This window comes from Abramis brama, assembly GCF_963993115.1.
Source record: "Abramis brama genome assembly, contig: SCAFFOLD_62, whole genome shotgun sequence".
In the NCBI taxonomy this organism is placed as follows: domain Eukaryota; kingdom Metazoa; phylum Chordata; class Actinopteri; order Cypriniformes; family Leuciscidae; genus Abramis; species Abramis brama.
The window spans coordinates 91289-163377 of NW_028155987.1; the positions used below are offsets into that span (position 1 = coordinate 91289).

At 39.4% G+C, this 72089-nt stretch overlaps 2 protein-coding genes and 2 long non-coding RNA genes across 4 annotated transcripts; 3 read left to right on the forward strand and 1 right to left on the reverse strand.

Annotated features, from left to right (window-relative positions):
* Nucleotides 1–4618: 4618 nt before the first annotated feature.
* LOC311077199 lies at nt 4619–22965 on the forward strand. Its single transcript, XR_014604801.1, has 4 exons — nt 4619–4683; nt 4765–4894; nt 4972–5666; nt 22577–22965. It is a non-coding gene; the product is annotated as an uncharacterized lncRNA (long non-coding RNA).
* A 4618-nt stretch (nt 22966–27583) lies between these two features.
* Nucleotides 27584–28531, forward strand: LOC311077200 (uncharacterized protein; the record flags this gene model as incomplete). Its single annotated transcript, XM_084139027.1, has 3 exons — nt 27584–27761; nt 27948–28224; nt 28322–28531. The coding sequence occupies exons 1-3, from the start codon at nt 27697–27699 to the stop codon at nt 28529–28531; spliced, it is 552 nt and encodes a 183-aa protein (XP_083995153.1). The 5' UTR covers nt 27584–27696.
* Nucleotides 28532–28558: 27 nt separating this feature from the next.
* Nucleotides 28559–36594, reverse strand: LOC311077202 (uncharacterized protein). Its single transcript, XM_084139028.1, has 16 exons — nt 36576–36594; nt 36104–36191; nt 34465–34612; nt 33912–34113; nt 33619–33694; nt 33096–33376; nt 32888–32983; nt 32268–32365; nt 32068–32160; nt 31784–31989; nt 31565–31661; nt 31322–31484; nt 31110–31213; nt 29604–29691; nt 29348–29474; nt 28559–29184 (listed from the first exon to the last, which is right to left on the reverse strand). The coding sequence occupies exons 1-16, from the start codon at nt 36588–36590 to the stop codon at nt 28823–28825; spliced, it is 2244 nt and encodes a 747-aa protein (XP_083995154.1). The 5' UTR covers nt 36591–36594; the 3' UTR covers nt 28559–28822.
* Nucleotides 36595–60317: 23723 nt separating this feature from the next.
* LOC311077197 lies at nt 60318–62647 on the forward strand. Its single transcript, XR_014604798.1, has 3 exons — nt 60318–60416; nt 61074–61170; nt 61812–62647. It is a non-coding gene; the product is annotated as an uncharacterized lncRNA (long non-coding RNA).
* Nucleotides 62648–72089: the final 9442 nt, after the last annotated feature.

A 72089-nucleotide genomic window follows, 5' to 3' on the forward strand; every position in this document is an offset into this window, starting at 1 on the left:
GAGCTGAGTGAAATGCGAGAGATGCTAAAGCTGCAGCAAGGGCAGCTCAACCAGCTTACTCAAAGCATTGCCCGCATACAGAGCTCTAGCCAGCGCAGTCGTTCTTCTCATAATGGCCCCATAATATGTAGACGGTGCCAGCAGCCTGGCCATTTTGCCAGGGAGTGTGAAGGAGAACGTGTCCCTGCTCGTGCACACTTTCCTTCACCTGCCCCTCCACCTTTTAACAGGCAGTTTCGCTCTGCTCCGGCGTCGGAAAACTAGCACCCGCCGAATTGCAGAGCCACAATTCGGAGGGGGCAGATACTGGTTCATTTGCGTTTAATTATTTGGCGGAAACTTCAAAACTGATGTCATCTTGTCCACATTTAGATGTGTGTATGGGTGGGGTTGAGGTTCCTTGCTTAGTAGACACCGGTTCAATGGTTTCTACAATCACTGAGAGTTTCTTTCTCCAGCAATTTGAGCCATGGGGTCAAGAGAGGCTCCAGTCTTGTCACTGGCTGCAGCTCAGGGCAGCCAATGGGTTGGCCATTCCCTATCTTGGCTACTTGGAACTTGACATTAAGCTTTGTGGTAAATTATTGCAGCGGTGTGGGTTGCTGGTAGTTAAGGATCCCCTTGGTGGTGTGTCTTCTCAGGTCCCTGGTATTTTGGGGATGAACGTGATTCGCAGATGCTATAGAGAGCTTTTTAGTCGGCATGGCTTGGCCATGTTTGACTTACCCGTGGTCGCCAACAGTCCAGAATCTGTTGTGAAGGCGTTGCAAGGGTGCCAGCAGGCTAGCACTCGTTCCCTTGATGATGCAGCTGGTAACGTGAGGGTGCGAGGCGGGAAGGCTTGCCGGATTCCTGGGGGTGTGATGAAAATAGTCACTACCACATGCTCAGCACAATATTCTGAGAATACTGTGTTGTTTGAACCCCTTAGCTCTGGCCTACCAGCTGGACTTCTTGCGTCTCCTGCCTTGGTTCGGGTGGTCAGGGGTACAGCTTACATCCCAGTGGTGAATGTAGGTACTATTGATGTGCTGCTTTATCCACGCACTGTTGTAGGTACTTTGGACAATGTTTGTGTTGTTAGCCTGCCTACAGGAGTCACCGAGGTACCTTTAAGTGTGGCCACAGTGGCATCTCAGATGGCTGCTCCTACGGTGCAGGATCAGATAGCTGTCATGGATCTTTCATCATTGTCTGCTGAAGAACAGGGTTCGGTAAAGTCCCTTCTTGGGAGATACAATTCTGTCTTTTCTGCTCATGATGGAGACCTTGGTTGTACTAACCTGATTAGCCATGACATCCCTCTTTTAGACAATGTTCCTGTCAGGCAACGCTATCGGCGTATTCCTCCATCTGACTACGAGCTGGTTAAAGAGCACATTCACCAACTTCTTGACGCACAGGTGATTAGGGAGAGTAGCAGTCCTTATGCCAGTCCTATTGTCCTTGTTAAGAAAAAGGATGGAACCTTAAGAATGTGTGTTGACTATAGGCAGCTTAATTGTAAAACCCGGAAGGATGCCTTCCCTCTTCCTCGTATCGAGGAATCCTTGGATGCACTCACGGGTGCTCGCTGGTTTTCTACCCTGGACCTGGCCAGTGGGTATAACCAGGTCCCAGTTACTGAGGCAGATCGGCCCAAGACTGCGTTTTGTACGCCCTTTGGGCTTTTCGAATGGAATCGCATGCCCTTTGGGCTTTGTAATGCCCCCGGCACCTTTCAAAGATTGATGCAACGGCTGTTTGGTGACCAACAAAATCAGTCCTTGTTGCTTTACCTTGACGACATTGTGGTTTTCTCCTCCACAATCCAGCAGCACTTGGAGAGGTTGGAAGTAGTGCTGTGCCGTCTTCAACGGGAAAATCTAAAGGCAAAGCTCACCAAATGTGCCTTTTTCCAGAAAGAGGTGCGTTATCTGGGGCATGTGATTTCCAGTAAGGGGGTTGGCACGGACCCAAGCAAGGTAGAGGTGGTATCTAACTGGCGGCCTCCGGCTACTGTTTCAGAGCTGCGGTCGTTTCTTGGGTTTGCCAGTTATTACCGCCGCTTTGTGGAGGGTTTTGCGAAGCTAGCGGCCCCGTTACACAAGCTTGTGGCACATTTGGGTGCCACCAAGTCTAAGAGAAGGGCAGAGCGAGCTGTCATTGAAAACTGGACAGAAGAGTGCCATAGCAGCTTTGAAGCACTGAAAGCTAGGCTCACCAGTGCTCCGGTGCTTGCGTATGCCGACTTCTCACTTCCATTCATTTTGGAGGTAGACGCAAGTCATGGTGGCCTTGGTGCCGTGTTATCACAAGAGCAATATGGTAAGGTTAGGCCCGTAGCCTACGCTAGCCGGGGTTTAAGGCCCACTGAGCGCAACATGGTGAACTACAGCTCTATGAAATTGGAATTTGTTGCACTCAAGTGGGCCATGACGGAGAAATTTCGGGAGTATCTGCTGGGCCATAAATGTGTGGTCTTCACTGACAATAATCCGCTTAGCCACTTGTCATCGGCTAAACTTGGTGCAACTGAACAACGCTGGGCAGCCCAGCTTGCGTCATTTGATTTCGAGGTAAAGTATCGCTCAGGTAGAAGCAACAAGAATGCGGATGCTCTATCCCGCCAGTATCCTCCGGTCCCAGCAGATATGGAAGCTATGCTTCCTGGTACATCACTCCCTAAGCCTCTGCGGCAGGCTCTTCAGGAACCTGAAGCAATTCAATCTGCTGTCATGGCCCTGCCTCATCTCACCACCTCTGATATCTGTACCCTCCAGCAGGCTGATCCGGTTATTCAGGAGGTCTTGGTGTTTTGGAGACGTGAGCAGCGTCCCAACTTTGAAGAGCGTAAAAGGGCGTCCCAGCCTGCATTGGCGTTACTTCGACAGTGGGACAGGCTGGTTGAGAGGAGTGGTGCCCTGTATCGCCGGGTGTTTCGCCCCGATGGCGCGGAAGTAGTCTTGCAGGTGGTGGTGCCTGCTTCCCTAAAGGAAGAGGTGCTTACTAAGGTCCACCAGGAGCATGGCCATCAGGGCATAGAAAGGACGTTGGAGCTCCTACGCCAGCGCTGTTATTGGCCAGGTATGACCGCAGACGTGTCCAAATGGTGTCAGGCCTGTGAGAGGTGTCAAGTTGGTAAGGACTCTCAACGTCCTAGTTCTAGTTTTATGGGGCACCTGTTGGCTTCACGGCCTAATGAGATTGTAGCCATTGACTATACAGTGTTAGAACCCACCCAGAGTGGTTTAGAGAATGTACTGGTCATGACTGATGTTTTTAGCAAATACACACTTGCTGTTCCCACCTCTGACCAACGGGCCCCCACTGTGGCCCAAGCTTTGGTGGTAGAGTGGTTCTCCAAGTTTGGTGTTCCTGCCCGTATCCACTCTGATCAGGGCCGAAACTTTGAGAGCTCCCTTATTCAACAGCTGTGTCGCCTTTATGGCATTGAAAAGTCTCGCACCACGCCATACCATCCAGCCGGGAATGGCCAATGCGAACGGTTCAATAGAACGCTCCACAACTTGTTGCGCACTCTGCCAGTGTCTCGGAAGAGGGACTGGAGCTCCTGCTTGCCACAGGTCCTGTTCTCTTATAATACAACCCCTCATCAGTCGACTGGGGAGTCTCCGTTCTTTTTAATGTTCGGACAGGAGCCTAGACTACCAGTCGACTTCCTGTTGGGTAGAGTTCAGGACCCCGTGGGTGGAAACATCCATGAGTGGATTCAGGAGCATCAGACCCGCTTGCAGTTGGCCTTCGAAGGTGCTACAGAGAGGTTGCGGGTTGTTGCAGAGCGTCGTAAGAATCACCATGATCGCCGGGTGAGAGCTTTGCCCCTTAAATTGGGCCAGCTAGTGTGGTTTCGTGATTTTACTGCACGGGGGCGTCATAAGCTCCGTGACCTCTACGGTCCTGTACAGTACAGAGTCCTCAAAGTGCCCAGAGAGGGAGGGTCTGTGTACACAATTGCACCAGTGGACGAACCAACCAAAGCCAAGCAGGTCAACCGTGCACTGCTGAAGGCTGTGGTTGAAGCTAATCCTTCAAGTGAGGCTGCCTCACCTTGTTTACCTCTTGCTGACCTGCCTCAGTCGGAGGACGAGTTGTCAGGGGATGATCTGTTGGTGGTGAGGCATGAGGCTCCTTTGGTAACCCCCACTCAGGTATCTGTGACTCAAACCACCCCTCGGTTGCAGCTCCTGTCAGCTCCCTTGCCATCTACTGGGCAAGCCCCATTAGTGCCTATTGTTATCAGGGCACCAGAAGGACCTACCTCCCCTTCACCCCCTTTGCCTCAGTTTGTTCCAGCAGTTAGTGAAGTGGCAATACGTCGGACAGCACGGTCAACTGCGGGCCAGCATTCCAATGTCTATCATCTGCCAAGACCGGTAGTGGCAGTGGACAATGCTGCTGACCCTGTGTCCAACACAGTAATGGCGCTATTTCGGCCCTGGAGCTAGTATATGGTATTTTTAATTTTACTTATTCATCGTCGGGGCGACAATGCAAAAGGTGGGGTAGATTGTAGCAGTATGAGTTAGTGTAACGAGCTAGCGTACTGTTGGCCAATCCCCGTGTGAGGCTCCGTCCTATAAATATAGCGAAGTCCGTCTAACGCGCTCTCTTGCTCGTCAGTGACGGAAGTTGTGTTGTGCTTCCGGGTCGCTCTCTCCGTGTGCTCTGCTGTGTTAACAGGTAGGGTAGCGGCTTTGTTGTCTTTATGTGAATATTATTGTCCTCATCTGCAGTGATGGTTACTGTGTGTTGGACGCTTAGATCTCCAGTTGGAGGCTCAGTCTTCCACCTTGTGGTTCAGCGTATCTAATCAACGGATTTACTGCATTATTGGTGCCGTTGGCACGCGTCGAGCCATCTCCCTCGGTTGAACATGGATGCTGCTTGATCGGTATGTATGCCATGGCGTTGGGTTCATTTAGTTTATTTTAATTCATTTTAATGGTAATATTTGTGTGTAAACAACAGGAATGAGGCCGGTTTAGCTGGAGATCGTCGCCAGCAACACAGTATTGGGCTGCTAGCTGCTGTCTTGCCTATACGGCAGTGTTGCCTACGCTGCTTTGTCTGTCCGGCCGGTACGGCTGTTTTCCTGGACTGTTGATTTCCCGAACTGTTGTTCGCTTTGTATGTATTGAGTTCGGTAACAATAACTGGAGCAAATTGCTGTGTGCCCGTCTTGCTATTTCAACTGCGGGTATAATTACGGCTACAGGGCCAACAGTATGTGCCACTTGCAATATTAGTTATTGTTTTTATGATGTTTGAACATACCTCAAGGGGTTGGGGCTTTATATTATAATCTTACTGATTTAAGGAGTTTGTTTTTCTTTCTTTTGTGTTTTTTTTCTTTGTTTTGATTCCAATTTAGATTCAATTTGTATTTATTCCTTGGGTGATTTCTTCTTTTCTGATCATTGGATTTATATATCCATAGATATATAAAGTTTTCTTTATACTGCCCTTTTATAACCATTGTTGGTTTTGGCAGTCATTGTCTGTATTTTGTGACAAATTTATTTTTGGTTTCTTTTTTTTTTGATTACTGGAGTCATATACATTTATTTATTTTTCTTTTTTTTTTCTTGTGTGTTCTTCTACTGCCTCTCGAGGACCATTGTTGGTTCCGGCAGTTATTGTTCATATTTTGTGATAAGTTGTTAGTTCTTTTTCATTTAAAGATAGTAGTCCTTATGGGACGGCATGTGTCAAAATGATTTACGACTTTGACCTTTGACCTTTTGACAGGTTGAACTTCCGGTGACCTTTATGATTGATGGGTTGAACTTCCGGAATGCGGTCATGGGATTAACCTATTGACCCTGCTAGCCTATCGATCATGTTTTTGACAGTTAGTTTTGAACTATGACCTATCTAGGACTAAATCATAATTTTGACGGTTAGTTTTGACCTAAATCATAGTTTTGCCGTTTGTTTGAACTTTGTCCCAGTTATATGTGTGTGTGTGTGGTTATATGGCTTGTGTCAGAGACCTGCGCCCCCACCGCAGTGAAAGTGAGAAGCGTATGTCACACAAAATAATCTCATCCTTTAAAATAAAACATACATTGAAACCAATTATTTTAGATGAATAAAAGTGTATAAAACATTCTATCCTTTATATTCTATCCTTTATATAATTTATATAATATAAATTATATAATCTAAGGTTGAAAAAAAACATTCTATCCTTTAAAAGTATATAATGGAATGCTTACACAGTATATCTTACAAAAAAGAATAAAAATAAAAATCTTCTTACATGTTTGTAAGTCGGACGGTCTCTGACTTCAGTGATCAAGATATCAGGGGGTGAAATTATAATCCTAAAAGTTTAAAAATGTTTTAAAGTTGTAATAATGCTTTTAAAATCAATGAATTATTAAAAGTGGTAAAACAAAAACACTCCTTTCCTGTATGAGCTCACCAGCGTCTATGCACGCCCCCTCTCCGTCTGAGCTCTGACCCCCTCCTTTGCATACTCCTTTGCATCGTGAAATCTCACACTAATAAAAGTTGAAAACATACCTTTAAAAGTGTATAATATAAAATAAAATATCTTGCTAAAGTTGAAAAACATACCGTTCCTTAAAAGTATAATATAAATATCTTATTGATCCAATTATTTTAGTTTTAGATGAATAAAAAATGACTGAGTTAAAATTAACACATCAATGTCCATACCACTGATGCCCACAAAAATAATTAAACTAAAGTTGAAAAACATACCTTTAAAAGTGTATAATATAAAATAAAATAATTTTACTAAGGTTGAAAAATATTCTGTTCTTTTTAAAAGAATATAATTCAGCTGAATAAAATCATCTTACCTTATTTTAGAAAGTTGAAGTATACCATTGATGTCCACAAAAAATGCAATGTATGAATGGATTCAAAATTGTTTTACACAACTGAATTCACATAGTCATTCCTGAATGACCTCACACTGTTTCAAAACATAAGGAGCGCGTGTCTGTGTGTGTGTGTGTGTGTCTGTGTGTCTATGCGCGCGTCCTCTTCCTGCGAGCTCTGACCCCCCTCCTTACAGTGTAACTGTCAAGTGAATCTCACACTAACAAAAGCTGAAAAAACATTCTATTCTTTATAATCTACTAAAACCAATTCTTTCAGTTTTATAAAAAATCATCTTACATGTTTATAGAGAGTTGAAGAAGCTCTTAACACATCAATTCCATACGAATGGGTCACAAAAATAATTTAACTAAAGTTGAAAAAAATATTCTGTTCTTTTTAAAAGTATATAATGAAATACTTATAAAATCTACTGAACCAAGTATTTCAGTTTTAGATAAACAAAACTGTCTCAAAACATAGCGCGTCTAATGTATGTGTGTCAAAAAGTAAAGGAGCCGTGCGCGTTTCTGTGTGTGCATGTGTGTGTGTGTGTGTGTGTGTGTGTGTGTGTGTGTGTGTGTGTGTGTGTGTGTGTGTGTCTGTGCGCGCCCCTTCACATGTGAGCTCTGACCCCTCTCCTTCGCATACCAGAGCACGGTGAAAGTGAGGAAGGGGTTTCCTAATATCACACTAACAAAAGTTGAAAAACATACTGTTCCTTAAAAGTGTATAAATAAAATGGTTATAAAAATATACTGAAACCAATTATTTTAGATGAATAAATAAAATTCATCTTACATGTTTAGAGTTACAACTCTTGAACTTACAAGTTCAAGAAGCTCTTAAAGACATAAATCACAGAGTGGTTCTCTCTCACACCAGCGTCTCTGACTCAGAGGGTTGTATTCAGTGATGGGATGAGACATTTTGAATGCTGTGTTGGGGGTAAATTAATTTCAAAGTTTAAATTATATCTTTTTAAAAAAATATTTGTTTCATAACATATAGATGTCCATACATCCTATGAATGAGACTGCAGTTGTAATAGAAAAGACTTTTTTTTTCCTGACTCTGCTCCTTCGCATTCCTGAGCACAGTGAAAGTGATAATAATGTTTTAAATTTCACAAAAATAATATAAAATAAATACCTTGCTAGAAATCTACTGAAATGCTTGTAAAAAGAATAAAATTCATCTCACATGTTTAGAGAGTTACGATTCTTGAACTTATGTGTTCAAGAAGCTGTTGAGAGCCATAAATCACAGAGTGGTTCTCTCTCACACCAGCGTCTCTGACTCCTAGGGTTTATTCAGCGATCAGAATGAGACATTGTGTTAGGGCTAAATTTATTTCAAAGTTTAGATGATATCTTTATAAAATGTAAATGTAATGTATAAAAAATGTATAAAAAAGTCTCTCAAACAGAGGCCCTCGCTCGTGTCTATGCTGCATTCTGACATCCCCTCCTTTCATTTCCAGAGGTAACAGTGACACTGTGAAGTGTATCTCACACTAACTAAAGTTAAAAAACATTCTGTTCTTTATAAGTATATAAAAAATATTCTCTCTCTCATCTAAAAGCATAACCTTAAAAAGTTTGCATTAGATATTTTAAAAGATTGATTAAATTAAATCTTTAAAGTTTCAATACATACTCATCTTCTATTTATCTGTACTTATGTATGATATAAATTATTATTTTTTGCTTAACGGTGACCTAAAGTATAATTGTTATTAAACAATGTCTGTTCAAAAACTGTACTTGGTCGTCTTAAATCTCATTTATACGAAAAAGATTCAACCAGCATTTTTTGTCCATGTGGGGGTTTCAACTTTTATGGTGGGGCTTTCCATAGCTATCCCGTACATCTAAACAGAACCATCACAGAAAACTACATTTTCAAAATGTAAACAAAAGTTTTAGCTAAATAAAAACACCTTATTTCCAGAGAGGCAAAGTAGTTCTTTATGCAATGATAAAAACGATCCAAAAAAGCAAATAGTTTAAGTCGTCCTATAACAGCCCCAGGCCCTTCAGTGATAAACTACAGTGTGAACTGAAGCTTCAGGATATAGGGCGACAGACCAGATGAGTCTCGGGGGGAGTCTCTCTGCATTCCAGACTACATCCAAAGTTTACACTAATTTCATTTAAAAGTTTAAATCAAATCTTTAAAATCATATCTTCTTAGAAGATTTATGTATTATTGTTACTAAGCAGCGTCTGTCCAAAAACTTGAGATCTTAGATCTTTTGTCCATACAACATGAAACATGTTGTCAAAGTTTGTCACAATGTTTTTAAGAAATCCTAGGACTTTACATTGCTCTTATTTAGACAAAGTTGTATCATTTGGAAAATCATCACACAATTTGAGAGATGCAATGTGTGATAAGTAAAAATCACCCATCGTATAAGATCATTTTTACTTGTATCTCCCGAACTAGGGTGAAACCCTTTACTGAGAATATACCACCGGCCATCTACTCAAAATATATGTAGAAGTTTCAAATGTTAGCATTTGTTGATGGTGGTCGCATGAACAGACTTTGGGGAGAGCTATATCAGGAAGCTATGCCCTTTGACCTCCTCGATTTTGCAGGCCTTTTTTGTTAAAGATTTTAGAAGATTCCCATCTAGCGGTGAAATTCTATTTTGCATTTAAACGAATAGTGCTTTCTAGCAGTTCTCCCATCTACTCGTTTTTTTTTCAACTTTGGTAAATGTGCCAAGAATCTATGACAACGTGTCTTCCGATAGCGCTTCATTGAGTTTAATTGTACATGTTCTACCGTTATGATGTACTTGTTACATGTTCTACCGTACATGTTCTACCGTTCTATATAATGATTTACACAACCGAGCAATAGACCGTACCTTTGACTTACCCGTCGAGAAGAAAGTAGATTCCTAGATAAAAGCTATCCCGATATTTATTTACATACCGATAAATTAAATCTGAATTTAATTAAAACTTCTCCTGTGGCTCGGCTTAACTATGATCCAGCATTATATTGTACCGTGCAGTGCAGCCTTTCAAATGTGGCGGGGGCAGTATCAACGCCTCCCATATGGTCTAGCGGTTAGGATTCCTGGTTTTCATCCAGGCTGCTACTCAATAGTCGAATAATCATCAATAATAATTTTTAGTAATTCATAGTCTTAGAGGCCTACACGAACTGCAGAAACAAGCAGAATGTGTGAAAACTCAGTTTCAGTACCAAATCATTTTCACAAATACAATTATATTGAATTCAGAAAATTTCACTATGGAATACTTTATCTATCATAATTTCAATTTAGTACGTCATCATTTCAACTTTTCATCTCATAATTATGACGCATAGTCATAATTTCAACTTTTTAAGTCATCATTTCGACTTTTTGTCAATTACGCCTTTTTAATGTTTTAAAGTCATAATTTGCTTACTTACTTTGCTTAGCGTCCTTTACACCCCTGCAGGGTTTGGACGACATCCTGTGTAATGCACTTCCATTGTACTCGGTCCATAGCCAAGGTTTGAATATGTCCTTGCCATTCTTTGTCATATTTCTTTCTACTCAATCCAAAGGGTACCATGATAAAGGATTCGGCAGCCTTGTGAAAGTATCTTTTCGTTGTCATACGAACGCCTCCTTTAGGGCGTTTCCAAAGGGGGCCAGGAATGGCCATAAAAGTTTGTAATGGTAAGCGATTATTTTGCATACGTAAAACATGTCCAATCCATTTCCAGCGGCGTTGCATAAGCACTGAAGACAGGGACTCCTTTAGGCCACAACGTTCACGGACCTGTTCATTTGAGATGAAGTCAGACCAACGGATTTTGGCTATGCGTCTTAGGCAGCGGTGGTCGAATATTTCCATCCTTTTTTGTTGGTCAGCTTTTAGAGGCCACGTTTCAGAGGCATACAGTAGTGTCGCCCGAACTATAGCACAATATATTCTTGTTTTTGTTTTGATTCGGATGTCACGTCTATTCCAGAAATATTTCAGTGCCGCAAAGATTGAGGAAGCTCTTTGTATTCTCATTTGAACTTCTTCATCCGAGCTTCCTATTAGGGCAATTTTGCTTCCTAGATATGTGAATGAGGTGACAAGTTCCATTGGTTCATTTTCGATGGTTAGGTTGTTATTGGGATTTATGGAGTCAGTGTTAGCAGTCATGTATTTAGATTTTTGCCAGTTTAATTTCAGACCAACAGAAGCTGCCATTTGAGTAATATGGTCAATCATTATTTGCATGGACTCCATTGACTCTGCAAGGACTGCTATATCATCTGCAAATGTAAGATCAGTAATCGGTCGTTCTGATGGGTAAATGGTTACTCCAATAGGGTTATCATCTAGCGCTTTTTTTAAGCACATAGTCAGTCATAACTACACTAGTCATAGTCATAATTTGGTTGTTGACTATAGTAGTGTTGCACCTGCATGTCCACTAACTCGCTTGTGAGAGTCAGAGTGTGTAAAGTAAGCTCTCATTAGTGTTAGTAGAGTATTACTGGACTGGTAGGGTTAGAATAAGTAATATTACAATAAAATATCTGTTGGTGGGCATCGCGATAAAGAGTTAGCAGATATTAAGCACATATTAAAATTAACATTTTTCAACCGAGCGAGTCTGCGCATGAGAGGCCTTCTTCAACTTTTTAATTCAGAATTACAATGACGCCTTTTTAATGTAATGCTTAAAACGTTTTTTAGTCATAATTTGGTTGTTGACTATAGTAGTGTTGATGATGAAACGTGCTAGTGCTTTTTGTACCTCTCTGGTATTATAGTGTTTCAAGATGGCGGAACGACACGGAAGCCTCCTTGGACTTACCCGCCCCATGTAAATAACAGATAAGAAATGATCTGATTTTAAGAAAGATCATTTTACACCCATGAGGACATATTTATGAATAAAGATGATGATTTTAGCTAATAAAATACCATTTTTCAATCTACACATGAGAGACCTTCAGAAGTCAGAACTTCAGCGGTTTAGGCCCGTTGGCGAAAACACTGCATGTGTAAGGTAGTTTTCCAGATTTTCACCCAAAATCAAATACTGTATGACACTTTTCAAAGTTAGAATAACCTGTTGTGTTCTGACACAAGGCCATTAACCGGTTCTTTTTGTTTTATAAATGTACTTTGCTTATTTCTAAATATCAACCTGATAAATATGAATTCACGATTAAACAAGATAATTTTTAAGAAAAAACATTTTTAAGAAAAATACAACTAAACCATGATAATGTTTAGTTTAGATGTGGATGATTAAGTTTCAGGCGTAGTGCAACCAGATTTCTCTAACATCTCACTCACAACGCAAAACGTTGTAAATAAACATTTTCAAACTGTAATTTTATTTTATTGATTATGGTGATTTAAAGTTTTTGTTATTAACTAATACCTTTATCTTTTAACTAACATCTAACCCCAAATAAACAGATAATGCAATGTTCACAATCTACATTGTTAGATATTCTCCTATGTATCTAAGTAGTTGTGCTTAAATCTTTGGCTGTATTTTGTCACACCGTAGTGATGCAAAGTTCCACACTCTATGGACTAACTTATCAGACACTCACCACACTGATGTTAACATCACCATATATTGTCTTTTCTACCATGATTGGAGCAACTATTGTCCCACCATTCTTCTGGTCAATTGTGAAGGTAAGCTGATTAGGGATCTGAATGAATAGCCGTCCGAATGATGTAGAATTATTATTAGTATTATTATTAGTATTATTATGCTGTCGTTGTAGATGGTTGTTAGGCTGTTGGTTTGTCATGTTTCCAGAATGTGTTTGAATGCTCAGCGTCTGAACGTCACCATCTGTTAAAAAAAAATTTTTTTAAGAAGATTGAAGATTGAGAAACATATTCACTACTAACAAAGTAAAATTATAAATCTTTTCCTACGTTTGATATTCTTTTTTCTGATTTTTTTCACTATGGACTTGATCCTTTTTAATGCTGTTTTCTCTCCATATTTATTCTGTAGTTCCTCTACTGTATCTTCCAACCTCCCTGTTGTTCTTCTCCAGCTGTATTAACCAAAGACAAGCAGTTAGAAGAATCAAATGTATGTACAGCAAAAATAAAGTTAACATAAAATAAACACATTCATACACCAGTTCAAAGTCAATGAACCGGCTGATGCTGCAGGTGTTAGAGCACATGATGGCCGGTGAACAGCAGGTTAAACCAGAGTTAAAACAATAGTCTATGTTAGGACAATAGTATCTGATAATAGCTGATAACGGTCAAAGTGCGAGATAAGGTGCAAGTAGCTAAACTAAACATTTCATATTTGACAAATGTTTTGAGAAATGTTAAACAACTACAAAAATAATCAATTTGTTTCTAATTTCTTTTTTTCTAAATTGTGATTTAATGTGAAAGGAGAAGAAACACATAACATGTGTACATGAATGAATGTGTACAATTTAATAAACGTATTTACCTAACATCCATAGCCTTCGTTAAATTAAGGCAAAGTTCCTTTTTGTGGACAAAGTGAACTTTGGAGCACTTAGCGGGTCAAAAATAAGTGCCATTTGGAACTCTTTTTATCAAAAAAATATATGTTGATAATGATTAGTTATGCCAAATGATAGTTTGGCATGCATGGGATTGGTTGTCCATAGTGAGAGAAATACTTTTATTATAGAAATGGCTATTCTTTATTCTATTCTTTAATCCACAAATAAAATAGGTTTTTATACCTGCTCAAGTACTTCTTGATGAGTTTCTTCTGTATTAAACAGCGAATCTTCTCAGTCAGATCGTCGCAAGATCTCAGGAATCCTCTCACACTGCTCGTGTTCACGCGCTCCATCGCTGCACTTGTGTGTATGACTCGAACGATTCAAACTTCTCTCTGGCGACATGTAGAACTTGTTGGTTATGCAGGAACTAGTTATTTATGGCTTTCCTGAGGCCAACCTCCATACATTCTACACAACAGGGTGGGTGGACCCCAGCCTGATAAATATTTCACGACATTACACGCTCTACTCTAGCTCTACTAGCCTCGGACTGCTGCGCCACTGCAACAAAAGTTGAAAGTCCTGAACCTGACGCAAACTTCTGACCCACAAACTTCTGCGCATTAACGCACAAGGCACGATTGTACCGCAAGGGAGATTCCAGGAACATTGCAGGAGATTCAGTAGACTCTTCGAAAAGCTGAAAAAATGGCGACGCAAAACCTAAAGGAGAGCGACTCCCCGTTGAGTTCTGGCGATACGGGGTACAATTATCCTCCGGTGTGTGAGTGTGCCACGGGCAAAGAGTGTCGTTTAAGAGATATGCTGGACTCTATGTTTAAAGATTATTTTAGAGGCCAAATGGTTGGCTTGATGCACAGGATCATCGACGCTGCGCGTGATATGAAAAAAGATTGTGCGCAGGATACCAAACGTGTGACAAATCTCAAAAATGAAATGGACGTCGTAAGAGGCTTGACAAAGCCATGGCCTGATGTAACGCCCATGTTTTTTAACGGCAAAGAGCCGAACGGCGTAATCCTCAGAAAAGTTCTGGATGTGTTGGGTGGATGTTGTGACGAATTCGAAATCACAGAAATACTCGCTATATGGACTTTTGTAACGGATCTCTGTGTGTCACTGGTGTCAAAAAATGCAAAAACTGACGTTGGTGAATTAGTTGAAAGTCTGGTCAACTATAGCCTGGAGCAAAACATGATAGCCTGCAGAGATTTTTTATTCTGGTTAGACCATCTGTAAATGTCGTTATTGTCGTTTTACTTCAATGTATGAAAGTATAATGTTGAAATAAAATTCTGGTAAAAAATGTCTGAGCTCATAATATTTAGAATAATTCAATATTTCAATATTTGTTTTCTGCATTTTAATTATCGTATTCCCGAGGCGGCAATACAGTTGTATCAAATGATACAACTGTTTTGCCCGCCGTGTACAGAAGAAAAGACATTTTGTGGTGTTGTTCTTGTTCTCATTACATTTTTTAATAAGATGATGCGTTCTGCCATGGATGACTAGACACTAGTCCGGCAGAGAGAAGGGCTTGAGTGGACACGCCCTGTGGTCCCATTTTTATGTCTTCACCCTTTTCCCCGCTTCGCAACTGAGAGCTTTCCACCCCTGCGACATCCGTTTCAGGCCAAACGGAGGAGTTTACTTAAACATGGATATGTCTCACCAGCAACCTCCGGCTTGTCACAATCCTGGCATGCGTCGGGAACAGGAACGCCTTGACACCTTTCAGAATTGGACTCTTGCACCAGTAAGTCCGGCCGAGCTTGCCAAAAGTGGTTTCTACTACCTTGGTCAGGGCGACAGAGTGGCTTGCTTCAGTTGTGGAGGCCAGCTTAGCAACTGGGAACCGGGAGATCGTGCAGTATCAGAGCACCAGAGACATTACCCCAACTGCCCCTTCATTCGAGGTGACCGTGCAGATAATGTACCTTTATCTATCCTTTCCAATGCATCGGCAATGCAACGGTGTGAAGACAGGTCGCTCACATTTGTCTACTGGCCCTCAAGAATAACTGTTCGACCAGACCAATTGGCTAAGGCTGGTTTTTACTATGTTGGTCGTAATGATGACGTGAAGTGCTTTTCATGCGATGGTGGACTCAGATGTTGGGAGTCTGGTGATGATCCATGGGTAGAACATGCCAAGTGGTTTCCAAGATGTCAATACCTGCTGCAAGAAAAGGGCCAAGAGTTTGTTCATCAGATTCAAGCAAGATTTCCAAGACTATTTGAGCGGCTATTGACTCATGGAGACAGTGACTCGAGAGAATTTGTGAGAGAACAAGAGAACAATCCTGCTTTGGAGATGGAATTTGAGTGTGGCCTGACGGCCCAGACAAATGAAGCTGCATCCCCGAGTCAAGATCTTTCAGACTTGCCTATGGAGGAACAGTTAAGAAGACTTCAAGAGGAGCGCACATGCAAAGTTTGCATGGATAAGGAAGTAAACATTGTCTTCATCCCCTGTGGTCACCTAGTTGTGTGCAAAGAATGTGCGCCTTCTCTGCGCAAGTGCCCCATATGTAGAGGATTGGTCAAAGACGCCGTCCGTACTTTCCTATCATAAAGTTTTCCTATCATTTGGATTTGCAAATTTACATTTAACTTGATGCATAAAAACAATCCAGTGACAACAGTGACAACAGTTTTTGGATTTACAAACATTTAGAAAGTAGTTAGGATGTGCATGCTTTAAGTTAATGTTTTTTAAGAATAATTTTGCGCAGGCTTTAAGTTAATTTGACCAACAAGATGTTATTTGAAAAGTAAGTTAGTTGAAATTAAAATGTGATAACATTACCGAATTCAGGGGTGTTTAATAGATTCAATAGTGATCAAGCACCCGCTGAGTTTTTCTTCAAACAAAAGTAATTTTGTTGTATGCACAGATTTTGAGGGTCGCTTATAGAAAGAGGCGTCCTTGTCTTTAAAAACATAGAACCAGAGATTAAAATATTAAAATATACATTCTAGCGCTATTTATGGTATAATAATATAATATAATAAATGTCTCTCGTATCAAATCAAGATACAATTCAAGCCAATTCATGCGAATACCGTCGGATATGAACAAAGAGAAGACCACTAACATTACAGCTAACTGTAGGAAAAGTGTAAAGAAAACGCCATACAATCACAACCGGCAGTACGGTAAGTGTTACGCTAGCGATGTTAAACAATTTCAAAACAGGGTGTTTCAGAAGAAATGCAAACAAAATCTTTTAAACAAAGTCTTGTTCAAAAACGGTACGCTCCTGTGAAAACTATGTGAACTTTGATGAGGCCGAGAACAATAGCGCTTTTATTTAACAATTATTTTCAATAATATTGAAAAACGGTTCAATAACAATGTTCAAAATAAACAAGAATCTGACTCTAATGCGACTGTGCTTGTTAGATATAATAGTTAGATGATTTATCTAACCATTGAAATTGACGATAGATTAAATATTTCGGCATTCTGCCGAATAAAACAATGGTGTCAAAGTGTGGTCGGAATAAAAAAATGAATCAATTCACGTAAAAATACCACGTATCAACCGTAATTCATTAGCTTAACCGTTGTTTAGCGACACACACACAAAATAACAAAATAAGTGTAATAGTTAGACGAGTTATAGCGTAATAGGTAACAGAAAAACAGCCATACTCATCTTTTACGTCGATGTTTCGTAGGCATCGCAGAAAGATTTAGTCATTTTTTTTAGTCATATTTTTTGTTTTCTTTTTTTTATAAAACAAAAAAGAACCGGTTAAAGGCCTATCGTGTAGAAGGACCTCTAATGTATAGGATACATTCCTAACATGTTTGACCACAGTCTATGTACTTTTTGCAAACTGTACAAAAAGAAACAAGATGTCAATGACAGACATTCAAAAGCTAAAACGGATCACTATAGTGGCTTTCCTGTATTTGTTTTAAATGGCTCATGATGATGAAGAATTAGAATTTACTTTTGTGGAATTTTACCTGCAGGTTTTACCAAAGTCTGGAACTTTGTATCACTACGGTGTGACAAAATACAGCCAAAGATACTAAGTAGGAGAATATATAACTGTAGATTGTGAACATTGCATTATCTGTTTATTTGGGGTTAGATGTTAGTTAAAAGATAAAGGTATTAGTTAATAACAAAAACTTTAAATCACCATAATCAATAAAATAAAATTACTGTTTGAAAATGTTTATTTACAACGTTTTGCGTTGTGAGTGAGATGTTAGAGAAATCTGGTTGCACTACGCCTGAAACTTAATCATCCACATCTAAACTAAACATTATCATGGTTTAGTTGTATTTTTCTTAAAAATGTTTTTTCTTAAAAATTATCTTGTTTAATCGTGAATTCATATTTATCAGGTTGATATTTAGAAATAAGCAAAGTACATTTATAAAACAAAAAGAACCGGTTAATTGCCTTGTGTCAGAACACAACAGGTTATTCTAACTTTGAAAAGTGTCATACAGTATTTGATTTTGGGTGAAAATCTGGAAAACTACCTTACACATGCAGTGTTTTCGCCAACGGGCCTAAACCGCTGAAGTTCTGACTTCTGAAGGTCTCTCATGTGTAGATTGAAAAATGGTATTTTATTAGCTAAAATCATCATCTTTATTCATAAATATGTCCTCATGGGTGTAAAATGATCTTTCTTAAAATCAGATCATTTCTTATCTGTTATTTACATGGGGCGGGTAAGTCCAAGGAGGCTTCCGTGTCGTTCCGCCATCTTGAAACACTATAATACCAGAGAGGTACAAAAAGCACTAGCACGTTTCATCATCAACACTACTATAGTCAACAACCAAATTATGACTAAAAAACGTTTTAAGCATTACATTAAAAAGGCGTCATTGTAATTCTGAATTAAAAAGTTGAAGAAGGCCTCTCATGCGCAGACTCGCTCGGTTGAAAAATGTTAATTTTAATATGTGCTTAATATCTGCTAACTCTTTATCGCGATGCCCACCAACAGATATTTTATTGTAATATTACTTATTCTAACCCTACCAGTCCAGTAATACTCTACTAACACTAATGAGAGCTTACTTTACACACTCTGACTCTCACAAGCGAGTTAGTGGACATGCAGGTGCAACACTACTATAGTCAACAACCAAATTATGACTTTAAAACATTAAAAAGGCGTAATTGACAAAAAGTCGAAATGATGACTTAAAAAGTTGAAATTATGACTATGCGTCATAATTATGAGATGAAAAGTTGAAATGATGACGTACTAAATTGAAATTATGATAGATAAAGTATTCCATAGTGAAATTTTCTGAATTCAATATAATTGTATTTGTGAAAATGATTTGGTACTGAAACTGAGTTTTCACACATTCTGCTTGTTTCTGCAGTTCGTGTAGGCCTCTAAGACTATGAATTACTAAAAATTATTATTGATGATTATTCGACTATTGAGTAGCAGCCTGGATGAAAACCAGGAATCCTAACCGCTAGACCATATGGGAGGCGTTGATACTGCCCCCGCCACATTTGAAAGGCTGCACTGCACGGTACAATATAATGCTGGATCATAGTTAAGCCGAGCCACAGGAGAAGTTTTAATTAAATTCAAATTTAATTTATCGGTATGTAAATAAATATCGGGATAGCTTTTATCTAGGAATCTACTTTCTTCTCGACGGGTAAGTCAAAGGTACGGTCTATTGCTCGGTTGTGTAAATCATTATATAGAACGGTAGAACATGTACGGTAGAACATGTAACAAGTACATCATAACGGTAGAACATGTACAATTAAACTCGATGAAGCGCTATCGGAAGACACGTTGTCATAGATTCTTGGCACATTTACCAAAGTTGAAAAAGCGAGTAGATGGGAGAACTGCTAGAAAGCACTATTCGTTTAAATGCAAAATAGAATTTCACCGCTAGATGGGAATCTTCTAAAATCTTTAACAAAAAGGCCTGCAAAATCGAGGAGGTCAAAGGGCATAGCTTCCTGATATAGCTCTCCCCAAAGTCTGTTCATGCGACCACCATCAACAAATGCTAACATTTGAAACTTCTACATATATTTTGAGTAGATGGCCGGTGGTATATTCTCAGTAAAGGGTTTCACCCTAGTTCGGGAGATACAAGTAAAAATGATCTTATACGATGGGTGATTTTTACTTATCACACATTGCATCTCTCAAATTGTGTGATGATTTTCCAAATGATACAACTTTGTCTAAATAAGAGCAATGTAAAGTCCTAGGATTTCTTAAAAACATTGTGACAAACTTTGACAACATGTTTCATGTTGTATGGACAAAAGATCTAAGATCTCAAGTTTTTGGACAGACGCTGCTTAGTAACAATAATACATAAATCTTCTAAGAAGATATGATTTTAAAGATTTGATTTAAACTTTTAAATGAAATTAGTGTAAACTTTGGATGTAGTCTGGAATGCAGAGAGACTCCCCCCGAGACTCATCTGGTCTGTCGCCCTATATCCTGAAGCTTCAGTTCACACTGTAGTTTATCACTGAAGGGCCTGGGGCTGTTATAGGACGACTTAAACTATTTGCTTTTTTGGATCGTTTTTATCATTGCATAAAGAACTACTTTGCCTCTCTGGAAATAAGGTGTTTTTATTTAGCTAAAACTTTTGTTTACATTTTGAAAATGTAGTTTTCTGTGATGGTTCTGTTTAGATGTACGGGATAGCTATGGAAAGCCCCACCATAAAAGTTGAAACCCCCACATGGACAAAAAATGCTGGTTGAATCTTTTTCGTATAAATGAGATTTAAGACGACCAAGTACAGTTTTTGAACAGACATTGTTTAATAACAATTATACTTTAGGTCACCGTTAAGCAAAAAAAAATAATTTATATCATACATAAGTACAGATAAATAGAAGATGAGTATGTATTGAAACTTTAAAGATTTAATTTAATCAATCTTTTAAAATATCTAATGCAAACTTTTTAAGGTTATGCTTTTAGATGAGAGAGAGAATATTTTTTATATACTTATAAAGAACAGAATGTTTTTTAACTTTAGTTAGTGTGAGATACACTTCACAGTGTCACTGTTACCTCTGGAAATGAAAGGAGGGGATGTCAGAATGCAGCATAGACACGAGCGAGGGCCTCTGTTTGAGAGACTTTTTTATAAATTTTTTATACATTACATTTACATTTTATAAAGATATCATTTAAACTTTGAAATAAATTTAGCCCTAACACAATGTCTCATTCTGATCGCTGAATAAACCCTAGGAGTCAGAGACGCTGGTGTGAGAGAGAGCCACTCTGTGATTTATGGCTCTCAACAGCTTCTTGAACACATAAGTTCAAGAATCGTAACTCTCTAAACATGTGAGATGAATTTTATTCTTTTTACAAGCATTTCAGTAGATTTCTAGCAAGGTATTTATTTTATATTATTTTTGTGAAATTTAAAACATTATTATCACTTTCACTGTGCTCAGGAATGCGAAGGAGCAGAGTCAGGAAAAAAAAAGTATTTTCTATTACAACTGCAGTCTCATTCATAGGATGTATGGACATCTATATGTTATGAAACAAATATTTTTTTAAAAAGATATCATTTAAACTTTGAAATTAATTTACCCTCAACACAGCATTCAAAATGTCTCATCCCATCACTGAATACAACCCTCTGAGTCAGAGACGCTGGTGTGAGAGAGAACCACTCTGTGATTTATGTCTTTAAGAGCTTCTTGAACTTGTAAGTTCAAGAGTTGTAACTCTAAACATGTAAGATGAATTTTATTTATTTATCTAAAATAATTGGTTTCAGTATATTTTTATAACCATTTTATTTATACACTTTTAAGGAACAGTATGTTTTTCAACTTTTGTTAGTGTGATATTAGGAAACCCCTTCCTCACTTTCACCGTGCTCTGGTATGCGAAGGAGAGGGGTCAGAGCTCACATGTGAAGGGGCGCGCACAGACACACACACACACACACACACACACACACACACATGCACACACAGAAACGCGCACGGCTCCTTTACTTTTTGACACACATACATTAGACGCGCTATGTTTTGAGACAGTTTTGTTTATCTAAAACTGAAATACTTGGTTCAGTAGATTTTATAAGTATTTCATTATATACTTTTAAAAAGAACAGAATATTTTTTTCAACTTTAGTTAAATTATTTTTGTGACCCATTCGTATGGAATTGATGTGTTAAGAGCTTCTTCAACTCTCTATAAACATGTAAGATGATTTTTTATAAAACTGAAAGAATTGGTTTTAGTAGATTATAAAGAATAGAATGTTTTTTCAGCTTTTGTTAGTGTGAGATTCACTTGACAGTTACACTGTAAGGAGGGGGGTCAGAGCTCGCAGGAAGAGGACGCGCGCATAGACACACAGACACACACACACACACACAGACACGCGCTCCTTATGTTTTTGAAACAGTGTGAGGTCATTCAGGAATGACTATGTGAATTCAGTTGTGTAAAACAATTTTGAATCCATTCATACATTGCATTTTTTGTGGACATCAATGGTATACTTCAACTTTCTAAAATAAGGTAAGATGATTTTATTCAGCTGAATGACTTGGTTTTAGTAAGCTTTTTATTTTATATTCTTTTAAAAAGAACAGAATATTTTTCAACCTTAGTAAAATTATTTTATTTTATATTATACACTTTTAAAGGTATGTTTTTCAACTTTAGTTTAATTATTTTTGTGGACGTCAATGGTATGGACATACTTTTCAACTCTCTAAAATAATTGGTTTTAGTAGCTTTTTATTTTATACACTTTTATTCATCTAAAATAATTGGTTTCAATGTATGTTTTATTTTAAAGGATGAGATTATTTTGTGTGACATACGCTTCTCACTTTCACTGCGGTGGGGGCGCAGGTCTCTGACACAAGCCATATAACCACACACACACACACACACATATAACTGGGACAAAGTTCAAACAAACGGCAAAAAACATCTGTTCTATTTAAATAGGACAAAACTACCCGTCAAAATTATGATTTAGTCCTAGATAGGTCATAGTTCAAAACTAACTGTCAAACAACATGATCGATAGGCTAGCAGGGTCAATAGGTTAATCCCATGACCGCATTCCGGAAGTTCAACCCGTCAATCATAAGGTCACCGGAAGTTCAACCTGCCAAAAGGTCAAAGGTCAAAGTCGTAAATCATTTTGACACAAGCCACCCCATAAGGACTACTAAAGATATTGATTTGTTGTATTTTTCTTTTCTTTTTGGTGAATCTTTGTTAATGGTGTTTTTTTGTGTTTTCTTTTCTTTTCATTACAGTAACTGAGAGCCGATGGTGGTGGTGGTGTCTAGGTGGTGGTGTCCCCTTCTGGTGTGCTGTTGATCTTCTTGTTTTCCCTTGTGTTCACTGTGGTGTGGTTGTGTTTAGTGTGAGATTTTCCCTGGGAGGTCTAACTGCCTTTGACTCCTCTCTCCTCCATCGGTAAGCCTCAGCAGTTCTAAATTGATTCTTTTGTTTACTATTATTTTTCTTTTCTTTTATTATTATTTTTTTCTCTTTTCCGCTTCCCTGAGAGATGATTGTTAAATTATTGAAATAAAGGTGTTCATTCAAAATTGAACATTGTCTCTGGCTGTATTGTACGTTTACCTGTGTGTCCTTTAATTGTATTAATATCATTGCAATAAGAGAGTAAAATCATTCCCTGGGTGAAACTCCCAGGGTGGCGTAGTCGGTGTTTTGTCTGTCCTTATGTAGAACGCCACACAAGGAATCAGGCGTTTCCATCACGCAAAAAAGACAGACTCGTTAGCTAGCTAACTGACATTGTGTCCTTGTATGTTGCCTTGCATAAAATAACATGATTTACAGCACAGTAATGATTTTATAGATTCATTAAAACGTACACAAACCTTTATTTCGCTGAAGAAATGCACCATATCGGCATTGTATGTTAGTTACTTCTTAGTTATTTTTCTTGAACCTTAATTAGTAGATAATTAATAATAGCTCATAGGGAGGTATGACAGAATTAATTAGTTATTGATTAACTAACTGTTACTTATCACAACAATAAAATTATATTACATACTGATTAGTTAACACAACTTCCTTAGTAGTTAACAATAGTGAATAAGTAGTTAATGAAGAATTACCTATTAGTACTTCAATAATTCCTGATAAGTTATGCAGTAAGTAAGATACAGTATTCTAAAGTGTTACCAAAAAATGTAGTATGGCGATAAATCAATAACAAAAAGAACCGAGCACACAACTGATGCTGGCTCGCGCTGTAAATGACTTTCGCGAGAGGATACCAGATCTACACGTGATAAGACAGGAACTTGCGAGTTCATTCAAACCCTGCACGTGCGCATGACATCTCCTCAGCACGCAATACAAGCCCTTGTGCGCGTGCGCATGATCATTCCCCATGTTCTAGTAGTCTTACTAGTGATTGCATCATGTTGTTAAGAGATATTTACAGACTGTAATGAGGCATTTTAATGGTTATTAGCATTGTAAATCTACCAAAACTCTTATACATTTTTACATTTTATATTTATAACACTTTGATTTGTGTTATTGGCATTAAAATATCTAAACGAAATTGGAGAAAAATGGGAATGCAAAGTCATATTTGCTGTAGTTCACCACTACATTACCACTATACTCCCATTAACCACTATTAACTTTACCCAACCAAAATTATATTGGATCTGAGAACCTCATAAATGTAAAAAGTGTCCATTAAATAGTTGTAAATATAACAAGGGCTTGAGATGAAAGATAAATTACTTGTTTATATCAATAAGCAAGAGTTGTTGTGTAAGCTTTTTGTTATCATCATATGTATTACTATTATGTCAATTTCGAGTGGGTCATTATTAGGGATGGGTGCCGAAACCCGGTATTAAACGGGCCCCGGTGCTGAATTATGAAAGACCCCTGGATCGATAAGCTCGGACGTTATGGGTTCTGCTGTCGGTACTGGAGAAATTAAGAAAGTACACGCGCTATTTATTATTGCTATTAAGAAATTATTATCTTGCAAATTTAATCTTGCCAGCCACTTCTATATATAATAATATTGAACCATTTGTCTGTGATGCAATTTTGCTAAAGAGAGAGAGTGTGTGTGAGAGAGCGAGCGAGCGATCTTTCACGCGGAGCCACGGCGCGCACAACACAACAGCCCTGCTTAACGGTGCCCTAGAATTTGAAATTGAATTTATCTTGGCATAGTTAAATAACAAGAGTTCAGTACATGGACATGACATACAGTGAGTCTCAAACACCCAACATGACATCATGACTTTGCGTAAACATACACGCCACTTTCAAGTCAAAAGTTATCTATACACATTTTGAGCTATCCGCGTGTATGTTCACGCCGAAACGAACCGTCATCTTCCGCGTGTATGTCTACGCCGTTAAATGTCAGAGCGAAACGGAGCAAAATGTACGTGAAATAATCATGTTGATCCCCTTTGGAAAACGTGTAGATGTCACAGTTTAACAGCCTCAGACGTGAATCTTACACGTACCATTATCCCCGGACGTTTGCTAATCCTACCCCTAAATCTAATCATAACCATTTCTTAAAACTACGTAGGCTACAATTATAAAGAAAAACAACAGACAGACAAGTATAATCACAATAATTTATTTAATGAGAAAATGTCAAAATCGGTACCAAAAGTTGTTCACGTGACGATGTGTCGCAGTCCTCTCTGGCAGTGGTTTTGTATGAGGTAACAGAGCAGAATTTAAGTTATTAATTCAAATCCATGAAAATGTTAATCCGTCTTCGGTTCGGTTCGGTTCGCTCTGAGGGCTGCGCGGCAGTGCGCGCTTCATTTCAAATGTGAATGTGCATGACGCAATCTGTGACGAAGCAGGCGAGGCGAGAGCCAATGAGTATGGCGGCAAATCAATGCCAATAATCACCGAGCACACAACTAATGCTGGCGCGCGCGGTAAATGACTTCCGCGAGAGCATAACAGATCTACACACGAGGAAACGGGAACTCGCGAGCTCATTCAAACCCCGCGCGCGCGCATGACTTCTCCTCTGCACGCATGACATCTCCTCTGCACGCAACAAGCCCTCGCGCGCGCGCATGATCATTCCCCACGCCCTCGCGCTTGATCTTCTCTCACCTGCCGCTTTTGCTCGCTCGAACTCTTTTATTTTTGTCAGTAGAGGGGCGGGACTTACTGTTTTAATAACATCAAATGTCATTGGTTACTTCCCCTTGTGTCAGTTGTGATTGGACGCCTGATATAAGATGACCCTTAATTCACTTGACCGACATGGCTTCATCAACGGAGCAGATGCATGTGAGTTTTAATAATTTAATTTAATGCATTGTTAAAATAGATTCTTACTAGATATACAATAGTCTTAGAGGTACTAGTGATTGCATTCTTGTGTTGTTAAGAGATATTTACAGACTGTGATGGCGCATTTCCATGGTTATTCGCATTCTAAACCTACCAAAAATGTTTATACATTTTATATTTATAACACTATGATTTGTTATTTGCATTAAAATTGTTATTTGATTTGTTATTTGCATTAAAATATTTAAAAGAAATTGGAGCAAAATGGGAATGCAAAGTCATATGCTATAGTTCACCTTCACCACTACATTTATGTGAAAAGTGTCCATTAAATAGTTGTAAATATACTAAGGGCTTTAGATGAAAGATAAATTACGTGTTCATCAATAAGCAAGAGTTGTTGTATAAGCTTTTTGTTATCATCCTGTGTATTACTATTATGCCAATTTTAAATATAAAAGGAGTGCTGGCTTCTAAAGGTAAGATACAGTACACATCATGAATGAATACACCCCTCTGAAACCCAACAAATTCAGAAATTTGTCTTTACATCTAGTGCATCTTTAGTTTTTTAAAGATATGTTATGTTTAGATGGGGTGTAATCATTTATGCTGTGTACTGTATTGCCTACTTAATTTTTCTCTTATTAGGTTATTATAGCTTACAAAAAGTTAGATGATTAAGATCACTATATTATATTTTAATATCTAATGTTGCCGGGTTTAAGCACATTTTGTTCTTCTGTATTCTGCAGCAAATTCTGAAAAGGCATCTTTTGGAGGAGCTTCTCTCTAAATTTGAGAGAGCACTTTTGAGATCTCCACTTGACCTGGATTACATGGAGTTTGTGTGCCGTCAGCAGCTGTACCTCCTGCAAGCACTCTCAAGACATGCAGAAATACCCTACGAAATCATTCAGGCTCTGCAGGCAGTGTTTGAACTAGTTAGACAACCATCATATTTCACAGCTCCACATGCAGTGGTGGATTCAACTGTTGGTCTGAGAGGACGTCCAAGGTTTGCAATTGAAAGAGAAGAGTTAGCAGAGATGCTGCAGACAAACCTTCCTGTGCATTACATTGCAAAAATGATGGGCGTTTCCACTAGAACCATCTTTAGAAGGATGAATGATTTTGGCCTTTCGATCTCAGGGTTGTATAGCAGCATCACTGATGAGGAGTTGGATAACCTTGTGAGAGCCATTAAGGATGATATGCCTGTTGCTGGTTACAGAATGGTCAGAGGGAGGTTGCTGTCTTTAGGAATGCGTGTGCAATGGCAGAGAATAGCTGCCTCAATGCACCGCGTTGATTCAATTGGAATCCTTTCTAGATTGGCCAGCTTGGGATGTGTGGTGCGAAGAACGTACTCAGTTCGAGGTCCCCTTTCTCTTGTGCACATAGACACAAACCACAAATTGATACGGTAAGTTAATTGTGTGTGTATAATTTTAAATTAATTTTTGTTGCACAAAAGAAAATATGAACTTTTTTTTTTTTAATCTTGTAAATAGATACAACATCGTAATATTTGGTGGTGTGGATGGGTATTCCAGGAAGGTATGTTTACAGTCTGTAATGATATATAAAAAAAAACACGGTTTCACCATGTTTGTATTTGATAGTTTTACTAGTCATCTGGTATCAAGATCATTCCATTCACTATGATTTCTATGAAAAAATATTCCTGTTTATTGAAAATTGGCATGTGTAATACATTAATTTCCAATGTATGTTATATTTTCTCCTACCTATATTTACTTAGTTGCAATTTGTATTTGCAGGTCATGTTCTTGAATGCAGCAAATAACAACAGGGCATCGACAGCATACCACTTCTTCTCAGAAGCAGTCCAAAAATTTGGCTTACCATCTAGGTGAGTATAGTAAAGAAAAAGCATTTGAATTATGTCTGGAAATGTATTGTAATATTGAAAAATAAATAAAACAGGGTCAGGGGAGACCAAGGAGTGGAGAATGTTCAGATAGCCCGGTTCATGTTCTCTTCAAGAGGCACTGACCGAGGAAGCTTTATATCTGGGAAAAGTGTCCATAATCAAAGGTAAATTACAATTTCAATTTCTAAAAATTTCTAAAATGGGTTAGTTTAATTTATATTTCGTAACTTCAATAATCTGTAGGTAGCTTTTCAATGTCACTTATGTAACAAAATATTTTACATTTATTAGTAAGTGATCTCAAATGCCTTTGCTGCATTGCTTTTAAACCTAATTATTGTTTCTAACAGGATTGAGCGCCTTTGGCGTGATGTCAGAATCATGGTCACCAACAAGTATTCAGTCACACTGCATTCCCTAGAGGCAGAAGGATTGCTTGACCTATCAGTGGTCGAGGACCTTTTCAGTGTGCACTACACTTTTCTCAAAAGACTTCAGGCAGACTTGGACACATTTTCAGAAGCCTGGAATCATCATCCACTCTCCTCAGAGGGCAATCGAAGTCCAGAGCAACTGTGGCAGATTGGAATGATGCACACAAATATTGACCAATCAGAGAGATACGAGGTATGGTGAACCTGCTTTAGTTACTGTCACCACTCTGCTGTTTATGTATTACTCTTAAGTAGATTTTTGATTATGTATTTAACTGCTATACCTTCAGGACATGGAAGAGCCAGATCTAGACTGGGACATAGCAGCTTCTTATGATGCCTGTGAAGATTTCGGAGTTGTTGTTCCTGAATATGAAGCACCTTTGTGTTCAGATGGGCTGAGGTCTCTCGAACTCCTGCTTAATTCAACTGGTCCGAACACCCCTGTCAAAGAACTGTATTTGCTTTGTCGGGAATTTGTTTCAACAAATAGGGTGTAATAGAAAAAAAAACACATCAAGCATAAAGACAGTACTGCATAGTGACTTTATTTTGCATTGAAGCTTACTGTATATTGATATACACTTTTATTTCTGAATTGAGTTTTGGAACAATTTAGCAGCAATCTTTGCTGCATTTTTTGCAGTATGTGTCTACGATTTACAAAACTAAATAAAAAAAAAAGAATAAACTACATTTAAATATCCAAAAGCTACTGCATCCCTATCCTTTTTAAATACTAACACTAGAACAATAACGGAGAGAACACAGTACTATATTAGTAATCCATCTCATGAACGACCAAATTCTCTGCTATAGCTCACAGCCTGCCTCATAATGCCAAGGAACTCGGTATAAGTCCCTAGGTGCCGTGTAGGCAAGGTCACAGTACAGGAACATGCGTTTACAAGAGGGTAGCATAAATTGTGCTCACCATATCGTAGCTGACAGTCATGATCAAATTCTATGTGTATTTTAAAATTTTCTCTTTGTACAGAAGTAATGGGAACATGTCCCTGACCAGTAAGCCACTGCATGAAGCTGCTGACGGTGATCTTCTCTTGTTCTGCATCTCCTTTAGTGCAGTCCTCTGTTTTATCCACCTGTTCGTTGTCATCCTCACCTCTGCTCTTGCTACCACTGCTCCCTTCTTCTGCAAGAAAACAACCAGAACCATTTTTATGTCTGCACCTTTACTTGTATTTACAATACCTGAACTTGTATTTACAATACCTGACATTGTATTTTTTAAATGATAGTAACTGAGAGCAACATACTAAAACTGATATAATTTAAATATAATTCAGAGATGTTACCTTCGTCTTCAAGGCTTTGAATGAAGTCCTGCAAGTAGTTCACAATTCTCGATTCCCTCTGCCGCTTTACTGAACCCACCTCACTTAAAATTGGTGACAGGGCCATCGTGAGAAAATCCGCATCAGGCTGCAAAGAACAACCTTTTATTATACACATCTCAAAAGCCCTTATAAAGAAAATGCAAATAACAACACTTACTTTTGTAAAATGTCCAGGAACAAATAAAGGCTGAAATAAAGTCTGATTTTGTTTCACCATTTCATGGAGGCCATAGAGCTCCAATCCTTTGCACATCTGCTGTAGCATTGGTAGGATTCGCACAGAAGAATGCAGGACAACAGCACTGCATATAAGAGTAAATCCATAAAAAAGTAAGTTTACAAAACAATAACCTTGTGTTCATAAAGGTTAATAAAAGTGGTTTGTTCAAACAAAAGAGACTTAAGTATAGAACATTAACCCTTGTGTATCAATTAATAAAAAGTTACACATGTCCATAATGGACAAAAATGTCAGTGTCAAAAAATTGTCATAAAAATTAAGCTTGGGAGCACAGACTTAAGGTTGGTCTTATTTTAAAGAAGACCCGTGGCAGATAATTGTTTAAGTTAAAAAAAAAAGTTTATGAAAATGATTTATGAATAATATTTTATATAAAATATATATTTTATGAAACATGTTTAACTCTAAAACTGCTAGAAAATCAAAGCCAAAAATCTAAACAAGTCATGTTTCACATTTGAGACTGATATCGCAAAAAAATGAGCTTTCAGTAAGATTTTGTTTGGGCGCAGTACCAAATTTTCCCCATTAGATGCCAGTAAAGCTCCACTGGGACACACAGTGGTTTTATTTGGGTTTTGCAGTAGAGAGATTTTCTCTCTCAAATATTACAAGCACACAAACCACACACACAATTTATCTAATTGGCTCTATAATATGCAGAAAACAGGAATAAAGAGTATTTGCTTTATAGGCCAAATCTGAAAAAAATGGCACCATCTGGCAAAAAAAATACATAGATTTAATTAAAATTGTTAAGTCTGGCCAACATAATTAAATCCTATTAAGAAAGATTGCATAATTGTATAGTTAAATGGCCCTGGGATTAAAAATTGCTTTTAATTTTTAATGGCTTTCAATGGGGACATTTTTGTCCAATAGGTTCTGAGTGTAACTATTTTGGTTACACTTGTTTTGTACTAACAATAGTTTTTTTTTTTTTTGGAAATGGGGGTGAAAGTCAAATTACAATAAAAACACACACCTGTGCCAAATGTATGCAGTTGGCATTAACACATGCAAAATAAAAAAAAAAGTAAAAATAAAAACTACAAAAAAAAATGAAAAAGACAAATGTCCATAAGGATGCACAAGGGTTAAATGAAAGTAAAAACTGGGTTTAAACTCTTACTGAATCTCCATTAGATTAGAAAAGCATTTTTAAAAATGATTTTACAGACATCACCCACAGGCATTTCTAGTTGAAGAAATACTATAAAACAAAGCTTGAAAATGCTACATTTATAATAAGAAATTGTTACTTTTTCATGTCTGGAAATTACACTTTTGAAATTCACCAAATGAAATACCATTTTCAGTACCATGGAAACCCAGTAAAAAGCAGGGGGAGTGGGTCTATGCTTATTATAAGGTTACAAAAATCTAACCCCAATGGGTGGATCGAGAGAAAAAAGTAGTAGAGAGCCAGATTGAAAGAGAAGTACAAAACATCACAGAATCACATACAGTATACTACACCTGACAATGTCCTCCTTTCTATCACACGTTAGAGGTCCAGTGTACCCACATGCTACAATTCCTTCAGAAAGGTCAAGCAAGGCTGTAGTATCTGCGGTCTCGATCTAAAGAAATAAAACCAATACTTTAATGTGTACTTTGATTTGACTATTGCCAAAGTATACACAGATTTATTCATTCATAATTTAGGTTGTAGAGTTGAATTAAAAAACCTTAGCAATAAGATCTAGCAGGTCTGCATCTGTTACATCAGCCTTTGACAGCTGATCTTTACTGATCTCCCCAGTAGAGATGAAATTGTACATCCACTCCATGAAAAAGTTAGGTGGAGGGCCATCCTGTGTAATGCTCACAGCCATTATTTCACCAACTGTCCTAAAGTACAACAGAGCAGGTCATAAATTGGCAAAAAGGCATTTAATGAAAAACTCCATATAGAATACTAATAAACATACCTGAAATTGTCATTCTGAAATTCTGTAATGGAATACTTCATATTTTTCCCAGAATTCCCTCCCTCGAAGAATTTTGCCTCAATCCCGGCCATCATTTCTGTGAAAAATATTATCAGTATTAATAAAGGAACTGAAGTAAGTTAAGAAAATGGTGACTATATTTTATAAAACTGCATAAATTTATGCAATGGCACTGCTGCACATAAGGACAAAACATACCCGTCAGGAATTCTTTCATAAGAGCACCACTATCTATCCCAGGCTCTCCAATGAAAGTAACTCTGAGGGGATTCTTTGGAGAGGACTTCTTCTGCCGCTTCCATTGTGTCAAGCCTCGGTTAAACATGTCCTCCCTTGTGACGCAGACACTGAAAATGGTTGTAGGGTCTATTGCCTCTTTAAGTTGGCTGACTAATTCTGTAAGGCTTGAGAAAAACATTACAGATGCATTATTTTGTTTTTGGCCGAGGTAAAAAATGCACTATACAGTAACTTAAACGCACCTGTTTTGCTTGTCTTGCTTTTGTTCTGTAATGTCCAAATTGTCTTGCTTTTGTTCTGTAATGTCCAAATCTATGTTTGGTCTATCTTGAAATCTAAAAGAAAGAATACAATTTAGCTCAATACAAATTACTACCACACACACCAACGGTAAAGATTGTAAGTTAAAGCAATAATTTCATGAAAACACAAAAATAATAACCTTTCCCCACAGGTACTTGCATGTACTTCAATGAAGTCTTCTGAATACATGGCAGAACACACAGGACAAGGTACCTTACAAACAAATGCAGTGAAACACTTTAAAAAGGCAAAAAACCTAAATAAAAACAAATATCATAATCAAGTAAAACCGAATTACCTTTAACATTAATTAACCTGAAATTAATCTGAAAATAAGATGTACTCATAAAATTACAACATTTCCTTCTGTAAAACTGCACTAAATAGTCCCGCATGCATTGGTCTTACCTTGACATCCCTCAACTCATCCCCTAACTGTGGATGTAAACAAATGTAAAATATATGATTCAATGTGAGAAATCACTTCATAATTTTTTCATTTAGATGACTACTTACATTCCCACTAAAACTATACATTTTTGTGGAAGTAGATGGCACTTCTGTATCTGTAGGGTCCTTTATGTAAATCAGAGTTGTCAGACATGGTTGCATTCATTACGGTAACACAAAATAATGATCTTGTACCAATTAAAAAAGTAGTAGACTTGCAGTCAATCTGACTTGTGTCTGATGTGTTAATCATGTTAAATCAATTATTAAAGGGGAATTATACATTATTCAGAAGTTAAATTGGTATACGCATGACACTGAACAACCTACATTGGCATGATCATCCTCCACTTTTGTGGAAAAGGAAGGCACTTCTGTATCAGACAGCGAGTAATCTCTGGGCTCCTGTAACAAATAAAATGCTAATTAAAATTTTTGACAATTGTAAATTTTACTTCAAATTTTATTTACTATGAGTGAAATGAAAACATTATTTAAAAAATGAAATTGACTTTACTGATTCACAATCACTGATGTGGATACACATGTCTGTCTCGCACTTCTGGACGTGCACAGCCAGCAGCTGAACAGGCATATCTGTGAGACATTTAGCGCATCGTGCCTGCGGCATTTTTTCAAACTCTTTTGCGGAGTACGGTAAAGGGGAGATGTCTAGAGTATTCTGTAGAGGCATGATATATAGACAGCCCTTTGCTCCTGCATTTTTGATGAGATAGGACCCTGTGTACCCTTCAGCTTCCGGTGCAACAATGTTCAGCTTTCGCTGACCTGATCCACCTGAGTGAAAAAGACCAGAAGCCATTATCAGCTTATATCAAATAAATGTTTCAGAAATGAATGAATATTCTATTTCACTCTATTGATAGCCAAGGTAAACAAACTAAGACAAAGTAATTTTGTGAGTACTTTTAAAGTGGTCTTACTTTTAGCAGAGATGCCACTCAAAGTAACAATCCAGTCTAGTGATGTGTTAAATTGAAGTCACAATAAAACTTCAACTATCAACCAAGTTATCTTACCAACAGCTTTATAGAGCATCCAGGCTCCCTCCAATGAGTCCATTTTTGTGTACATCTCCAACAGTAGTTTAGATATCTGGAGGTATTAAACACCTCAAGCTTTATTAAGACAAGGCTGACTACATAAAAACAATCAGACAATTAAATATATAACGAGACAAATTATATATATAGTGAGCCTAATTAAGCTGAATGTATAAATTGTTTACATGTCTTAACTATGCCTGCTTTTAGGTAAATAAACAGTAAGTTTGAAAAGGGTCCCTTTATATGTAAAACTTGAAGTGCAAGACCTCAGAGTGGTCAGCATCCTCTGGGATGGCAATAGTCCTCCGTCCTAATCCAGCCTGTAGAAATATCAACTCATCAGAGGCTTTTGGGGTCCTTTCAACACTTTTATTAAGCAGGAAAAACTGGATTGGCGTTGACCTGGCAGGCCTTTTTTTAGCAGTAGGGATAAAGCCTTTTCGTCCCTTGAACAGACCAGGGAATGCTCTGAGAGGAAAAACAATCTGATTTGTAAATTATGTAATATTCTATCAGTCTTGAAGCATAATACCAAAGGGCTCATCTAAACTTCCCATAACAGGACTGTTATAACTTATAAATGTTTAGGAAGATATGCTTGAGACTTATGCCTAAGGTTTGCTTCATGCTACTTGAGGATTGCTACTGTAGGTATTTTAACGTGTCATAATGTTATGTCATGTTGTTATTATTATTATTATTATTTGTCTACCAGTACTTTATTGGCACATACTTAAAATGTCAAACAGAACGAGAATTTTAAGAGTTTAAATTCTTATAATGTGAACTATAAAACTGGGTTATTTGATAGATCCAAACCTGGCCATACTCTGGTCCACTGAATTTCCTGACGCAACACTAAGTGTCCGCTGTGGTCTTATTGCAGACTGCACCCTGTTGCCAGGGTTTGCCTGACCCTGTAGCATCCTGCCTGCTGTGACCTGCTCTCTCTGAACCTGCCTTTCATCTGTTGAAACCATTCAAAACTGTATACAAAACTGAAGCCTTTGTGCCTATATACTACTCAAAGCAATATTATTATGGCCAATGGAAATTATTAGGGGTGTGACGAGATCTCGTGTTACGAGATCTCGCGAGATTAAAACGCGACGAGATTTCTCGTCGAGGTGAAACTTTGTCTCGTGAGTTGTTGTGATGTCAGCGAGCGTGATGGAGCGTGAGGGTGAAATTAGTATTGAAGATGCCCCTGCCACTTTTAAATCATTTGTGTGCCGGGCCAATCACACACACACTCCGCGCACACACACACACTCACTGTCCCTCGCTCACTCACTCACTCGCGCGCACACACACACGCTCACTCGCGCGCGCACACACGCACACTCTGTTGCTCGCACTCTCACTCACTCGCGCACACTCACTCTCGCTCACACTCAACCCGTCGTGGAGGACCGTTAAAATTAAACATGCTAGTCTTTCTGTCGTGATGTCCTGAAGCATCGCAGACGCGTAGGTTGTCGCCCACTATGACACACTATACGAAATGAAACGATCGAATCTTGCGTCCCGACGCCCGTTGTCCTTTACGAATCTCCACGAAACGGATCGTGCCAAAATCACGCTAAAATAGTGTAATCTGAACCAGGCAGGTAATAAACATTTGACCTATCGCGCAAAGAACCTATTAAAGCACTAAGACATGGGAACAGTATAGCTAACATTCACATATCACAAGTCATATCGACATCGCAATATTAAACAATGTTATCGCACATCGCAGCTTTTCCTCATATCGTGCAGCCCTAGTTACTGCCCAAAGGTCTCAACTGTTGCCAGAAATCGTCTACATGCTTATATTCTTGAAAAAGAACATGACCATAATCTTAGTCTGTTCTGTGTAGTTAATTTATCTCTTTTTCATGCTTGAAGAAATTTTTTTTTTCTGTTTGAACTTGTAGTTTTGAGAGAGCAGTAGGCTACTTTGATTATGGATACACACTTACTGTTTGCATTTAAAGTGTTATTTCAGTTATTTATATTAATTTTATTTATACTGTTTTATTTTTTTTATGTTCGATTTGTGGAAAGGAGTTAGATTTCTCATGTGAAATCGTACAGGGGAGAAGCCAGACGGTAGAGTTTATATAGCAAAACATTTTGCAGTGTTTGCATGTCCTTTACTGCATAGAATTCATTAAAATAGAAGTAAAATAACATTCATTACAAGTTGATTTCAAAATGCACCTAAATTGTTTTGCATTTTGTGATTTTCAGTTGAATAAAAGACTATTTTCCATTCATACATTTCATCATTGAGGATTTCTTAAAAATTGTGTAAAAATCTCGTCTTGTCTCGTTCTCGTGAACCCAATCTCGTGTCTCGTCTCGTCTCGTGGATTAAGCGTCTCGTCACACCCCTAGAAATTATTACATTCAATTATTACAATGGTGTGCAATGTTTATTTCAATAAAATGCCGCACAACACAATTAACTTACCCATTCGTGATGGTGAGCTTGACTCACTAGTAGTTAGGGCACTGCGTAAAAGGGACACAACATGCCTGGCAGCATTCTGCAACTCAGCCTAATGTAAATGAAGAGAACGCATTTTTAGCCCCAACTCTGAGAACAAAGTAGCAAGAAAACCACATGTATAAGTTAGTCCAATAATAGTAATTATTCCACTGTTAATCTATTAAAAAAGTACTTACAAGTATTCGTCTATTTATTTGCTTTACAACTACTAACGTTACATACATAAAGCATAGTCAAACCATGTTTATGGTTGTTGTGGTTGTTGTGGTTACTAGCTGCAAGCTAACGTTAGTAAGTTAACTGGCTTCATAGAATACTGAACAGAAAATCATGTCTAGCTTGGACAGCTAATCTGCACCTTTACAATGTTTTCAAACAAATAAGCATAAACCAAACATGAAAAAATAATTTGCCACTCACTAACGTTACCTACCTCTCTTTGATCCATCTTGCCGATGCCAGAGCCCGTCTACGGCATATTAGACATTCTCTGCCGATGCTGAATATTGATCGTTAACGGCTCTGGGTCGTAGGCTACCTTTGCCGCTCTTGATTGAAAATAACTGGCGTCCAATCACAACTGACTTCCGGAAAAGGGGAAGTAACCAATGACATTTGATGTTATTAAAACAGTAAGTCCCGCCCCTCTACTGACAAAAATAAAAGAGTTTGAGCGAGCAAAAGCGGCAGGTGAGAGAAGATCAAGCGCGAGGGCGTGGGGAATGATCATGCGCGCGCGCGCGAGGGCTTGTATTGCGTGCAGAGGAGAAGTCATGCGCGCGCGCGGGGTTTGAATGAGCTCGCGAGTTCCCGTTCCCTTTCGAAAGCTACAATCGATGCTGCGCTGCTCAGCGCATTGGGAACATATTTTATCGTGACCAGCTGTGAATAGTGTGTATAACACGTCGATGGAATTGACCCGGAGGTAATATAGCCTCGGTCGGTGACGTCATCGGCGCGCCCCCGCGACACGAGGCTATAAGTAGATGAGCCACAGGTGCATCGTCAGGTCTTTTGTCTTCAGACCATTACTGTGCAGTGTGTGCGTTGAAACTCTCTCTACCTTCGTTCTGATACAGATCTGTTGCTAGGAGTTAGTTTACTACAGGCAGTGTGCAGAATTTTCATCTCTCTCATTTCAAAAATCTTTTTCTCTCTCGCTACATCATAGAGTTTAAAAAGTAAAAAAAGAAGTGAAATGAGTCAACAAAGCAATAAGCGCTGTGTTCCTCCATGCTCCCGCCCCATGTCTGAGCTGGATACACACGATTATTGCTTTGTTTGTTTGGGGGAAGAGCACGCGGTACTGGCGATAGAGAAGCATTACCCGCATTACCATCGTGGGGCTCTCGTATGGATCTGCATGACGAGCAAGAGACGGGTCCGTCCCTTTCGCTTGCTGCGTCACCAGATCCTAACATCCCTTCCCGTGATCTCGAAGCGCGCTCCGGTGCTTCTTCGGTTCACGAGGGGGATGATATATCTCTTGGTTCGTCAGATCATAACGAGCAGCCAGCCTCTGAGCATTCCTCCCGTGAAAAAAGATCTGTCGAGGAATTGCTAGAGGTGGTGACTCGCGCGGTGGCCAGGTTACAGCTTGACTGGCCACGCGACCAAGAGACCCCCAAACCCAGTAAGCTTGAGGATAGGTTTCTGTCCGGTGGCAGGGGGGAGAGAACATTACATCAGTCTCTCCCCTTTTTCGAGGACCTCCATGACGAGCTGTCTAAGTCATGGAGTAAACCATATACTTCTCGCGTTTTTGTGCCCTCGACGTCGACTTTTTCGACTATCGTGGGTGTGAAAGCACGAGGGTATACGGAGATGCCTCGGGTTGAAGAGACGCTCGCGGGCTATCTCTCACCCGAATCGGCATCTTCGATAAAGAAACCTACCCTCCCCACTAAACCCTGTCGTATAACATCATCATTAGTGGGGAAAGCTTATCAAGCTGCAGGTCAGGCTGGTGCTGCGCTGCACACTATGGCAGTGTTACAGGCGTACCAGGCTGACCTGTTGAAGGATTTGAGTGTGGGCAGTACGATCGACGAGGAAGCGTTCACGGAGCTTCGTCGTGCCACAGATCTGTCTCTCCGTGCGACCAAGCAGACGGCCCGTGCCATCGGCCGTTCTATGTCTGCTTTAGTCAGCACGGAGAGGCATCTGTGGCTTAATCTGACAGGGATTAAGGAAAAAGATCGTTTGTTTCTTATTGACTCTCCCGTATCTCCATCTGGGCTGTTTGGTGACGCGGTTAACACCGTTGTCACACGCTTTAAGGAAGTCAAGAAACACGAGGAAGCGTTCGTGCAGTTTCTTCCTCGCCGCACTCAAGGGGAGGGGCCGTCTGCCACCCAGCCCCGCCCCGGTCCTTCAAAAGTCAGGGAGGTAAAAAAGCAGAGCGTGGCGAGTCGCGCTCCCCCTCAGAGAGACTGGAGGCAGACTCGCCAGGCTCAGCAACCTCCCAAGCCAGACCTCAGGACTATCATCAATAGAAAGAGGAAGTCCTGATGGTCTGGCGCCCAATCTAGTGGGGGTAGTCCCCCGCGGGATGGGGCGCGTTCAAAATCTATTCGTCCCTTCCCGCTACCCTCACAAAACCTCTCCATCCCCGCCACCTCTCGTGCTTCGGGGGGCAGCGGTTTCCAGCGAAATATTAGATGTTCCGTTGTTTCCGGCTGTCATTCCGGACACGGAACATTGCTGCGTCCAATCTTAGATCTTCGAGGCTTAAACCGCACAGTCAAAGCACTCAAGTTCAAGATGTTAACCGTCAAGACGGTCGTGTCGCAAATACAACATCACGATTGGTTCGTCACGATCGATCTGAAGGACGCATATTTTCACATAGAAATATTGCCACAACACAGGAAGTTCCTGAGGTTCGCTTTCGGGGGCGAAGCGTACCAATTTCGGGTTCTTCCATTCGGTCTAGCACTGTCACCCCGCACATACACAAAATGCATGGATGCAGCACTGGCTCCATTACGACTCCAGGGCATTCGCATTTTGAATTACATAGACGATTGGTTAATACTAGCACAATCACGAGAGATGGCGCTCCAACACAGAGACATCGTGTTAGCTCATCTAGTTTCTCTAGGGCTGAAACTCAACACCAAGAAAAGTGTTCTTTCTCCTGCTCAGAGAACGAATTATCTCGGGATCGTTTGGGATTCGGTTACGATGCGGGCACAAATGTCTCCCGCTCGAATCGAGACCATTCGGCAGACCATGACCAAAGTCAAGCTAGGCCAAGATCGTACTGTTCGACAGTATCAAAGAATGTTAGGTCTCATGGCATCAGCCTCCACGGTGATTCCTCTGGGGCTGTTGCACATGAGACCATTTCAGTTGTGGCTAAAAGCCAGAGGTTTTCATCCAAGAGCCAATCCTCAAAGGCTAATAAAAGTGACGCGCCGAGGGCTTCGTACACTATCTCTGTGGCTCAGACCCCGGTTCCTCGCCTTGGGTCCCACTCTAGGGGCGCCGTGTCGTCGCAAACTGCTAACGATGGACGCCTCCCTGACAGGCTGGGGAGCGGTCTTGGATGGCCGTCCAGCTCAAGGGGAATGGGAGGGTCATCAGCTCGATTGGCACATCAATTGCCTCGAGCTGATGGCCATATTTCTGGCTCTGAAATATTTTCTCCATCAATTGAGGGGCTGTCATGTCCTAGTGCGGGTGGACAACACAGCAGCAGTCTCGTATATAAATCACCAGGGAGGTCTGCGCTCACGCAATCTGAACAGAATAGCGAGGCAGATTTTTCTCTGGGCCCAGGGCAAGTTCCTGTCACTCAGGGCAGTATACATCCCAGGGCATTTGAATGTGGGAGCAGATCTATTGTCCAGACAGACACTACCGACGGGGGAGTGGAAGCTCCACCCAGAAGTAGTGAAACAGATTTGGACCAAATTTTACGAAGCGGAGGTGGACCTCTTCGCCTCACAACAGACAGCGCAATGTCCCCTTTACTTCTCTCTGAGTCACCCAGCTCCACTGGGTCTGGATGCGATGGCGCACACATGGCCCAAAATGCGCCTGTATGCGTTTCCTCCAGTTTCTCTGCTCCCGGGAGTTCTAGCCAGAGTTCGCCAACAAGGGTCTTGCCTCTTGCTGATAGCGCCACGTTGGCCGAACAGAGTGTGGTTCTCGGAGATAATAGCTCTCCTCGACGGACCTTCTGTCTCAGGCGGAGGGCACGATATTCCATCCCAGGCCCGACCTGTGGAATCTTTATGTTTGGCCCCTGATGGGAACCAATTAAGAGACACTGGGCTTTCATCGGATGTTATTGAGACCATTCTGAGTGCTAGGGCTTCCTCTACTAGAAGAAGTTATGCTATTAAGTGGGGTGTTTTTGAAAGGTGGTGCGTTGAACACAATGTAGATCCAGTTAACTGCCAGATTGCTTCAGTGCTGGACTTCATGCAAGAGAAATTATCAACAGGCACATGTCCTGCCACTCTTAAGGTTTACGTGGCCGCTCTTTCGGCTTGCCACGCCTTAGTTGACGGGGCGCCACTTGGGAGACACCCTCTGCTCTCACGCTTCCTTCGGGGAGCCAGGCGACTGAGGCCTCCAGTAAGAACCAAGGTCCCTTCATGGGATTTAGCTATAGTTCTTGAGGGTCTGGTTGACACCCCCTTTGAACCAATAGAATCAGCGTCTGATAAACTTCTGACTCTAAAAATGGTTTTTCTGATGGCAATAACTTCCTTGAAGAGAATTGGGGATATGCAGGCTCTGTCTATCTCGCCATCCTGCTTAGACTTTGCCCCAGGTATGGTGAAAGTGATTTTGCATCCACATCCTGATTACCTGCCTAAGGTTCCGTTTTCGGCTGTACATCCTGTCACTCTTGAGGCTTTCTGCTCCCCGCCGTTCTCAATGCCGGAGCAGGAGAGATCTCATAGGCTGTGTCCAGTCCGTGCTCTTCAGGCTTACGTCCACCGCACTAGCCAGTGGCGTAAGTCGGAGCAATTGTTCGTCTGTTATGGGGGCAGCAACAGAGGAGGAGCTGCTACCAAGCAGACTATGTCTCATTGGTTCAGGGATGCTATCGCTCTTGCTTATGAGGCGCGTGGGCAAACTTCGCCTATAGGTCTTAGAGCTCACTCCACCAGGGGGGTCGCCTCTTCTAGTGCTCTGGCAAGGGGGGCCCCTTTGCAACATGTTTGTGATGCGGTAGGTTGGTCCTCTCCGCACACATTCATAAGATTTTATAGTTTGGATGTTCATTCCACTCCGGGCTCTCATGTCCTTGAGTCAACATCGCAAGCTAATGTCTAGGCCTTCTTACGTTCTTGTGAAACACACCTGCACAACCGTGGGAGTCCAGACATGTTCAAGCACGGCGGCGTGGGTATTCTCGTTCCCAATGCGCTGAGCAGCGCAGCATCGATTGTAGCTTTCGAAAGGGAACGTCTCCGGTTACTTATTGTAACCTTGTTCCCTGAGAAAGCGGAACGAGATGCTGCGCTACTTTGCCGTGCTGAAGATGTCCCGGGACTGCTCTTCAGACAAAATATCCTGACGATGCACCTGTGGCTCATCTACTTATAGCCTCGTGTCGCGGGGGCGCGCCGATGACGTCACCGACCGAGGCTATATTACCTCCGGGTCAATTCCATCGACGTGTTATACACACTATTCACAGCTGGTCACGATAAAATATGTTCCCAATGCGCTGAGCAGCGCAGCATCTCGTTCCGCTTTCTCAGGGAACAAGGTTACAATAAGTAACCGGAGACGTTTCCTCGTGTGTAGATCTGTTATGCTCTCGCGGAAGTCATTTACCGCGCGTGCCAGCATTAGTTGTGTGCTCGGTGATTATTGGCATTGATTTTCCGCCATAAATGAGCGTTTGATATTACTGCCGTAACCATAGTAACCTGTCATAACGCTTCTTGAGGGCGCAATTTTTGAATTTGAATTCATAACAAGCGCAGGGTTTGACGTTTACGGTCAAGATGATGTCCTACTGGATAAAGGGCTGAGTTTGGATCTTTTTCTTGCAAATAATATATGGATTCTGAAGGTTTGGATTACATCAAGCTAATGAAATTGGTGTATTTTGTGAATCGATGTTGTGTTGTAAGGTTAGTATATTATGGTTCTATAGGAACCATAAATAAATTATTGTGATTATACTCGTCTGTCTGTTGTTTTTCTTTATAATTGTTGCCTAGGTAGTTTTAACCCTTGGGCTGCATTATATATTTGACACCGTTGAGTGCGTTAAGGGACAAAAATGTCCACTCTAAACACTGCCATAAAACTATTATATATTATTATTTTTTTCCACTTTGACTGAGTTCAATATTTTAACCAGCATCAGTCCTCATCATACATACCACATATTTATTTAATTTCAGGATTTTAACCCTTTAAATTCCAGTTTTGGTGACGGTACCCTCAATTTTATAAGAGGAAAAAACACAAAAATCTAATTATTTTCCATATAGTAAATGCAAATTGAAAATCTTGGCTTTGGATTATCACAGTCTTGAATATGTAAAAGATTAGCAGCAAAAAAAAATGTTGGTGCATTTTTATTTTTTGTGCTACGTCAGATTAAAATAAAAAACCCATTCAGTGCATTAAGGACAAAATTGTCCCCATTGAAACCCATTAAAATATCCATTTTTGAACCCACTGTCATAATATTCTAAAATCATAATTTTTATTCAAATACCCTGTCATCACCAAGCCTTGGGGTAAAATATTTACTTTTTACTGTATTCAACCAGTTGGTACCAATTTTCATACATCTGACATATCACAAACATCATGCAGTATTGCAAACATTCTCCTGATTTCTACTAGGTGACTATAACCTGTGTCTGTTTCCCTACACATCAAAATCTCTAGAAAGAAAGCAAAACTATAAGATCACCATGAACATATCTTTTATTTTTATCATCTTGTCGAGTGTGAAATGGCCGCACCAAAGGCACAGCTTTATAACTTTTGCATCAACCGCACTTGTATAAACACCGATTTCTCACTTAGACTATTGCAAAACAAAGGTAGACTTTGTTTTGGATCCCTCGCAGATAGATCTTTGTGTTGCCGCAAGATGAAAGTTGTTATGTCTAAGGACTGACTGCATGGTTGTGCTTGTGCCTACGTTGTCCTATGTGAGAAATTATTAGTTACCTTTGAAACATAGACTGCTAAAAAACGAAGCCGTGTCAAAGGTTCATGTCTGTGCGTAAATTACGCATGAATCAAACCGAAAGAAAACAATGCCGTGAGAAGCGCTTTCTCTCTCTCGTGCGCGCGCGCGCGCTCACACACACACACTCACACACACACACACACAGAGAGAGAGAGAGAGAGAGAGAGTAAAACATGACTTTCAGGATATTGTGATTTTTGTCACTCGCCTAAACACCATGCATTACGGCCCTACACACACACACACACAATTTTTGTCAACGCAGACACACATCGCTCTCAGACATCCACACATACTCGGAAACATATTTTTTTAGATCTTTGAACCATTCAAATCCTTCATGCACAGTCAAGTGCCCCTATAGTGGAAACCAGGAAAATGGCGTGCATTTCCCCCTATAGGGAATACACATGTAGTGACGTCATCTGGTAAAATACACTATATAATGCAAATATAATGCCTTTGCTTCAAAATGAAAGAATGTTTCAACATAAATCATGATTTATGTATTAATGACGGCCCCGGCTTTAAACGACGTTTTAATGGGTGTCAATGGGACATTTTTGTCCCTTATGGTACTGAATGGTGCTATTTGTTCTACACCGTGTGTGTTATACATATTTTAATTTTTTTTTTCAAAATTTGTAAATTTATGCAAAAAGTCACAACTTTGCCAAATTACATACCATTGGCATTAAAACAGCCAAAATGGTCAAAGAAATAAAAATGAAAAGGACAAAAATGTCCCTAATGCAGCCTAAGGGTTAAGAAATGGTTATGGTTAGGTTTAGGGGTAGGATTCGTGGCTCAAACTATCTTTATGCCATATTGTTCATAAAAATGCCATTTTCCTACATATCTGTCCATTACGTTTTATCATTTTAATATTGTCCATAAAATGGGTATGTTTAGGTGTGGGAGTAGAGTTAAGGGATCTTACATTTATAATCTATACAATGGTATAGGAAATTGTACAGATATCTTCAAGATATGGCAAACGTATGATTCACGTTTGAGGGCATTAAACTGTGACATCTACACGTTTTCCAAAGGGGACCAACGTGATTATTTCACGTCTTGTCGTGATACCGGGGAATCGATATTTTTTTCCCTAGGATGGTATAGGAAGACTCATGGTATTAACCCCAGTGACGGGTAGGTTTAGGGACGGAGTTGGGGTAGGTCATATTTATATATACAGTAATGTAACGTTAAGTCAACGGCGTTGATAAACACGCTGAAAAGCGATTATGCGTGTTGATAGCACGCCAAAAATGGAAATCGAATTGGCGTGTCATACATACGCCATTTCATGAGATCAGTCTGCAAACACCATTGTTTTCTCCTTCTTATTTAAATCTCGTTTTTGAAAAACACCCCTGAAAAATAGGCGAATCTCCACATAACACCGACTGTGACGCAACAGTCGGGATCATTAATATGCACGCCTCCAAAAATTTGCATATGCCAGCCCATGTTCAAGGCCAGGCGGAACTGCGCCCTCCCAGGACCTATAACGTTACCTAGGCTACTTTCACTTTTAAAAATTCATCATAACCGCGTGCGTGATCTGCTTGCAGTCGTCGAGATGGATGCATGTGTGTGGTAGAAATCTGGAGTTATCTGAAGAAAATATTGTGAAAGGCTTATTTGCTGCATGCATTTTCGTGTTGAATAGCCGCAGATGTGGAACTTCATCGCTGAGGAGGCACGCAGATAACTGTGGTAACAAAGCAGTTCTATCGAACAGTATTTTTCAGATTTAACACAGTTCAGTATGTGTGTGTGTGCAGGGCGTGTTTGAACCCAAAATTGACAGATGTAGGCTAGACGAAATTGCGTGGCAGATATAGTGTTGTAGCCGCGTCTGTTCGATTGGTAAAATGTGATAAGGCTACTCAGTTTTGTGGTAACGTAATTATGTTCTTCATGTACCAGCCTTTTTACAGCTTTGGCTGAAGTTGTCCTTGTGTTAATTGTCGTGTAATAACTTCTGTATGACCTGGCAATAAAAATTTTTGTAATTGTGTCTATAATGTGATTGGCTAAACTTAGTTTATTTCGGTTGCGGGTCGTGTGCGGATTTTAATTAATGCTGCTGTCGGAAAACGGGTCGGATGCGGTTTGAAGCACTGCGGGTACGGGCAGGTGTGGATGTACAAAATCGGACCCGTGCAGGACTCTGATGTACGGTTGAACGCCTAATCTCTCCATTGTCACGCTGGGCATCAGGGACCGTTTGCTGTCACTCTGAGCTACTGTAATGAGCCTGCAGTGAAACAGCCAATCAGAGCAGAACTCCTCACTACTATTCATGACCCTTTCAAATAAGGTAAAAACAGACCATTTCATTCTAGGGCCAATTTCTAGGGTTGAAAATGGACCTGTAAAACCATATCTGGACATTTTAAATGCCCTTAAATAAGCCATACCCTCTATGTAGATATCAGAGACAAAATTAAAATATTATTTCAACACATTCTAGGGCACCTTTAACCCCCTGAGGTCGACAGTATCGCCGGCGATACCAGCTCGCTTTTTTTTTATCAGTGTAAAAGAAACTCATAAATACTCTGTTGACTTTGATTTTCCATAGGAGTTTCATACATCAATCGATTCTGTTAAATGTGTATTATTTTTGTGTATACTCACAATAAAAACAAAGTGTTGTGCTTTTTGCCAAATAAAGAAAAATAAACACGAAGCGAGTTCTGCCTTCTCTCTGCCAGTGTAGTCCATTCTGAAACGTGCCCGAAAATGAACTGTAGCTCAGCGAATACTCAGTCAAACAGGCATACAGACACACAGGCATGAAGCTTGAATTCTCTTCTTTTAAATGAAGTAATTTATATAAAAAACAAATATTCCCATCTTGTGAAATCTGTATTAAAAGAGAGCGATTCCAGTCGAGCTCATTAGAGCTAATTCAAATGTAATGTGACTCCACCCACGGAGAGCGTGCGCTATTCAAACGCAAATGGCTGAGGCAATCCGTGCAATCCTGTGAACGCCCCCATACAGCTCGAGAAAACTCACAAGTTTATTCAGATCATTACTTGTTTACACCGTCTTGCAGCGCTGTGAGGAATAATAATAATGGAAAATGTCCCTCAGAAGTGCGGGTATATCGAGGAGCGAGCTGAGGAATACTAGTAAGTTTTTTCCTTCTCACATGAATTTCTTCACGTGGGTTTCTGTTTATGAATGAACGCCAGAGATGCGCGCTGTTTACCACAGCTGGCAAAGACAGTTTAAATTTAAATCGCTTGTGTGAATGAATGATAGATGTAAGCAAAATCTTAAATGGTCAATATAAGTCGTCTTCTAAATATATCTTTTGTCCTTGCATTGTGGCTCAGTCAGTTTCACACCTGAGTGAATGGCTCATTATTATGCAGAGTGTGTGGGACATTGTATTTCTCAGGTGTAAACCACTCCTCGTTCACGCCCCCCTCGCATATTGGCTTTCCAAGCAAAACCTGTTTTACATCAATTTAAATCAATGTATGGTTTTATGTGAACGATAAAGCAAGACTATTTTCACATAATTTTGAAGAAAAAACTATAGGCGACGACATCCATTAGTCAAAAGTCTTATTGCCACATATTTAGTATGTGTTTTGTGGCCTTATTTCTGCAACTTTCATTTTTATTTTTTCCAATAACCACGCATAAACATTATTCTCTTAAAAATTCAAACATATACATGCATGTTGATCAGATATTTTGGTAGCCCTGTTTGTGCTATATAGAGTGAATTTACACCTTTGCCATTAACATGTTTATAAATAACTGAAAAAAGCACAAATGTCAGAGCATGTCAGAACACCTCCAGGGCCCAGAAAACAGCTCAGACTCCAGAGGGTTAATGAGTGACGATGAGGACAGAACATTCAAACGGTTACATCTTTGATATTAAACTAATTTTATTTTAGATTTAGATTTTGGCTTCCAATGTTTATAAAAAAGAAGATATTTGAGGTATAACCATTAAAAACTAAAGCCGCATTCTCTCCAGCGCAACTTCCTTAACTTCACGGCGGTGCGCTGTCATTTCTCCCTAAATCCCAAACGTAATGGCAGAATCTGCACGATCGGTGATTGTTGTAAAATGTAGTCTTTACTGTTGCTAAACTGCGGGATGCGTTTGATAATAAAGGGCTATTAAAAGTATGCAAAATTGACGCAATAGACGCTGTTCCAAATGTGCCGCGCGCTCCGAAACACACCGCAACGAGACAAGCAACGTATATTTGAAGAGTTTGGTTCCAAAACGCTATAAATCCAAAATTGGTAAATTGAGAAAAAAGGCATTTTCTTTCCCAAAAGACTGTTTGTATGAAAACTGTTATTTTCTGTTTCATATCATTATGAGTTTGTAATAACATAAAAAATCAAATCCATATTTTGATTTTAAACATTTATTAAACAAAGACATTTTTTTTTCTCCAAAATGCAATATATCCATAACACATTTTTCCCCAAAATGCTACAAATCCATTTCATCAACAAAAACGTAATCGGTTACTAACGTAACCTCGGTTCTCTCTAGAAGAGGGAACGAGTATTGCGTAAGTTAGCTTACGCTACGGGTAAAGTCATCTTTTCTCGAGATATGAAGCCAAAAAATTATCCTTAATTTTTTATTCATTGTCAACGCAGTGCAGCAGCTAGCAGACCTAGAGCGGGCTATCTAGCATGCTTATTGGCTGCTCCGCGGCAACTGCATAAGCCTACCAGTGAGCCTGGCGTGACGTCACGCCTAATGAGGGCGCGCGCGTCACAGCCCGCCAAAATGGGGGTGGCTTAGCGCATAAAAGGAAGGCTCGGAGGCTGATTCTCTGGTTTTTCGTCGACTGAAGCGACATGAGCTCGTGGCGCGAGCACGGCGGGTTACGCAATACTCGTTCCCTCTTCTAGAGAGAACCGAGGTTACGTTAGTAACCGATTACGTTCTCTTACGAGAGGTTCTCTCGTATTGCGTAAGTTAGCTTACGCTACGGGAACCCTGATAGGTGGGAAACATGTTCATAAGCACACGTTAGGGGGTGTAGAGCGGCTCGGCCGGTCTATACAGATACTGACACAACCCTTTCTGGTGCAGCTCAACCAGGAGAGCTAAATCGAGTAAGTAGCCCGCGCACAAAGTCTGGGCAGGGCATACACACGACCTAGACTGATAGAAGTTTAGCCTGCAGGGCGGGAACTTCCAGGTTATAGAACCTAACAAATGTAGACGGGGAGGCCCAACCTGCCGCTGTACAAATGTCATGAATGGAATTCCCACTGGACCAAGCCCACGATGAGGCCATGCCTCTGGTGGAATGAGCCCGGATGCCCAAAGGGCACTGCAGGTTTCTGTACGCGTAAGCTGCCGCAATAGCATCCACTATCCATCTGGACAGACTGTGTTTCGAGGCGGCGAGACCCTTGGTGCGCCCTGCCTGAAAGCGGCGGAGCGCGTGACGTAATTCCTCAGAGCCCTGACAGGGCAGAGGAGGTTACTATCAGCCTCGATACCGGTAGGGCTGAGAGGGAAATGACCTGCACCCTGAAAGGAGTACCCATCACCTTGGGGACGTAACCATGTCTCGGTTTGAGAATGACTATTGAGTCATTAGGTCCGAACTCAAGACACGCCGCGTTAACTGATAACGCGTGCAAGTCACCCACGCGTTTAACTGAAGACAGAGCTATCAGAAAAACGGTTTTGAACGTGAGGTATTTCAGATCCACAGTGTCCAAAGGTTCGAAGGGATATGCTTTCAGGGCCTCTAGGACCAAAGACAAATCCGAAATCGGAACCGAGGGGGGCCGTGGGGGATTCATCCTCCTGGCTCCTCTGAGGAAGCGGATGATGAATTCATTCCTTCCTAATGCGCGGCCGCACGCAGAGTCGGCGAACGCTGCAATAGCCGCAACATAAACTTTGAGCGTGGAGGGGGACCTGCCCACGTCCAGCAGCTCTTGAAGGAAGCACAAAACCCACGAAACCCCACACGTATGTGGGTTTAGATTTTTCCCCAGACCATTTTGACGCGTAGAGCCGTCTCGTAGAGGGGGCTCTAGACTGCGTGATCGTGTTCACGACCCCTTTTGGCAAATCAACGAGTATCCGTTGATTCTCCACGCATGCAGAGACCAGCGCTCTGGATGGGGATGCCAGATCGAACCACAGGCTTGAGAGAGAAGGTATCTTCTCACCGGGATCGGCCATGGGGCTGAGTCTGCCAGCCGCATTAATTCCGGGAACCATGTCTAGTTCTCCCAGTGCGGGGCTATTAGGAGCACTGAGTGGCGCGTTTCTCTGATCCTCCCGATCACCTGAGGTAACAGCGAGATCGGGGGAAAAGCGTACAGCGGGACGCTGGGCCAGGCTTGGGCCAGCGTGTCCTCGCTCTTCGAGAAGAATATCGGGCAGTGGGCGTTGTCTTTTGATGCAAAGAGGTCGACTTTCGCTCTGCCGAAAAGGCGCCATAGAAGCTGGACTGTCTGGTGGTGCAGAGACCATTCCCCGGGGGGAACGTTGTCTCTGGACAGTCTGTCTGGGCCGTCGTTCAGGTGACTGGGTACATGCGCGGCTCTCAGCGAGCGCAGTGAGCCCTGAGACCAAACGAGGAGACGTTCCGCCAGTGCGCAGAGGATTTTGGATCTGATCCCGCCCTGACGGTTCAGGTAGGACACCACTGACATGTTGTCTGTGCGGAATAGTACATGGTGTCCCCGCAGGTATGGGAGAAAATGTTTCAGTGCATTCTCGACCGCTAGCATCTCCAGACAGTTTATGTGAAGGCATTTCTCCCGGTCTGACCAAAGGCCATAGACCGGTCTGCCCTCGAAAAGTGCCCCCCACCCTAGGTTGGAGGAGTCTGTCGATCTGTCAAGATCGTTTTCCGGTGCGAGATAACTCCCATTGTAACTCCCCGTTGGTACCATTCGGCCGCCAGCCAGGGCTGCAGGGCTGAGACGCAGCCCTGATTCACACTGACTCGCGCGCCGCCGGCAATCCACGCTCTGCGGGGCACTTTCGAATTCAGCCAGCATTGGAGCGGGCGCATGCGCAGTAGACCCAGCTGAAGCACCGCTGCAGCTGAAGCCATGTGGCCCAACATCATCTGAAATGTTTTCAGGGGGAAACACCTGCCTTTCTGAAAAGACGCGGCGAGATGTCGAATACGGCGCGCGCGCTGTGTCGACAGTCTGGCCGTCATAGCAACCGAGTCCAGCTCTATTCCCAAAAAAGAGATTGACTGACTGGGTATTAATGAGCTCTTGGTTCAGTTGACCGAGAGACCCAAGCTTTTCAGATGGCTGAGAAGTGCTAGTCTGTGGGATATGAGTTCTTCCTCTGACTCCTCTGACAGGGGAGCGAGGGCCGAGTCCATGCACTTCGTGAATGTACGGGGTGCTAGAGACAGGCCGAACGGGAGGACGGTGTATTGATATACCTGACCGTCAAAGGCGAATCTCAAGAATGGCTTGTGACGGGGTATAATCTGAATCTGAAAGTATGCGTCTTTCAGATCGAGAGAAATAAACCAGTCCTTCGGGCGAATTTGCGCGAGGATTTGTCTGGTTGTGAGCATTTTGAACGGCCGTCTCATGAGAGCTTTGTTCAAATATCTCAGATCTAATATGGGTCTGAGAGCTCCGTCCTTCTTGGGAACGAGGAAATAACGGCTGTAAAAGCCCGTCTCGGTCAAGGAAGGATGCACTCGTTCTATCGCCCCCTTGCACAATAGTTTCGCTATTTCTGTATGAAGCAGATGGGCTACTTCTGCATTCACTCTCGTCTCGGTCCGTGCTCGAAAGCACGGGGGACGGCGAGTGAACTGCAGCGAATAGTCCCGTTTCACAATGTTCAGCACCCATTCTGACACGCCCGGGATAGCCTTCCACGCTTTTGCATGCATGGCTAGGGGCCGAATGACGGGATAGGGAACTCGTAACAGAGGAATTCGCGCGGTGCGCGCGCTGTTGATGCTGGGGAACGGGAGCTCGCTGATAGCGATAACTGGCTGGACAGCACTCAATGACTCGGTCACTTGGGACGGAGAACATTTTGCAGTGAGAAACCCGTGACGCGAGAGCGGCGTGGGCGTTAATGTGTTTACCAGTAAGTGTGAGCGCTCGCAGGCGGGCAAAGGGCTTACATTCATAACACGGCCAGTGGTGGGGGGCTTTATGTGATCTAACCCCCGAGGCAGTTGTGAGACAGAGCGGGCAATGTGTAGGTGTGGGCACTGGATCGTGGGCACATAACATAACATAACATAACATAACAACAGACACATCATTTGTGGTGTCAGGAGAGTGAACGCTGGCGCGGTTAGCTGCCGCTACTCTCCGGCCTTTTAACTGATTCTTTTAACTGATGCACTCTGGCTTGATCTCACGCTGTTTTAACTGACTGTTGAAAGTTGTAATCTGATCTGGCTACATTGCCATACGGGTGTGCCATATTGGACTATTCAGTGTAGTTGTGTGGACTAGCTGAATTTACCTCCGGGGGTCCCGCTCCCCACTTGGCTGTTTTTGCACACAAAAAGTATTCTCGTCGCTTGATATACTTAAGATTGAACCACTGTAGTCACTTGGACTATATTAACGATCTCTTTAATAACTTTTCTGGCCAGCAAGTTTGGGCCACCTAGCAGCCTATGGAGAAGTGATCCAGCACTCAGATTTCATCAAAAATATCTTCATTTGTGTTCCGAAGATGAACGAAGGTCTTACGCAGTTGGAACAACATGAGGGTGAGTAATTACTGACAGAATTTTCATTTTTGGGTGAATTAACCCTTTAAGCACCATAAAACATGGCGCCCAACGTGGGGCAGATTGATTATCGATCCCTGGCCAAGATCGGTGATCAATTGCTCAAAAAACTAAGACTGTCGTATATAGGTTACACGGAGGAAAGTAAATCTAGATAAAAGAAAAAGAAATCATAAAAGACTCGATTAGACTAAGAATAATTCAAAAAAAAAAAAAAAAAGAATTAAACGACCTAGAAAGGGTTGAGTGAGCGAAAGAATAATAAACCCTAAAAGCAAGAAAGAGCTGTGGAGGTTTATTTAGCCGATAAAGATGTGACATAAATCTTAAACGGCAGGTCTCAGAGAGGCTAGGAGAGCCGAGGAGACAGGGTTTCTGTGAAAGGGAGGGAAGCCTCCTTAACACAGAGCCAGACTTTTCATTCAAGTTAATACGAGTGATCCTCGTGTACTTGTATGGCCCGGACTGGCCATCGGGAGCACCGGGAGAATTCCCGGTGGCCTGCCGACTAATTTGGCCTGCTGCCAGCCAGCGTTTTTTTTTTTTTTAAATCTATTATTATTAAAAAAATATACTACTACCTTTACCAGTGTCCAGTGATCATTTTTGAATTTGTCGTTCAATAAAATTATTATTATCAAATAAAATCATGAATCTACACGGCTTCTCCTAACACTGCTATGCTGATGACACACAGCTCTTCCTCTCGTTTCAACCAGATGATCCCACAGTGGCTGCACGGGTCTCAAGCTGCCTGGCGGACATCTCGACATGGATGAAGGAACATCACCTGCAGCTCAACCTGGCAAAGACTGAGCTTCTCGTCCTCCCTGCCAATCCATCTCTACAACACAACTTCACCATCCAGCTAGAGTCATCATCAATCAACCCCTTCAAGGTCGGTCAGAAATCTTGGAGTAACGTTTGATGACCAGCTGACCTTCACAGATCACATTTCAAAGACAGCTCGATCATGCAGGTTTGCACTGCACAACATCAGGAAGATCAGGCCTTTCCTAACTGAGCATGCAACACAACTTCTCGTCCAGGCCCTGGTCATCTCTAGGCTTGACTACTGTAATGCTCTTCTGGCCGGACTTCCAGCATGTGCAACCAAACCCCTACAGATGATCCAGAATGCTGCAGCTCGTCTGGTCTTCAACGAGCCCAAGAGGGCCCACGTCACTCCTCTGTTCACCTCTCTGCACTGGCTACCTCTCGCTGCTCGCATCAAGTTCAAGGCATTGACGCTTGCTTACAGATCTATCACAGGCTCAGCTCCCTCCTACTTTCATTCACTCCTACGAGTCTACATCCCTACCAGACGCCTACGATCGGTCAACGAGCGACGTCTCGTGGTTCCATCACAGAAAGCCACAAAATCACTTTCCAGAACATTCTCATTCACAGTTCCATGCTGGTGGAACGCTCTCCCCACCCTCATCCGGAATGCAGAATCCCTGACAACATTCAAAAGACAGCTGAAAACCCATCTCTTCCGTGAGCACTTAACCTCATAAAAAAAAAAAAAAAAATTCCTTTCCCTTTGAAACATCACTTATCAGGCTTATGCTACTCTGAATAATGCCTGAACTTCGTATTTTGAGCACTTCTTGCGTTGTTGTTGTTTTTGCCTCTTCATGATGACTCGCTTAATTTAGTCCTAATTTGTAAGTCGCTTTGGATAAAAGCGTCTGCTAAATGACTAAATGTAAATGTAAATGTAAAATCTGTTAGTCTTGACTGGCAAGGCTGCGATTCCACTTTAAGCCTTAAGCCTCAGCCAAACGGTTAAACAGAAAATGCGAGCAGCACGGCAGCACCCGATGATGGAGAGAAAACAGCCAGGTGGAGCAGAGAGGGAAAGGACAACGAAAAAGAAAGCACTCAGAGAACAAGCATCAAAATGTTGCAAAATGAATGACCTGTTCAGGGCTTCAAGTGCAGGTCAGTTTCATCTGTAAATACTGTACTTTTTTCTTCGTTAACTTAGTATTGAAATGCTAGCAAATGTTAGTGGTAGCGCCCCTATTAGTCACTCAAAATACTGTATGCTCAAGGAGATTAATATTATTTAGTGTAAAGTTACATTAGCAATTTAGCAGACAAATATTAACATGTGGTACTGGGAGCAGGGAGACAGGAGTGATAGTGCAGACATCAACAAAAAATAATGCAATAACATTTTATTAGACAATTTAGAAAATTATGTATGCCCATTTGTGAGGTTTAAAACTTTTTTCCGTTTTTTTTTTTTTTTTTAATCAAATGAAGGTGGAGACCGTCAACCTAGCACTAGGTGCAATGATCACACATTCAGACAGGGAGTGAGATGACATGTAGAAGCAAAATAAGATTTTTTTTTTAACATATTGTATGAAATATAGCCTAGTGTTGCTAAATGTTGGATATTTAAGTAATTTTAAGATAAAAACAACAACATTTTGTCATAAATATAATACTTAGATTTTTTACTAACATAAATGTAGATTCTGGGCAAACAAATTACAATAAGGTTGTTGTTTTACTGTGGAGGACAGTTCTGTTTGTAACATGAGGCCAGAACAAGTGACAGGTGAAGAAGAGTACAGGTACAAGAAAAATACGCACACTTTATACATGCATACAAACACACACACACATATATATAACACTAGTACTCCACTTTAATTAGTGTATGAGGCTGATGATACTGGTGGAAGTGAGAGACATAGAGATATTAGGGAAAATGAAGAGAAGGAAAAGGGAAGTGAGGATACTGTTCAAGAGAAAGCCTTTAATTATTTTACACGGCCCCAGCCTAAGAATTTAGACCAAGAAATGTAATTTAGGAAAAAATAGGGTTGTCAGTGTTTCTAAATTTTATTTGGGTCCATGGGATGGCCTGGATGGGTGTGGGATTTCCCGGCCTGAAGTTGTGTCCCAGTCCGGCCCTGACTTGTAGTGAAATATTAAAGGAGACATATCATGCTTTTAAATTGTTCCTTTTTATAAATGATACATTTGTAGTCTATATAAAGCGGAACTGCAATGCTTGGGTCTGAATTCCTCATTATTATAGCTCCACAGGCCCCTTTTCTACCCCTTTTCTGATGTGCGTCTGAGAGCAACTCGTTTTGGTGCGGTCTCTTTAAATACAATTGAGACACTTCATACCCCGCCCCCTCTCCAGGTTGCAGAGGTTCAACTCCACCCCGTTCGGCCATTTTTGTAGTCTGATAGCAGAGATACGATTATCTAGCGGCACAGCAACTTTTTATTCACACGTTATTAACAAAATGTCAACAACGGAAGACTTGTCCAGCCAGCCTTACATGTTCGAGCCAGAGTCGGAGCCGGAGCGAGATGGAAATGAAGACGACGAACCTGTAGAACAACGTCTTCATATGGATGTATCGCAATGGTATGTTACTGTATTTACACATGAAACTTTGGTCTTCCGACCTTTTACCACCGTGTCGATTTATTTTGATTAATATGTGCGAGGGAGAGAGAGCAAGACAGCGTCTAGTTTGGAGACGGTGAAGTCTTGTTTACACTTTCGCCTGGCTCCGAGAGAGAGAGTGAGCGCGCGCGACCGGGTCTCTCTCTCTGCTCGTTCTTTCAGTTAAACATGTGGATACGGCAGTTCATCTACATTAGACGGTGTAATGAAGCGTGTGGGTTACTACATCCAACAACCGAACATTTTAACTTACCCTCTCGTAACTTCTGCATCCTTTAGCTTGGACTACAAAATTGCAGCGAGAAATAAAAATGGCGGATTGCTCGAAGTGTTGGGCTGGAAGTCAATGTCCTTATTTGGCAGTTCCGCTGCAAATACTGTGACGTAATAGTTCAAAAAACGTCATAGATAACAGAAAAATCGGAACAGGTTGAAAAATATGACCAAAACAGAATATAAAGATATCAACGAAGCACCTGAAGAGAATAATTTCATCTTTTCTGTACTTCTAAACACTCCAAATATACAACAAAATGCATTTAAGGGCTAAAAAAGTGCATTTAGCATGATATGTCCCCTTTAAGACAACCCAGAGGGGTTGGATAGACACTATAAGGCTTGATCAGAAGAACATAATTCAAATAAGAATTATTGAAGTAGTCCAGTGGAAGGACGGTATAAATAGTAGTGTTAAAATCTCATCTAATGAGATGTATATAGGATAAGAAAATCCAATATACTAATAATTCCAAGGGGAATTATTTTAAGCCGCGAGAGAGGCTAGTGCATGCACGCACTACTAATCTCTACGAATAAGACGTGTAAGAATAGGCCTGGATATAGAAACTCTATAAACTAAATAGAGGAAGTAATTCAAATAAGCATTATAGTGACAAACTTAAGAAAGTTTGAGTATATCGTAGAGATAGACTAAATCTAAATAGGAGAAAGATTTAGTGTGAGCTGTATAAACCATCTAACAAAGTGCACGTTGTTGGATGGAGAGGACAGCAGAAAACCCATAATAGAGTATATACTTTTGGTTATAAAAGAGTACTTGAATGGGAAGGAGAAGCGTTGAGAGCAAATACATCAGCAATAGAAATAAATAATGATTTGTTTGTGCTTTGGCTTCCATCCAGAGACCAATTGAGTGAAGGAAAATTTTAATGAGACAGAGGTAGCCATCTCAGTAATACGGTGGGCACAAAAATTAGAGAGTGATAGAAATACAGTGTAAATATATACAGTGTAAAAACAAAGAAATAGATTGTCAAAAATACCAAAGGTAGGAACAATAACAATATACTATACTAAATTAGATAAAATACTAGGAAAACAGTTAGAAGAGGAAAGAAAGAAAAAAACAGGAAATAATAGATTAAATATTGGAAAAAGTAGAAATATATATGTTATGGTCTAAAGTAGAGGCTATACAGGGAATGATTTTCTTAAGTAGAAACAAACAAATGATAACTGAAGGGACTGCAGTACAGTTTTAATCTGTTAGGAGTGCAGATGTTAAAAGAGATAGACAATGAAAAAGGGAGAGTAAAAGTGAAATTCCTGGGCTCAGTCAGAATAGTTCTGGTGTACCCCACTGGAATTGTGTAAAAGCTGTGATAACAAATAGTAGAACAAAATTATGTACTACTAAATGCTCTGGGTCAAAAGCTTAAAGGACAAGTTCGGTATTTTACACTTAAAGCCCTGTTTACAGATCGTTTCTTATGAAATAGAACGGTTAAGATTAAAATTTGGACACATGCTGCTGTCCCAAGAATTTTAGGTTTCTTTCGCTTTCCCCAAAACCTCTAGAATGGGTGTATAGGTGCACTCGAACATATCCTTCATAAAACGCATTAAACTTTCGTTTACAAAGACGTGAAACTCACCGAGTGGTCAGGGGTGTTCACTGATATGCTCACACAAAAATCGCTGCAAAAGATGCTTTCCAACAGGTTTTATCGTAGTTTTTGTCCAACTCCATTGACTTGTATTGGATGAGCTGTGTGCAGTACGGTATTACTCCGCCGCTTCTTCTTCTGCTTCTTCTGTGTATTCAATCATAGACAGTATATAAACTGGACACAGCGACCCCATAGGTTTCAACGGAGAGAAGTTGAAGCACATTAGAAGCAGTCACTTCCTGATTGCCGAGCGTACTGCGCAGACTCAAACTGAGCTTGACGACGTGGATGTGACGTGAGCAGCCTGCCTGACAGTTGTAAGTTTTCTAGTAGCTGTGCCAAACGAAATCTGAACCATTCCCTTCCGAATCTTGCAGAGACGGAAAGCGTGAGTAGGATCTGTCCATGAGCTAGGAGCAGGAGCAACGTCATGACTTTCTATGGGCTTCTCCCTTGACTTTATCGGACTTTATGCCTCCACGTCCCCCCGATTGACAGCGAGCTTCTCTTCCTGTCTCTACGGTAATTTCCAGAGAGTCGCGTGGTTATGACGCAATCGTTAGCCTACTTTTACAAAAACTGCTTCTACGGGGCCATAACGTAAGATACAAGGTAATGGAGCCTTTTATACATTGTCGTGTTTCTTTAGAAATAAACAATGGACAAATGGAGTCTTTAAACGCCTCAGATGTAAAGTTATTCGCTGTCAAAGTGACGCGAAAATTAATGGGAGTCAATGGGATGCTAACAGCAGGTGAAGGCTTGTTAGCCAATGGCGGCTCCCGGGGGTACCTTCAAAATAATATGAAACCCTGACCGCCTGTATTCAATGAAATGCCAGTGGTTTGCTTGCAATTGGCAAAGGTGCATTATCGCCACCAACTGGGCTGGAGTGTCTATTATTCAAGCTCTCAACGGAAGAATCTACGGGTGTGAGACATTTGGAAAAATAGGTCCACAGTTTTACAACGAATGATAAAACACGTGTTGGAAAGCATCTTTTGCAGCGATTTTTTGTGTGAGCATATCAGTGAACACCCCTGACCACTCGGTGAGTTTCATCTCTTTGTAATCGAAAGTTTAATGCGTTTTTTGAAGGACTGTTCCAATGCACATAGGCTGCCATTGTGTAGGTGGGGGGTAAAGCGAAATAAACCTAAAATTCTCGGGACAGCAGCATGTGTCCAAATTTTAATCTTAACCGTTTTATTTCATCAGAAACGATCTGTAAACAGGGCTTTAAGTGTAAAATACCGAACTTACCCTTTAATTAATAATGTAGTCCTCAATTCAGAATGAAATTAATAGAAAGGTTATAATAATGGATTTAACCTTAATGGGGATAGGACAGTTTAAACATTCAGTAATAGCTGTGATTAATAACAGGATTAATAACAGGAATAATAGAGAATTCAAAAGAGGATTTTAAACTCATAGAGAGGAGTTTAAGCAAGCGTATAATAAAATAAGAGTAACAACAATGACTGCCGTAATAGCAGTCTCTAAGTTATAGAGAGATAGACAGAGGTCTAGGGAGTTTGAAAACGTCTCAGACGGAGAGCAGAAAAATGATGAGCTATATTCATCAATAGTTAATACAGGAAGTGAAAATAGTGAAACAAAGTTATGGATATGAAAAAGTAAATAAATAGATGAATTGCAGTTGAAAAGAAGAACTAAAGAATTCAAAACTAGGAGTTAAAGGCAATACATAGGAATCCTAGCAATGAAAAGAGCGCTGATAAGAAACTGGGAAAAGGAGATAGTTCCTGACACAACCCTGTATCACATGAAATACGTTCTGAGGAAACTATTTTGCAAATCGCAATTACGTTACATGCCAACATATAAGCAGTGCTATTACGTTGGTCCTTAACCTAATATAAGCAGTGCTATTACGTTGGTCCTTAACCTAATTTAAGCAGTGCTATTACGTTGGTCCTTAACCTAATATAGCCAATCTATTGCAGTGCTATTACGTTTGTCCTGAACAAATACATCCAAAGCAGGTTTCCATAGCAGCTAATGCTGTTCATTTTGTTTAAATTATTTACTCCCTTTTTTCTCATTGGGCTACAAAATATTATCTATGCCAGGGCGAGTCAAATGGCGGCACCCAGATAATTTTTATCTGGCCCTCCAACTGGTTTTTGATGTTTAAAAACCCTCGCAATCTGATATTAAAGTCCCCGCAAAGGTTTAGCGCGTTCAGCGGTGAGTTTAACAACGCACGTGATCATTCAGCGGTGAGTTTAACAACGCAGCGGTGAATTTAACAACACTCAACTGCAGGTAAAACGGCATTCAGAGGTGAGTTTGACCAAAGCAACCCTCAACTGCAGGCAAAACGACATTAAAAGGTGAGTTTAACAACGCTCTCAGACGCTTGCAGTTGCAAGTAATTGGAGTTTTAGCGTTTTCTTGTCATAGTAGGACACTGCTTGAAGCTGGATAACGTATTTTTATCGGAGGTTTGATTAAAAACTGTTGAGTCAGGACAATAAGTTGTTGTGTTTAGAAACTTTAGATTTGTAAGGTGGCCATTTCTTATGACTATAAATAATAGAAGAAATTATAAAAATATAGCTTTCTGCACATTTGGTGCAGAAAGCTATATTTTTATAATTTCTTCTATCATCGAGAAGAAAAGCTGTGTAATCAACATTTATTCACGAGATCATATGTATTTTTATGTTTTTTTTTTTAATGTTATTATTTCGGTCTTGCCAGGGAAGCTGGATTGCTTTGCTGTTTATTGATATTTTTAAAATTATATTTTTTTTTTTCTTTTTTTTTTTTTTTTTTTTTTTTTTTTTTTTTTTTTTTTTTTTTTTTTTTTTTTTTTTTTTTTTTTTTTTTTTTAAAATTATATTTTATCAGTAGGAAATCGCGCTGAAGAAGTCTCGTTCCGAACACATCGCGATATTTGGCATCAGTTCACGTGTGTCAGATGTTGGTAGTAAATACCTAAATACGCTGTCCTAATAATGTGTGATATAATGTCTTTTCTGTTTGTCGATATTAATCTGCCATTATATCTGCCATCTCCACGGAGACTTTGCGTTTCATTGCTTTCTAATTCAAAACAGGGTGATTAACACTGCCTGTCACGTGACGTGCTATAGGCCTAGAGATAATAATATCAGATTAAAAATAGTACAATTAGTTCCAAAGTTGTATTTGTAGTAGAAGCACAGTAAAAACAACACTTACCATGCTTTTACCACAGTAACATTAGTTTTACTGTGATAAGTGTAGTAAAAAGACAGTAATCACAAAACTTGCCATGCTTTTACCACACTATTTGTAGTTTTAATGTGGTACTTATTGTAAATGCACAGTAACCACAACACTTACCATGCTTTTACCACAGTAACCATACTTTTACTGTGATTGATTTAGTAAAGGACAGTAATCACAAAACTTACCATGCTTTTACCTCAGTATTGATATATAAGTGATATTTGTTGTAAATGCATATTAACCACAACACTTGCCATGCTTGTAAGGCTTTATAATGTAACATCCAATATTTGTAAGGTATATCAGTACTTTTTCCTTTAAATAATCCTATATATTATACATAATGATATTTTCTTTTCTCTTTTTTCAGCTGAAAAGACCAAAAGGGCCTTTCGGACTCAGTCAGCCCATTATTGTTGGAGGAGAAGTAAACGGATTGACAGCTGCAAAGGCAAATATTCGCAATGGTATGTATGTGTTGGTTTTAACCCTAAATCAAACATTTTATCAAGCATTTGTTGTTTCTTAAAACTTTTCTCACAAAACCCATAGCCTAATCAGTACAAATATAGACTGAAAGTCTTAATAATTCACAAGATTTAACAAGTTGTCAAATTCGTACGGTACTCGTACATATTTGTATACTCGTACACAATCCTGCAGCTTTTACTCCTAGTGCTGTCATTGGCTACTGCCTCAATTCCTGTACATATTTATCGCGATATTTGTAAATCAGTTGCGCCATTTCTTGGAAAGTTGTTGGATGTCACACACACTGTCAGAAAGTTTATATTAATTGCAAATTGGTCCCCGTCTGTTTATGTTCCAGTGATACATGATGCATGATGTCTCTCCACACCTCATAACCTACCTCTGTTTGCAAGAGTGGAAAAGCTTATCTGACTTGTCACATGACATCAGATACTCGATTATTTTGTCATAATCAGATCAGTTACACTGCTGATAACTGTCCCGTTTGCATGTAAATCATTTTCATGATTATTGCTTGCTATTAAAGACAAACTTTTATTCATAGAAATGCCCACATTTTAGTGAACTTAATACATAAAAATGCTTTTAACATTTAATTATGCATCACTCTTCACAGAAAAATATCCCACAGTTATGGATGAACTCACTACGTCATCAAGTGCTGTGCTGGGCACATTGGGCAACAAGTGTCCTCCAACGTATTCAATCCGTGGCCAAGTTCTTCACATCTTCCCATGGGACACTGACAGTCTTCAGGTCTTCGTGGAACATCTGTCTCCGTGTCTTCCTTGGTCTTCCCTGTCTCCTGCATCCTCCTGGTGGTGTCCACTTCATCACTGTGTTTGGGTGTTGTTGTTTGGGCATGCGTAGGATGTGTCCAGCGAGGTGCACCCTTTGCTCTGTCTCAGTTTCTGAAAGTCTTCATGTGGAGTCCACTCCTCCTCAGGATCTCTTTGATATGCAGAACCAATATTGAAAATAGTGATTTATCTTTTTCCATATTGTTAAAGCATTTTGTTTTCTCTTTTCAGCTTCATAAACTGTACTTGATGTCTGCCTAATGCCTTTTTCAAAAAAGTGTCAGTGCTCATCAGGTGTTTTGCTAAAGGACATATTCATTGCATAGTTACAATAAAAGTGACCAATAATCACAAGGATATAGAATGAAAGTTGAGAATGTACAATGTTGTGCTTATGTTTTTGCCTATTTGTTCTTTAAAGCGAAGAAACAAATGTATGTTCACATAACAAAGTTGAATCTCATCTCTTGGTTTGTAAATATATAACTTCATCATAGCAATTTTTTAACGTTAATGTATGTGTCACTATAATAGATTGCTCCTGTATCTGGAAATTTTTAATTAACTGATTTTTATACTGTTGTGCAGTAGTTTTGGCACTACATTTGTCTTTAAACAGTTTGACATTAAATATTGGAATAAGCTTTCAAAATGGTGTCCATTCATTGTGCTTTTGCTACATTTATTTGAATATAACTGATATACCTTTAATATACTATACATACACTGTACATGTTAGAAGCACTTTAGTACATGTAATTATTTTTTATTAAAATACTGCAAAACTACCCTGCTGTAGGACATTGCTTAGAAAAAAGTTTCCCTTTCAAATGTATTTATGCATCAGTCTAAGCAAATCTGTGTCATTGATCATGTGAACTCGTTTTTGGATGGTAACCACACAAAGGAGTCTTTTGTTTTTAAATATGAGTTTTATAATTTAATTAGAAGGAATGCATGTTTAACAGCCTAAATATAAAATATTTAAGGTATCTATCCCTGCAGCCGGAACCAGAAGAGATCTGTCATCGTTTACCATAAATGGGCATGTAAGTGTGACGCATCTGTTCAGCTGGGTTTGTATTGGCTGTGACTTTATCGCAGAACTCGCTGTGATTGGACAATCGTTTAACCCATATAAAACGGCGGTTCATGTTACAAAGTATGTTTTGGTGTTATTATTACGTTAGTTATACATTAAGCTAACTATAAAGTGTCTCTATGTTGTGAGAAATTACTCCTCTACCGAGATCCTAACCCTAACCCTAAGCATGTCTGCACATTTCAATGAACTACAATACAATGCTTCCTGTTCACTGATAGAATGACAGAGATATGTGGGTAATGTAGTTTAAAACGTTTAGTAATAAAACAATAAATGTTAAATAAATAATATATTTAATGGACAACTGGATATCTAAATTTGTTTATTGTGCAAACCTTTATGACATATATGAGGGACAGGCTGAAATTTGATATTTTACTGTGAGCATTATAAAAATAACCTTTATGCCAGCTTTCCATATATGTCTGAAAACTGTGGCCAACATTATTTATTAAACATAGTATAAGCAGTTGTCCAGCCAATTTTCTCTTTGATACACTAACCGGACTTTGAGTTACAGCCATTTGAAATGTGCATTTGTTTGCTCTTCTGGGGGCCATTGCTGGGGCCCTGGGGGTGGAAGAACAGTATAATCTACACAGATCTATACACACTGTTACTATTACACAAGGATAATGCACCATTCAGTAAAACAACAAAAAAACAGTGCCAACATTTCCTTTTCACCGCCTCTTGCTGCTTATATTCCTGACATCAGTGATATATAGAGTATACTATATAGAGTATACTAGAATGATCAACATGGATCATCTTCAATTAAGCTTAAAGTATTTATAGCAAGATAGCCCACTGCAGCCTTGTTATTCACATAGCTTCCTTTTATTTCACTGCAAACTGGCATACATGCATGTATGTGCAACTTTTGTTGCATTGTTGTCCCAAATATCATTAACCCTTGTGTGGTGTTCATATTTTTGTTACTCAGCCAGTGTTCGTGGGTCTGGTGGACCCGCTGCATTTTGGGTTTTTTAATTCAACACAATCAAAAATGTTATGTTAAAATACTCAACAGATGTTTACTTCATCCCAATTACAAGCAATATAAACTGCATATATGGTTAATATTTTCTCTTTACCTTTATTAGATCACATTTAAGAATTGCAACCTCGTGTGGGAATGGCAGGAGCAGAAACACAAAACTCACTCTTGCACTCTTTCACCCTTACACACAATCTCTCACACGCACGCTCACACACACACACTCATGCACACACCCACAACACACACACACACACACACACACACACACACACACACACACACACACACACACACACACACACACACACACTCACTTGGATATGTGGTGTACGGTCACTCTCCATAGGTATAATGGTTTTTCTAATGTACAAACTGTATAATCTATCCCCCTACACTAACCCTACCCCTAAACCTACCAATCACAGAAAACTTTTGGCATTTTTTGAATTTCAAAAAACACCATTTAGTATGTTTTAGTATGAGGACACAGATGTCGTCATAAACCATATTTACGTTGTAATACCCATGTCATTATACACATTTGTGTCCTCACAAACCATACACACTAACAGCAGGCCCTGACAGGAGGAGGACAGAGTAAAGGTACACAGGACCTACAATTTCTACACTTTTATTAGCCATCCTGTGTGTAATATAAATGTGTAGGGTATATTATATATATATTGATATATTCCTCACAGAAAATGAGCCAAGGCCAATGAGTCTCAGTTTGAAAAAATAATTAATTGTATCATTTTTCTTTTGATAAAATGAAAAAGGGTCCAACAGACCCGAACACCATACAAGGGTTAACCAGATCTAAATTTTTATGTCCCAAGTAAAAGAATTATGGTCATTAATTATATGTAATTATTTATAAGTTATTAATTATATGTAGTTATTTTTAAAGAAATAAGAAATTAAAATTTCTCAAATAAAAATTTAGATTTACTTTACCAAACACCACTTTCAATACACAATAGTCACCATACTTTATTAAACAACACTTTATTGGAGAACAAAGCATAAAGTTGATAAAGTAGCATAAAGACAAATGAGATTCAAGATAAATAAAAATGTGTCTTCAAAAATACATTAACATCATATGAATCCATTCACAGCTGCTGAAGCCACAAAACGAGTGCCAGATAATTATATTCAGTCACCTACAGAAAACAGATTTGATATTGTGTTGGAAAATAATGATTCATTATCACAGCTAAACTGGTTTCTTGCTCTTCCCTGTATGTCTCTATCGTGTTCTTCTTCCTTGTCTAAATAGTTTGTTCAGTTAAAGAACAGAAGATGTGATCACTGATGTGGTGTAGCTTTTTCTCAACCAGAAGAAAGAAGTCTCAATATCCCATTGTCAGGCGTTCTCCAGTCCTGGTCTGAAAGTAAAACAAAAAACAGAAACCATTCAAATAAAGTTGTTTAATGGACAGTCGGGTCAGCTTATGTTCTGCGTTATTTAAAGCAGTGATGGTTTACTCTGGCCCTCAGCGTCCACTGTCCTGCACATTTAGCTCCGACCTCAAACCCTCCTGCCTATTGTCTAGAAGTAAACCTGAAGACTTTGGTTAAAATTTTCAGATGTGCTTGATTAGGGTTGGAGGTTAACTCTTAACTAACCTCAAAAAGTAGAATGCAAAGAGCCAGAGTTGCCTGTTCCTTACAGAAATTTACAAAGCAGCAGTCAGTACATTATATAATATACACATTGAAGTATTATATATATATATATATATATATATATATAATATTGCAGCACATAATATAAGCTAAGTACTGAACAAAAACAGTTTTACCCATATCAACAGCAACATATTTTAAAAGATTTTTAAGAAAGGCATGGTCTCTTTTGAGCCTTTGCCAGTGATGCTTGATTTCTTTCCAGACAACATACTCTTCTGTCAATTGTTTCAAGAGCTTCACTTGGTCAAAAACCAAGTGATAACCTGTACAATGTAAAATTGTCAACATCAAAATTATGTACAACATATTACAGCCTTGTTTCAATACAATACATACCAATGGACTCGCGCACTTTTCTGTCGTCTTTGGGCACCAGATGTTCCTTCCTCACCCGAAACAAAGGACTTATTCGATTAGCTTGCGTCTTCCTTCTCGGCTGTAAAACAAGAAAGTCTCAACTTACTCTATGTGCAATTACTATTGTTCTTTAAAAACATAAATTAAGACAGTTATATATAAGTTAATTTACCATATGATTCAGGAGAGAACATTTGATGAGTAAATACTGATATATTTAGAAACTTCACCTGGGAAGGGCTGATCACGGCAAGATTCGCTGCGACTCACTAGTAGCTCTTGTGGGGGTTGAGTTTGATATTGGTAGAGCTTTAAAAAAAAAGGACTAAGTAATCCTGCAAAACAGAAAGGAAGGTAATTTTAATACATTACTTGCAAATAGTCAGTTTATAACTGTAGGATATGTTTTCTGTAAAGAGTGTTGCATAATTAAATGTTAAAAGCATTTTTATGTATTAAGTTCACTAAAATGTGGGCATTTCTATGAATAAAAGTATGTCTTTAATAGCAAGCAATAATCATGAAAATGATTTACATGCAAACGGGACAGTTATCAGCAGTGTAACTGATCTGATTATGACAAAATAATCGAGTATCTGATGTCATGTGACAAGTCAGATAAGCTTTTCCACTCTTGCAAACAGAGGTAGGTTATGAGGTGTGGAGAGACATCATGTATCACTGGAACATAAACAGACGGGGACCAATTTGCAATTAATATAAACTTTCTGACAGTGTGTGTGACATCCAACAACTTTCCAAGAAGTGGCGCAACTGATTTACAAATATCGCGATAAATATGTACAGGAATTGAGGCAGTAGCCAATGACAGCACTAGGAGTAAAAGCTGCAGGATTGTGTACGAGTATACAAATATGTACGAGTATGATACGAATTTGACAACTTGTTAAATCTTGTGAATTATTAAGACTTTCAGTCTATATTTGTACTGATTGGGCTATGGGTTTTGTGAGAAAAGTTTTAAGAAACAACAAATGCTTGATAAAATGTTTGATTTAGGGTTAAAACCAACACATACATACCATTGCGAATATTTGCCTTTGCAGCTGTCAATCCGTTTACTTCTCCTCCAACAATAATGGGCTGACTGAGTCCGAAAGGCCCTTTTGGTCTTTTCAGCTGAAAAAAGAGAAAAGAAAATATCATTATGTATAATATATAGGATTATTTAAAGGAAAAAGTACTGATATACCTTACAAATATTGGATGTTACATTATAAAGCCTTACAAGCATGGCAAGTGTTGTGGTTAATATGCATTTACAACAAATATCACTTATATATCAATACTGAGGTAAAAGCATGGTAAGTTTTGTGATTACTGTCCTTTACTAAATCAATCACAGTAAAAAGTATGGTTACTGTGGTAAAAGCATGGTAAGTGTTGTGGTTACTGTGCATTTACAATAAGTACCACATTAAAACTACAAATAGTGTGGTAAAAGCATGGCAAGTTTTGTGATTACTGTCTTTTTACTACACTTATCACAGTAAAACTAATGTTACTGTGGTAAAAGCATGGTAAGTGTTGTTTTTACTGTGCTTCTACTACAAATACAACTTTGGAACTAATTGTACTATTTTTAATCTGATATGATTATCTCTAGGCCTATAGCACGTCACGTGACAGGCAGTGTTAATCACCCTGTTTTGAATTAGAAAGCAATGAAACGCAAAGTCTCCGTGGAGATGGCAGATATAATGGCAGATTAATATCGACAAACAGAAAAGACATTATATCACACATTATTAGGACAGCGTATTTAGGTATTTACTTACCAACATCTGACACACGTGAACTGATGCCAAATATCGCGATGTGTTCGGAACGAGACTTCTTCAGCGCGATTTCCTACTGATAAAATATAATTTAAAAAATATAAATAAACAGCAAAGCAATCCAGCTTCCCTGGCAATAAGACCGAAATAATAACATTAAAAAAAATAAAATAATAAATAATAGAAGAAATTATAAAAATATATTTTTATAATTTCTTCTATTATTTATAGTCATAAGAAATGGCCACCTTACAAATCTAAAGTTTCTAAACACAACAACTTATTGTCCTGACTCAACAGTTTTTAATCAAACCTCCGATAAAAATACGTTATCCAGCTTCTTAAAGCAGTGTCCTACTATGACAAGAAAACGCTAAAACTGCAATTACTTGCAACTGCAAGCGTCTTAGAGCGTTGTTAAACTCACCTTTTAATGTAGTTTTGCCTGCAGTTGAGGGTTGCTTTGGTCAAACTCACCTCTGAATGTCGTTTTACCTGCAGTTGAGTGTTGTTAATTTCACCGCTGCGTTGTTAAACTCACCGCTGAATGATCACGTGCGTTGTTAAACTCACCGCTGAATGATCACGTGCGTTGTTAAACTCACCGCTGAATGATCACGTGCGTTGTTAAACTCACCGCTGAATGATCACGTGCGTTGTTAAACTCACCGCTGAATGATCACGTGCGTTGTTAAACTCACCGCTGAACGCGCTAAACCTTTGCGGGGACTTTAATATCAGATTGCGAGGGTTTTTAAACATCAAAAACCAGTTGGAGGGCCAGATAAAAATTATCTGGGTGCCGCCATTTGACTCGCCCTGGCATAGATAATATTTTGTAGCCCAATGAGAAAAAAAGGAGTAAATAATTTAAACAAAATGAACAGCATTAGCTGCTATGGAAACCTGCTTTGGATGTATTATGTTCAGGACAAACGTAATAGCACTGCAATAGATTGGCTATATTAGGTTAAGGACCAACGTAATAGCACTGCTTATATTAGGTTAAGGACCAACGTAATAGCACTGCTTATATTAGGTTAAGGACCAACGTAATAGCACTGCTTATATGTTGGCATGTAACGTAATTGCGATTTGCAAAATAGTTTCCTCAGAACGTATGCCTGACATAGACTTGACTTATGGGCAAGTGAAAACAGACGATCGCCTCTGGTTTAAAAAATAGCTAAAGAAAAGAGGGATGTTTAAAGTCAGGAAAACAGAATAAAATGAAACAATCATATTTTAAGTAGGTTATGAATTTAAGAGAAGAATAATGAGAGAAATATAAAAAATCCAGTCAGACAACTGGAATTTAAACCCAAAGAAAAGTTAAGAGAAGACAACAGCGCTTATAGAGATTGTATAATTAAAACAGCTAAAAATGTGAATTTAAGTTGAGAAGCTATAACATTGATTAATTTGGTATAGCTATAACAAGCTAAAAGCTATTGACAATAGACAAGTTATATCTAATGATAAATGGAAAGAGATAACCCTAAAACAAAGAAGACAGGTAATGAGTAAAATAGAAAACTCAAAAATAAAAAGATGTAAGCAGAATAAAAACATAAAAAAATAAATAAAGCTTGATGAATAAAAAACAGCTATGGATAAAAAGAAGGATAGGATACATTGAAAAAATTTAGGTTGTTAAAGAGAAACAGGTGTGACCAAAGAGAATAATAAAAATAAAAACTAGTTTGTCAATTAAATAGGTTAAATAAATTGAATTTATATTAGACAAAGCTGCTCAGGTGTACTCAACAACAGAGCCAATGCAATTTACAGAGAATATTTTTATTAGTAGGAGTAGGAGAGTAGGAGAGAAGAATTCGGCATTAAAATGATGGAGAGTGCAAACAATTTGCATGAAGGAAGAGAATTAAAGAAAGTCTTGAGATTAAAAGTACATATTGAACAAGAATATAAATGAAAATGGAATGAATTGATAATATTAAGAATTAAAAGAGAAATTACTATGGGCTTTACTAGAAATACCCTATTTAAGAAGATATAAAAGCGATTGTGGAATAAAATCTATTAGTAATTAGTGAAGCATATACTCATAAAAAAACTGAGTAAGATACATAAATTAAAAAGATAATATCCGATTAATATGATGGATAAAAGAAAAATTAAATAAGGCAATACAAGAGCTATTAGAGCAAGGAGTTAAGGCAATTACTTATGCAATAACAGAAAGTCCTGGGGTGCGTTCTCCGATAACGTTGTCTCTTAGCGCGCTACGAAGACTCAAAAGGTACACCTTAACTACAGGTATACATTTCCTACGTGTGTTCTCCGAACTATACCTTAGGATGTTGCTTAAGGTAAACCTGCTTAAGTTCGACCTTAGCAGGCGCTGTCCATGGTCGAGGTGCTGAATAGGTTGATATCGATGCTTCGATGATCGATTGTGCGCTCTTTCCTTCACAGCGGTATAGGTAAAGTATTGAGAAAACAATGTTCTTTATAAAGAATGTTTTAGAAATAGAACAAACTGCATTTATCGGGGCTCATTGAAATATGTACATGCAGAAATAAATATGAGTATGTGTTTATAATTTAGCAAGTGTGCAATCCCAAACCCTCACGGCCATAAGTGTGTTAATGTTCTCCACAACGTATGCTGATTATCCACCAGCCATGTAGTTGACATACACTAACTGGCTCCGCGGACGGCGCCGTCTTTGATTTAAAACAAGTACTCGCTGTCTTGCTGCCATAGCTATAAAGTTTGTGTAAACTCATCTTTCTTTATATAGACTCCTAAGCCTTTTCTGTCAAATGGTTCGCCAGCTGATGTGCCTTAGGATAGTAATTAAAAAAGCTAACAACCATTAGTGTATGGAAACTTTATTAATGAAAACACTTCCATACACTGGGTGTAGGCTATAACAACTTAAGTATTTTATGTGTAAAATTTTAAAGTAAAGTAAAAATGTCATTTTAATACTAAATCAGATTTTATATTAAATGTTCATATAAAATTTTCTATGTGTAATTAAACTGCGATGTAAAAAAGCTTTTTGCGTAGTGGTGGCCACTAGCGGTATGAACCGTCAGCAGCGATAAGGTATAGCTAAGAGCGCTCCAGACCAACCTTACGAACGTATGAATTACAGAAGGTATACTTAACTAAGAAGGTTTCGGAAAACACGTATTAACGATAAGGTACTTCTTAAGGTAAAACTTAAGAACGACGTAGCGTTAAGGTAGTTTCGGAGAACGCACCCCTGTACAATAAACACCAAAATTAGATGACTTTAACAAATTATAAAGCACTAATTAGAGTAATAAAGTAAAGTAGGCATTATGGTTTTAATGCTAGTAATACGATTGAACAATCGAGGAATGGTAAATTTCTTTTAAAATTGGATTTGGCTAATGATTTTTAATAAATTCCATTAACAGAGATGAGTCAAAAAAATACTTAATTTACTAAAAATAGCCAACATTAAGTATATCAGAGATTACCAATAAATAGGGATAGATAAATTCCTCAGCAGCATTTCCATTAAAGAATTACCTGTGGAAGTTTATATTAATTAAATATTAGTTATAAAGAAGGAAAAATAGCATATTGAAATGAATAAGCAGCTGGGAAAAAACAGAAAAGCAATTTCTTTTTATAGAGAAGAAACTAGCATCTATGAGTAAAAGATATGCAGAACTACCAGGTATTGCAAGAAAATAAAATAAATAAATAAAGGAATAGAATAAAATAGAATAGAACTAAAATAGACTAAATAATACCAATAAAACAATAAAGGGGCATTAAGTTAAAGATAAGTATAAAAAGCAAAAACCCAAAATTATTTGAGCAAGTATAGGATAATACACTTAGATCCAAATGTGAGGATATTAAATAAAGAGTGTAAAATGTGACAGAAGAAATATAAATGTATTTAGAGGTACAATAGTATATACAGATAAATCAAAAACTCTTGAAGAGTATAATACTTACTGGGTGTATATAAAACATAAAAAGGATAAAGAAATAAGAGACAGGGGCTTAGTCCTGAGTACTATTCAATATGTACAGTAAAAGTTATAGCTGTATTAAAAGCACTAGAAAGACTAAAATAAATAAATGCTACACAAGTTATTATTATAACGGATAGCAAAAAGG

What these genes read in the sequence shown, in the direction of transcription:
- LOC311077202 (XM_084139028.1), bottom strand. An exon ending in GTGGACCAGAGTATGGCCAG is followed by an intron (nt 34,114 to 34,464) that starts GTTTGGATCTAT and finishes TTTTCCTCTCAG; the next exon opens with AGCATTCCCTGGTCTGTTCA. An exon ending in TAGGTTGTTCAGTGTCATGC is followed by an intron (nt 32,366 to 32,887) that starts GTATACCAATTT and finishes GCCTTTTTAAAG; the next exon opens with TGTTTCACTGCATTTGTTTG.